The 72,089-nt window shown below is 35.5% G+C and overlaps 2 protein-coding genes across 2 annotated transcripts; both read right to left on the minus strand.

The window, feature by feature from the left end:
- Window positions 1-3,799: 3,799 nt before the first annotated feature.
- LOC142348812 (kelch-like protein 20) lies at window positions 3,800-20,981 on the minus strand. Its single transcript, XM_075400333.1, has 9 exons — window positions 20,844-20,981; window positions 20,111-20,294; window positions 19,721-19,869; window positions 19,275-19,415; window positions 18,553-18,919; window positions 11,277-11,460; window positions 9,062-9,162; window positions 4,683-4,859; window positions 3,800-4,333 (listed from the first exon to the last, which is right to left on the minus strand). Exons 1-9 carry the CDS (start codon window positions 20,910-20,912, stop codon window positions 3,924-3,926), a joined length of 1,782 nt encoding a protein of 593 aa, XP_075256448.1. The 5' UTR covers window positions 20,913-20,981; the 3' UTR covers window positions 3,800-3,923.
- A 19,642-nt stretch (window positions 20,982-40,623) lies between these two features.
- On the minus strand, window positions 40,624-55,629 carry LOC142347952 (trypsin Tyr p 3.0101-like). The gene is made up of 4 exons (XM_075399117.1): window positions 55,473-55,629; window positions 53,559-53,649; window positions 48,820-49,024; window positions 40,624-40,833 (listed from the first exon to the last, which is right to left on the minus strand). The coding sequence occupies exons 1-4, from the start codon at window positions 55,627-55,629 to the stop codon at window positions 40,624-40,626; spliced, it is 663 nt and encodes a 220-aa protein (XP_075255232.1).
- Between the last annotated feature and the right edge of the window lie 16,460 nt (window positions 55,630-72,089).

Raw genomic sequence — 72,089 nt, forward strand, 5'->3', positions numbered from 1 at the left:
TGTAGATCTGCAGTCTAAAAAAACTGACAGACCAAAAAAATTAGTCCTTTCATTGAAGGATGATACGTTATATTTTGATTATAAATCTGTCTCTATTAGCTGCTCTCAAATAAACTTCGTTTAAAGTGACACACAACCATTTGACCTTATTTCTCTGAATTAAAGTAAAAAAAGTCAATTTCAAAGTGAGGATGTCATCTTTGAGAGTTAGGTAAGTCAAGTGTGACCAAAAATTCAATTACGCGAATGAACGAAAAAAAACTCGCTCCACTAAGAGCGAAAGATGACGTCACGCACGCACTTCAGTTGAAATTGCATGAACGAATGAACAAAAAGTAGATTTTAAGTGGTTGTGACGTCATATGGTCGTAACAAACATCTTGACGATGAAATAAAAAACATAACAGGACAAGTACTGAAATACAATTCGAAGAATTGAATGAAAAACTCAGAAGTACTCTACCTGACCAGCAAATCAATTGAACAATGCCAGCCTTGAACAAACACAAACAAAATTATCTCAAAAAATTGAGAAACAAACAATCAAACAAACTGAACAAAAGTATACTCATTGCTAAAACTGAAGCTTTTCAATCTAAGGCAAAATTTTTTCCCTTTCAAAAAACTTATCTAAAAATACGTTCAAAAACCAATTTTTGTTTCTGAAATCGGTCCAGTAGAATATCTGCACGACCTGAAAAAAATTCATTGGCTCTTGAAAACCAATTAACTCGAAAATGACCAAAAAAATTTCAGACAAAAGACAAATCAATTGTAAATTATAAAGAAAGGTCGCTAAAAATTGTGAAAACAGCAAATTGTGAAATTAATTCCAAGCCTTAAAAAATTCATTAGCTCAAAGATCGATAGGCAATAGTTTTTAGAAAAAATTTCAAACTTCAAAAAAAGAAAGTCGTTCTGTTAAACTGTTGAAAGCCATTCAATTGCCCCTAAGCAACTATTTAATAACATACTTTCAAACCATGGATGAAGTATCCTGGCTACTGAGGCAAGAACAACTACACAAAATACAAACGTTTTGAGAAACCTTGAAAAAAATTCCAAATTTTATCAAAACTTCTTAAAGTCGAAAGGTTAAATCGTTGAAAACAAACCCATTGAAACCAAGAACCATGCAGTAACTTTTTACCAGAACCTGGAAAAGGTTTTCTTGCACTTGAGAGAGGACAAACATCGAAAATTGACAAAAAAATAGGAAACTTTAAAAAAAATAGCAGATTTCATCAAGAAAATGCTAAAATTCGAGACATTAAGATGAAAAAACAGTCCGTTGTTACTAAAAACTATGCAGTGCCCTGTTATCAAAACTTAAAGGAGATTGCCTGGTCCCTTAAGCAGGGAAAACTCAAAAAATGACAAATTTTCAAGAAAAACCTAAAAAAAGTTTTGTCAAAAAATTGCTAAAATTTGTGTTATTCAAAAAATTGAAACCTATTCCATGGCCACTGAAAAATTTTCAGTAAATTATTATCCAACCCCTAATGATTTTTTCTGGCCCCTGTTACTCAAAAAACTTGAAAAATGACAAATATCGAAAAGTACGAAAAAAATTGCAATTTTTGTCAAAAAATGTTAAAATTCGTGATGGCAAAAAGTTGAAAACCATTCCATTACAACTAGAAACTATGCAGTATTCTATTATCAAAACGTAGAGGACGTTTCGTGACACCTAGGGCTGAAAAAAATTAAAAAATAACAAATATTTTCAAAAAACCTGAAAAAAATTGAAAAAAAAAATTAGTATCATTTTGCGTGTTTTTGATTGTAGTACCAAAACATATAGCCCATAAAATGGTCATAACAAGCAATTTTGTTTCGCAAAAGGCCTTCAACAACATTTAAAAACTTCAACATAAGACTAATCAAAACAAAAAATCTCGAAAAACATGAAAAAATGCTCCATTTTGAGCCCGAAAACTCCTAAAAAATGACCTTTTAACCCTATATTAAGGCCATGGCAACAGCTGTACCACTCTAAGCACTTAAAGGACTTCTTCTAAAGACCACTTTGGGCCTCTAATGAAACTTAATGCCCGCTGGGCTTTACCTGTTTATCCCGTTTTGAAGGATCAAAGTCATTGAAAAATGTGTGAACACATCTTAAAAAAAAACAACACAGCGCACCAATACAATTCAAATTCTTTGAATTGTATAAACCAAGAGAAGGCCAATAATAGCCCCAGCTATCGCTGTGCGGCTATTAATGAGAGCACTAAAATTTGGTATACTAACATCTTTAAAATCTTTTGTGTCTCCAGAAAATATCCAGTAACCCATCTTCAATCAACCCGACACAGAATTCAATTGAACCCAGCAGATAAAAACAACATGAACTTCCGAAAATGAAAAAGTGCACTATTTATTGAAAAGTCTCGTAAAGGATAGGAATACATTCAATCATTTCTTTGTCTCTGGAAACTATCAGCTGATCCATTTTCAATCCCTAAATTTCATTAGCATAAAAAATTGGTCACCTTTTTTGAAAGAAAAATTGTAGAAACATGAATAAAAAATAGAAATGAAAAGAAGAGACCAAACAGACTCAAATAAAACCCATTGGAGAGCCAATGAGGCCTCTAGTTAGAGACAAAGTGACAGAACGACATAAACTACCAAAAACTGGCAAAATCCAGAAGAACATTAGTAGAAGCCGTTGTATAGATTCAAATATGCCTAAATAGAAAGCCAATGAGACCTATCACAAAGTAAAAAAGAGCAAAAGACAAAAATCTTTCTAAGAAATTGTACATATTTTTTGAAAATCTATGTCACAGTCTTTAAATTTTATTTCAAGTGCGTGAATTACCTCAAATACGCCTCATTAAAGGGCGCAATCCAAGCAACAGCCTTCTTTCAAGATAAATAGGAACAAAAATTTAAAAAGAAAGAGTTACCGTTTAAACAAGAGCAAATATACACCATAAGAACCTAAAGCGACTAACATCGGGAAAATTGCTCTCGAACGACAATCGTGGCAATATAATTTAGAGGCTGTAGCCCAGATATATTTTTTATGGGTGGAAAAACATCCGACCGGGGTGGCATTGGAACCCCCGACCTCCACAGTTCTCGACAGACGCATTAACCATTCGGCTATCAGGCCCCTGTGATTTCCTAGCCTACAATCGTTTTTAATTTAGCAATGAACTTTACTTCGGGGCGAGAGCAATTGAGATCACTCTAAAATGGCGAAGACAAGCGTGAAAAACTCACTTGAGAAGTCAAAGAATGTGCTAAAACAAAAGCGCAAAAACTTCGCATAAAGAGACCCACCCGCTCACTCACAATAATTGCTTCAAACTTCGTTCGAGAGCAATTAAAAACACTTATCACCTTTTAAAAGTATTCGTAAAGAAAAAGACAATAAAATAGCAAAAACATACGTCAAATTGCGCTCGTGAATAAATTTACGCTCAAAACCCAAACTATTTTTAAACACCAATTTTTAACTCTACTTTAAAAGCAGTTTGAAAAAATTTTACACCAAAAAACTAATCTTATCGCTCATCTTACTACTTCAGTGTGATTATAATCAGCTCCAATTAAACTTCTCATTGACAAGAAAAGGTCCAAAAAGTTTGATGAGATCTTTAAGAAAAGAGTTTACAATACAATCCAAATTCTTGATCACCTAAATGATAACCTTTGGTAAGCTGACGGTGGCTATTAAAAACCGAAAACAGTAAAATTTTAGCTGCCCAAAATTTTAATTTCCCCAAGATCCACGAGACTTAAAACGACACGGCTTAAAAAAGGCACAACTATTCAAAAAAAAATATTGCGAAGAAATGTTCAATTAAAAACTAACTAAAGACACCAGGTGAAAAGTTTTGCAACTTAAAAGAAATTCAAAATGTAAATTGATAGGCTAATTTATTTTCAAGGGTGATTCTGACTAGGGTTCAAGGGCATTTGGAGTCAAAGGTATCATCAGTCTGCAGCTTTATAACCCCAACACCACCGCCTAATCTTCTGTAGTTCATAGATCCACAAAGCTTCCAAGAATTCGATTGCGGATCATATTCTTCTACTGTTTTTAAGTACGTAGTTCCGTCGAAACCTCCAACAGCCATTAGAACATCGTTAACTATTGCTAGACCGACACCACTCCTACGTGACGTCATTGCCACAACTGTAGACCACAATTTCGTGAGGGGATTGTATCTTTCGACACTGGACAACTCAGCTACGTCATCTCGCCCTCCAACTGCGTATATCATGTCGTTGTACACAGCACAACCGAGATGTTTTCTTTTCGTGTGCATTGGGGTTTCGGTAGTCCAGCGATTTGATTTGGGGTCATACTTTTCCACTACAAAACGAGCATTCCGGTTAACATCACCTTTCTTCATTTTAAAAGTTTGTGACAAATTTGGGAACAATAAACTAAGCTATCTTTTAGAGTCAAAAATTCAATTCAACTCAAAACTTGATAACAAGCGATCATTTACCTATTTTTACAAGCACAAAAATTCGTGACCCAGGAAACCAACGATTAAAACAATAAGAGGGAAAATACGCAGCATATTCTTAAGCTTTCAAAATATTTGTTACTCGGAAATTGAAATATTGTTATTGTTTAGAGAGTTGTTCAACCTCGACACTATAGTCTGTTATATTTACATAGATTTGATTTACATGAACACGTTTGAACAACTAACTTGAATCTAGAGGCACTTGTCCCTCGGACCCTCCCACAGCATACATGTGTCCTCCGAGGACAGCAAGAGCAACTCCTAATCTGTTAGTGGCCATAGGAGCACACTTAGTCCACCGGTTGCTCTGGGGCTCATACTTCTCCACTATGTTCAGACATGAGATGCCATCTTGACCACCAACTACACACAAGATGCAGTGATTGCTAATTTGTATCCAAAAAAGGAATCAAATTAGACAATAAGCTCGTCCAAACGGGACAGAACCCATGTCCTCAATGGTTAAGAAACTGCTGCTTCATGGCGCAATCGGTTCAACATGAAAAGCCAATTGATCTACATTGTTGTCACCGACTAAGAGGGGACGACGTATTAGAGACCTGAAATTTTTTTGAATCACTCATTGAGCGACGAGCTCAAACTCATTAAAAAATCTTGATAAAGAAATTGCCTGCAAAGGACGCAAGATACCCACATTGATTTTAAATTGACAAAAAAAATAAAACAAAGCCGGCAGATTGCCGGAATAGCTGCGAAAGAATAGACTTGCGTGCCGTATAATAGAGATAGAAATAAATACAGATATAAGTTGAAAAAGTAATCGATGCCGCTCAAAAAGTCATGTAACATTCAGCGATATATTAATAAAGCTTGTTAAAACTCATTGCGCGGAAGCCTTTTCATTAGGGACCTTTATTACACATTTAAGCTACTTTGACCTGAAACTAATACAAATTAAAGTTCAAAAGTAATTTTATTGATAGAGCTAAGTCACGTATGATCAAAACCTAAACACGCAATTGAGCTAAAAACGTTGGCTAAAGAGCGAGACAAATGACGTCACGCGGGTAAATGCCACTAGTGAGAGAAAGAAGTCAATCAGAAAACTTGAATTTCAGCTTTGCTGCGTGAACAAATGTTAAAAAAAGAGCGTCGGACGACGAAACAAAAAAAACATAGCAGGACAAGTCCTGACGTATAATTCTATGAAATCTAATTGACTAAAACAAAAACTAGACCTACAACGGACTGAGTGAATTGGGAGAAACCTTTAAAATCAGATGAAATTAAAAAAAAAACTGGAAATCGATGTCAAATTGCCGCATGTAAACACAAACAACTAGCGAGAAAGAAAATTTGGTTCAAACAAAAAACTAGGCCTAGAATGAACTATGAATTGATTTGGAAAACCATTTATAAAAAAAAATCCGATCCAAAAATCCAAAAAAATAGTAAAAATCAAAGTGAAAATCAAAGTAAACAAAAAACCACTAGCGAGAAAGGGAATTTTTGTTCAAACATCGTTTTCTCACTCTACTTTTAATTAGAGTGAGAAAATTTCAAGCCGCAAAACCACTCGCTTTTTCGCTCCACTTCCTGTTTTGGCGTAATTAAAATCACTACTCCAATTTAACAAAAATCATGAAAATTTGTAAACAGATCTTAAATAAATAAAACATAGCCGGAAAGTTTCTGGAAACGACTCAAAGTAAAAAAAGTGACTATCCTCATTTACCTAAAGCGCATTCTACATATTTATACTTAGCATTTAGAAAACAGGAAAATTATGAGAAATCTGAGAAAAATTGATACACCATCTGATCAAAATCTAATTTTAGATACGACTCCAAAACCCTATTGGGAAAAACCCACTACCACAGGCGGTTTGCAAAAAATCATTAGCAATTGAGACAGCTTCATAAAATTGGTCCTTAAAGAGAAACTCGAGGAAAGGGAAAGCAGATGACGGACAAAACTGAAAACAAATATTCTCTAAAAAAAACTCAACAAATGCTAAATGCTATTTCCAAACAATTCAAACGCGAAAATGTTCATTAAATTATCCTGTACATCAGTCTACTATCCATTGTTTGACGCAGAGATAGAAAGAACAAATGAAATGAAAAACAAACCGGACCTGTAAAAAACAGAATTTTCTAAAATTTATTTAAACAGTTTTCTAATTACCTTTCAAGATGTTAAGCTTTCAAGATTCTTCATAAATATTATTCGGCGCAAACTTTTTATTTTTATTATTATTATTATTATTATTATTATTATTATTATTATTATTATTATTATTATTATTATTATTATAGGTTTACGCACCATTTATAAACTCAAAAGTGCTTTCAAAATCAAAATTTAAATAAAAAAGTTTTCAGTTTTTTGCGATAATCCAATTCATGGGGTATTAGTTTCATCTCAAAAGGCAACTTATTCCATTCGAAAGGAACAGCAAAACTGAAGGATCTTCGCCCAAATGCATTTGTGACATTAGGAACCTTCAAATTGTATGCATATTGGCATCTAGTCACCTTATCATTTTGGAAAACTAATGCGCCCAGATACATCGGAATTTTCCACGGATGGCGAACTAAGCGGTCACCAAAAAGTATAATTTTGTAGAGGATACGTTGTTTCATGGGTAGCCAATGAAGCTCTTTGATATAATTTGCTTTTGGTGAACCAGGTGATAACCTAAAAATGAGACGACATGCTGAGTTCATTATACGCTGTAATTTCTGTATAAAATTCACAGGTAGTCCGTAGTACAGTGAGTTGCAGTAATCTAGTCGCAAGAGAATCATTACCCGAACTAATTCGATCAGCGACTTTCTGTCGACTGTATCTCTGATGGAATGAATTTTTCGCAGGAAATAGTAACATCTATGGCACACGGAACTAACTTGCTTCGCATATGAAAGTCTGGAATCTAAGTTGAAGCCCAATAAAGTAACATTGTTAGAAAAATTGGCATCCGTTGGAAGTTCAATATCGCAATTTAAACTATTCTTTCTACTAACAAACATGTATTCAGTTTTATTCGAGTTTAATCGGAGCTTAGCACCACTGAACCACTTTTGGAGAGTCGTAAGTATCAAATCAAAAGCCCCCTGATTTATCGAAGCATGGTAAACAAAATAGATAAGTGTCATCGGCATAAAAATGATAATTGACATCAAGACGTTTAAACAGAACTTCCAGAGGAACAAGATAGCATGAAAAAAGAACGGGACCTAGAATAGATCCTTGAGGAACACCCGCTTTTATAGTTCTTGGCATCGAATATTCACCATCAATCAACACTTTTTGAGATATTCTACTCAGATAACTATTTAAAAATCTAAGCACTTTATCTTTGAAATCGAAACTTGTTTCAAGAATTGAAAGAAGTAATTCATGATCGAGAGTGTCAAAGGCAGCTGATAGATCAAGTCCAATATAAAAAGTCCTCTTTGTCCTATCTAAATTGAGGAGCAAATCATTTGTAACCTTAGCCAGCGCTGTTTCTGTAGAAAAAAACTTCCTGTAGGCACTTTGGTATTTGCTTAAGAGACTATTCTTTTCAAGGTGTTCACGCATTTGTATGATAGCCGCCCGTTCTAATAGTCTTGAAATGTAATTTAGGTTCGAGATAGGTCGATAATTGGAAAAATCTTATAAAGAAATTAAATGGAAAATTTTTATAAATTATTTCGACGTGTAATATTGATTGACTCTAAAATTGACTGAGTGTGATATTAGCTTCAGATGTTCAAAATGTTTCTGAACAAACTACTTGTTCAGATAATTACGAGAAACACTATTGGTTTAAAAAATTGGACTCTGCTAAAAAAGAAACTGCTTTGAAAAGGCCGCACGTGATCAAAAAATTTTGCTCGCTTAGCAATAGTTTTTTTCACTTTTTCGCTCGCTCTCTCAGAAAATGATATAAACAAAAAGACAGCGCCACAATACAATTAAAAATCTTTGAATTATAAAACATAAACCGACTAATGTCGGAAGAATTTCTCTCGAACGACAAGCGGGTGGGAAAACATTCGACCCCACAAGCTTTACTTTGGAGTGAGAGCAATAGAGATTCTCGAAAATGAAGAACGAAAGCGTGAAAAAGTCACTTGAGAAGTCAAAGAATGTTCTTGAAGAAAAGCGCAAAAACGGTCAAGCGAAAAAGTTGCATTAAAAAAGACCAACACGTCTATAATAATTGCTATCAACTTCGTTCAAGAGCAATTAATTAAACTTTGATGCTGTAAATGTTACCACGTTGTCGAAGAACACCAAGATCTGCTCAATTTAATTTCTTTCATAGTTGCTACAACAACTTCGAATCACGAATCTATTAGGCATAATTATTGAGCGTGTCTTCGGCTATAATTTCCATTTGTTTTAACTCAAATTTTCAGTATTTTAGTCAATATGCCGAGCAACATATGATGCATTTGACTTTTGATAAGCACAATGTAAGGACCTCAAATGTCACCAACCTTTTCCATGCCTTATATTTCGACTCGAAGGAAAAATAACGAACCAATTATAAGAAAACTTCCCTTTTTGTCTTCTTGTTAGCATAACTGATACAGAGGTTAGCTAGCACTTACCTGCATACAAGTAGCCATCTAGTACTGCCACACCCACGCTTGTTCTGCACGTGCTTGTGGGAGCAACGTCTTGACTCCACATGTTTGTGTGAGGGTCATACCTACAGAATACCAGTTAAAACTAACAAACCGACAAACCTCAGACGAATTGGTACTTTGAGTGTATCTAGCTTAATCTTAGGTACGCCAGCCGCACTGGTTAAAATATGGTAGCGAAGAAAAGGGTGTCCTAATGCCCTCGGGAGAAGCATCTCAGAGTTTCTTCACATATTATAACATAGCCGGCATATTGCCGGAATAGCTCCGAAAGAATAGACCTGCGTGCCATATAATAGAGATAGAAACAGATACAGATCTAAATTGAAAAAAAATCGACGCCGCTCAAAAAACTAGGCTACAAAACATTCAGCGAAAAATTAATAAAGCTTATTAAAATTCATCCCACAGAAGCCTCTTATTAGGGTCCTTTACTGCACATAGGAGTTCCTTTGACCTTAAACAAATTCAAATTAAACTTTAAGTTTTAAAGTGCAAAATTTTATTGAGTGAGGTAAGTCACGTATGATCAAAATCTAATCACGCAAAAAACTTTTGCTAAAGAGAGTGCGAAATGACGTCACGTGCGCAAACGCCGTTAGAGAGGAAGAAGTCATTCAGAAAAATTGACTTTTCAGCTTTGCTGTGTGAACAAATGTAAAACGAAAAAAGAGCGTCAGACGACGAAACAAAAAAACATAGCAGGACAAGTCCTGACGTACAATTCAAAGAATTTTCATTGACTAAACAGAAAAATCACCAAGAATGGACTATGAGTGAATTGAGAAAACCATTTTTATAAAAATCAGATAAAAAATAAGAAAAAAACAGAAAATCAAAGTCAAAATTCCGCATGTGAACAAAAAACCACTAGCGAGAAATAAAAATTTAACTCAAACAAAAAAACTAGGCCTAGAATGAGCTGCGAATGGATTGGGAAAACCATTTAGAAAAAAATCCGATCCAAAAAATCGAAAAACAGTAATAATCAGAGTGAAATTGCCGCATGTGAACAAAAAACCACTACCGAGAAACTGAATTTTTGTTCAAACACCATTTTCGCACTCTACTTTAAAAACATACCCGGCAGATTGCCGGAAAATAGCCACCGTTGATTCCAATAAGCATGATTGGGATTGAAAGAATAGAAGATATTGAAAGAAAAAAGATTGTACAAAAACATTTTTTAAGTGCGATTTATTTTGAAGGCATTTCGTAGTTGAACATACTTCTGTTTCTTAGAGAGAGGTTAGAGGGGCTACTATCAATACCAATAAGCATATGAGATGGTAACTAAGACTTGTAGGAACGACGTTCAAATAGCGGGCATCTAAAATTGGGCTTTATGGGTTTATCCCGTTTCTATTTCTGACTTCAATTTTTATACTGACTCTGTTCATTTTGAATTGCTTTGCTGAGCAACTGATGTTCAAATTCACTTTAAGCATAATGAGAGAAGAGAGAAACTAGCCTAGAGAAGTCAAAAAGATTTTACGCAAAATGTCGAAAAAGCGGCAAAATGGATAAAGCGAAAAAAAGTTCGACGAAGTAAAAAAAATAGGAGCGCTATAATAGCCGGCTAAGATGATGGCGGGTATTAATTAGAGCGAAAAAAATTCACTTCGCAAAACCACTAGCTTTTTCGCTCCATTTCCTGTTTCGGCGTGACCAAAATCACTACTCCAATCTGACTTCAAAAATGTGTGAACAGATCTTAAAAAAAAGACAGCGCCCCAATACAATTCAAATTCTTTGAATTGTAAAAAAACCAAGAGCACCGCAATATAGCTACGCTCAGCTTACAGCTTCGCAGCCAGAACAAAAGGAAAAGTCAAATTACTCAAGCGTGCGAAAGAGTAATTTTCTACAAAATGGCAAAACGGTCGAGCCAAAATTTAGCATAAGAAAGGCACTCGTTTACCATAATTGATTCAAAAAGTTCGAGAGCAATTGACAAGGCTCAATTTAAAAATCAATAAAGATTATTTCCATCAGGTTATATTTCGATTGCTTCCCCCATTCCCATCATGCAGGCAATTCAGAATCAGTCAAATCATTTCATATGACGTGGCAAATTACAAGCAACATTTTCAACTCAACTCTCTGAGAAGCAACTGCGCAACTTTCTACAATTAAAGAGACACACTGAGCGTAAACACACATCTTGATTGAGGCTAACCTTTCAATACTGTTGAGGTAGCTGGCACCATCATGTCCACCCACTGCATAAAGAAGTCCATCCAGTACAGCCACTCCAACTCCACATCGTCTCTTGCACATAGAAGTGGCCATCCTCCACTCTTTAGTGACAGGGTCATATCTCTCCACTGAGGAGATCGCATCCCCACTACACCATCCACCCACTATAGCAAACATCTGTATTTCAATACATCAATCTTTGAACACATCACTATTCGCATCGATATTTGAAACGTCAATATTTTAAACAAACCGACTAATGTCGGAAGAATTGGTCTCGAAAGACACGCGGGTGGAAAAATATGTACCGAAAAATATGTGTGGAAAAATAAGGCCGACTGTGCTATTTCGGCCTTATTTTTTCTATGCTGCAACCGACTTTATAGCAACAAGCTTTACTTAGGAGTGAGAGCAATAGATATCACTCAAAAATGAAGAACGAAAGCGTAAAAAAGTCACTTGAGAAGTCAAAGAATGTTCTAGAAGAAAAGCGCAAAATGGTCAGGCGAAGGATTGGCATAACAAAAAGACCAACAATTGCTATGAACTTGTTCAAGAGCAATTAATCACAACAGCAAAGAATCAATATTCGATTAGTCTGATCACTATGATATGTGCAACATTGAAAGAGTCGTTCGCAAATATGGATGCTGAATTAACTGGCAAAATCTACTTCAACAAAATAGGGACTGAAAATATGGTTCTCAAAATCAAAACCAAAGTGACTGTGTCAATACCCAAGCCTCAACTACATCTTATAGTGAAAACACCACGTATTTTGCTTTATCTGAGTGCTCAAGTGAACTGATAGCTTTTACTGGCTCATTGCCAGTAGATATCAAGTACGCCTTGCAATTCTGAAGCAAAACTAATTATGTATAAAGTCGATCGATAAAACATATTTAAGTAAACGCATATAAAAAAATTAATCGAAGATTTTGATAGCATTAGTAATTGTTATAGAAACTGGTCCTTCGCGTAGGAATTATTAGCTTAAGTTGAACCTAAGCCTCAGCAACACAGTGATGATCAGAAATAGCAACATAAATTCGTAGCATGACAACTCCTGGACCACAATTCTAGGCCTAAAAAACGAGACCTCAAAAAATACACCTGGAATTCGAAAATCATTTTGAAAAAGGGACAAAAAATGGGAAAAGCCGCTAAAACTAAATTCACATCGCCACGCCTGACCAAAAACTAAAACAAAAAAAACGTAACCGGATAACGTTTAATGAATTGCTCTCAAAGGACTGGCTATGGGGTTGGCTTTTGGTCCACTGAGAACATCGTTTAGATTACAGTATTATGCCTCATAAGCAAACTATAAAGACATACATTAAAGAAAATACGTGACAACCCAACAAATAAAACAACGAAACGGGCCAACTCAGAAATTCGCCAATAATTTTTTTAAAATTAAATAGTGTCGAAGCCTTTAGCATCTTCAAAAACGCAATAGCTGCGAACTCAAATACTAAGTAGAATCAAGCTTCCTTAGCAACCAATTGGAGCTCTCATTAATGGCAATAAGTGATAAGGCAACAAAAATAATAACAAATGCGAACACAACTTAAAAACTAACTAATACTTTAAAATAACACGTGAGCTCAAAGCCATGATAACCAGTAGCTATCAATGGGAGAAAAAAATAAGCCTACTGATACCTCATTGTAAAGCCTGCCACTAGTGGGATTAACTATTACAACAGCAAACAGCAATAAAAACGGGGAACACACTTATGCCTCATTATCAGCTGATGATGCATATCATTAATGAGATTAAGCGAAAAGACAACAGTAACAACACCAAAAACGGTCAGGAAATCGTGGCCAAAATTATAACCACAAATAGTGTTTAAGTCATAAAAAGCACTAGCTGCCCATTGAGTGATTCAGACAATGGCCACTAGACGCAATTAGAACATGTGTTTTCAATTGCATTTAAGAGAAAAAAAAGCGATATTAGAAGTCAAATTACAACATGCAAAAATTACTCAAAAAAGTGGAAAAAAGTGTAAACAGACCTTAAAGAAATGACAACCATTACAATCCAAATACTTTGGATTAAAAAACCAAGAGGTCACGAATATCTCGCTATTAATAACGTTTTTTAATTTCGAAGCAAGTAGCTATTGTAAGAAATTTGAGCCCTATAGATATCAAAAACACAAAACAAGCCTGTACAGCAGACTCAGAACAAGTTTTTTTTTAAAAAAAAACATACCCAGCAGATTGCCGGAAAATAGCCGCCGTTGATTCCAATAAGCATGAATCGGATTGACAGAATAGAAGATATTGAAAAAAAAGATTTTTGTACAAAAACATTTTTTAAGTCCGATTTAATTTGATGGCAGTTCGTAGTTGAACATAACGTACTTCTGTTTATTAGAGAGAGGCTACAGGGGCTACTATCAATACCAATAAGCATTAGAGAGAGGCAACTAATGCTTATAGGAACGAGGTTCAAATAGCGGGCATCTAAAATTGGGCTTTATGGGTTTATCCCGTTTCTATTTCTGACTTCAATTTTTATACTGACTCTGTTCATTTTGAATTGCTTTGCTGAGCAACTGATGCTCAAAATCACTTTTAGCAGAATGAGAGAAGAGAGAAACTAGCCTAGAGAAGTCAAAAAGATTTCACGCAAAATGTTGAAAAAGCGGCAAAATGAGGTAAAGCAAAACATTTTTTTATTCGACGAAGTAAAAAAACATAGCAGGACAAGTCCTGACGTACAATTCACAGAATTTTCACTGACTAAACAGAAAAACTAGACCTAGAATGGACTATGAGTGAATTGACAAAACCATTTTAAAAAAATCAGATAAAAAAATTAAAAAAAAAAACAAAAAATCAATGTCAAAATGCCGCATGTGAACAAAAAAACCACTAGCGAGAAATGAAAATTTAATTCAAACAAAAACTAGGCATAGAATGAGCTGTGAATGGATTGGGAAAACCATTTAGAAAAAAATCCGATCCAAAAAATCGAAAAAACAGTAAAAATCAGAGTGAAATTGCCGCATGTGAACAAAAAACCACTACCGAGAAACAGAATTTTTGTTCAAACACCATTTTCGCACTCTACTTTAAAATTAGAGCGAAAAAAATTCAAGCCGCAAAACCACTCGCTTTTTCGCTCCATTTCCTGTTTCGGCGTGACCAAATTCACTACTCCAATTTGACTTCAAAAATCATGAAAATGTGTGAACAGATCTTAAAAAAAAAACATAGCATGACAAGTCCTGACGTACAATTCAAAGAATTTTCATTGCCTAAACAGAAAAACCAGACTTAGAATGGACTATGAGTGAATTGAGAAAACCATTTTAAAAAAAAATCATTTAAAAAATAAGAAAAAAAAACAAAAAATCAATGTCAAAATGCCGCATGTGAACAAAAAAACCACTAGCGAGAAATGAAAATTTAATTGAAACAAAAAACTAGGCCTAGAATGAGCTGTGAAGGAATTGGGAAAACCACTTAGAAAAAAATCCGATCCAAAAAATCGAAAAAACAGTAAAAATCAGAGTGAAATTGCCGCATGTGAACAAAAAACCACTACCGAGGAACCGAATTTTTGTTCAAACACCATTTTCGCACTCTACTTTAAAATTAGAGCGACAACAATTCACGCCGCAAAACCACTCGCTTTTTCGCTCCATTTCCTGTTTCGGCGTGACCAAAATCACTACTCCAATTTCACTTCAAAAATCATGAAAATGTGTGAACAGATCTTAAAAAAAAAAGACAGCGCCCCAATACAATTCAAATTCTTTGAATTGTAAAAAAAATAGGAGCGCAATAATAGCCGGCTGAGAAGATGAGGCGGCTATTAAAAATGAACGAAGACTACAAAAACTACAACTTACACTGGTTCCAAAAGTGCATGAGAGAAAACATCAATAAGTAATAGTTAGAGAGGTACTTTTGTAGATACCTCTTGCTTAGTATACCGGGCAGCAGTAAGACTAGGCCTAGTTGAAACGAAGTTTAATCATATCAATCGAAATAAGCAAAACAGAGTGACTTCGCAAATAAACTATTTTTTTGTAAACTCAAATTGAACAAAGCATTCGAAACAAGGAATTGATAGCAAAATCCCAAAATTTATCACAGAAACAACGGCAATTAAACACAGAAAATGAAATGAAAAGATTTTCATAAGCGCAAATTTTATCAGAGCCCGCTTGCTTTGTTTAAATCTCAGTTTATTGCCGAAAGATTTACAATTCAGACTACTACACAATTAAAAGACCCAGACTACCACACTTGAATCTAAAAAACAGAATTCGTTTTCCGCTTAACTAAGTCCCCTATCTAAGTTGATCGAGGGTGCATTTCACATTTAAAGCTTCTGTAAACTTTGACATGAAGCAATTGGTAAAAAACTTTTCAGTAGAAATATTTTTAGTCGTCACCCAATTCAGCAGACAAAGTTATGTTAAACAGCGGAAGTTGAAAACTTCACTCAACAAAATTTCGAAATTCACCGTGTGAAGAATTTAACTCTTCATCAACTTAACCAAAACTATGTTATGAAACAATCCTGTCTTTTCTCTCTAATCTTTGCAAAGTTCTCCTCTTCTAGTATGGCAAAAACGTTAAAACTTAGCCGGTAGATTGCCGGAAAATAGCCGCCGTTGACGCGCTTGATGCACATTGGGATTGAAACAGAAAAAAGAAGAGAAATTGACCGAATGTTTTTGTTTCTTTTTCAATGTCCAAAAGAGTTCTAATTGCGTGTGCTGTTCCAGTTGAATTCTAAAACTATACTTAATTCAGCTTCTAAACTTAAAGCTTATAAGCTTAAAACCAATGTCAGTTAGCAAAGACTCCAATGAACTTTGATAACTTTATTCTCAATGACTTCTAATTTTGATTTTTTTGACTTTGACAGTATTCTCCGCATTGCGTAATGGAACGCGTGAAAGAAATTAAAACCCATTCAATTGAAATATTGAGTGAAGTAAGACAGAAGTCAAACGTGAAAATCGTGAAAAGAAAAACGTAATCAAAATGTAAAGCGAATTAAAAAACATAGCAGGACAAGTCCTGACATACAATTCAAAGAATTCTCATTGACTAAACAAAAAACTAGACCTAGCACGGACTAGGGGTGAATTGGGAAAACCTTTTCTAAATAAATCAGATAAAAAACAGAAAATCAATGTCAACATGCCCAGGCTACCAAAAAACCACTAGCGAGAAATCAAAATTTAGTTAAAATAATATTCGCCTACAATTAACTGAGTGGATTGGGAAAGCAATTTAGAAAAAAATTAAGTCCAAAAAATCCAAACAGTTACAATCAGAATGAAATTGCCGCATGTGAACCAAAAATCACTAGCTAGAAAGAAACTTGGTTCAAACAAAAAACTAGGCCTGGAATAAAATATGAGTAGATTGGGAAAAACTTTTATGACGAGCTTGATGCATAAAACAGAAAAGCAAAAAAAAATTGCATTTTTTTCTGTCTGTTTTTCAGTGTCAAAAAAGTTCTAATTTGTCGTGCAGTTTCAGTTAGATTCTAAAAGTATACTTAATTCAGCTTTTAAACTTAAAGCTAATAAGCTTAACACCTATGTCAGTTACCAAAGATTCCAATGAACTTTGATAACCTTATTCTCAATGACTTATGATTTTGATCTGTTGACTTTGACAGTATTAACCACATTGCGTAACTGAATGCGTGAAAGAATTTAAAATCCATTCAGTTGAAACAGTGAGTGAAGTAGGTCAGAAGTCAAACCTGCAAATCGTAAAAGGCGATCAAAATGTAAAGCGAATTCAAAAACATAGGACAAGTCCTGACGTACAATTCAAAGAAGTTTCATTGACTAACCAAAAACCTAGACCAAGAACTATGAGTGAATTGGAAAAACCGAATCGCGAAAATCAGATTCAAAAAATTTTTAAAAAATCAATGTCAAAATGCCGCATGTTAGCAAAAAATCACCAGCGAGAAAGTGAAGTTTGGTTCTAACAACGTTTTCTCACCCACTTTAAAAATAGACTGAAAAAATTTTACGCGCAAAACCACTCGCTTTATCGCTCCACTTCCTGTTTCCGCGTAACCAAAATCACTACTCCAATTTGATTTCAAAAATCATGAAAATGAGTGAACAGATCTTAAACAGCGCCCCAATACAATTCAAATTCTTTGAATTGTAAAAAAACAGCGCCCCAATACAATTCAAATTCCTTCAACTGTAAAAAAAGGAGAGCGCCTAAATAATAGCCGTTGAGAGGCTGGCGGCGGCTATTAATTACCACTAAAGCCATCTATTCTTTCAAAGAGTACTGAAACTGTGAATATGGGTGGTCTAACAAGTTTTGGAACCCAGTGAAAATCCGTAAAACCAATACCTACACTTGAAAACATTTAACTCACGAAGCGCAAAATGATAACAGCACACTTTGGAAAAGTCATATAGAAGGAACCCGCAAATCGAACGAGGGGGTCTCCTGACAGTTAAGGCCTTCAAAAGTTATCTATTTTAATCATACTCCTGCTATTTTTTTGCTAATAAACTGAATGCCAAATACTAGTAGCGCAAAAACCTATAAACTCGAGAAAATGACAAACTACCGAAAGAAAATTCACTGGAAAATTTCAAACTAACCTTGTAGTCAACATGTAACAAATTTACGATTGACAATCTTGTCTTCTTATTCCGTCTCCAGTTGATTTCTTTTGCTTGCTATCATATTCTAATCTGGAAACTAGCTTCAGTGTTATTTTGAGAACTTTTAATAATCAACTTCTATCTCCAATTAAACATATTGCTACAGAAACCAAGAACAACTTTAAATTTAACTGAAACGTCTCAACAGCTTAACTGCATAAAAATCTGCATATAAATCACAAACGAATTTGAAAATAAACTTTATACTAAACAGTTAACCTTTTAAACTTAAGCTCTAGGCTTAACTATTTTTCTGAAAAAAATTGCACTAAAAGTTTCATCTTTGCAATAAACAAGATTTAATCTGTCCGTGACCACTTTGCTAAACATCTGAAAATTGACCCCCTACGCTCTGCTCTTTACTATGTTATGTATTCTATTTAGCAGAATCCTTATTCTTTCAGCTCTATCTCCTAATTAAGCTTCACTAAACTGCGTGACTCGTCTATGACCTGAACATCCTAAACTTCGCTGGTCTTTGGGCATTTATTGGGCGAAGACTCATTATCATCCTGGGTAAGTTTAACTTGGTCGGATACTGGCGCATTTTCAATTGAACTCATACCGGCAAAGAGGACTTCGCCTCGTCTCACTGGCTTTCGAGGTCTGGTCCTGGGTCCCTCCATTTGAGCGCGCTCATTTGGCAGAAGTAAGTAATTCTTAGCCTCATCAACCAAATCACGACAATCTTCATCATTTTTGACAAGAACATCCGAGCTGACACTGACCAGGAATTTTGGCGACATGAGACAGAATCGTACATTGCCAAGAACTTGTGATAAATAGGAACGACGATTCGTAAGATCGAACTTGACCCACTGCATGACTGCGTTAAACACTTGCTCTTCATTTCTGACGTTGATTTCGTCACTCGAAATGATTCCAATCAACTGCTCTTTTGATAGAAGCAGAAACTCGTCGCTTTGCATCACCTAAATTAAATCCTGTTTACAATTTGTAGCCTGAAGGCAAGCAATAGCGCCACCCATAAGTGAATACAATACCAAATCGTTCAATCCGGTATCCACCTCTTGAGCTGCCGGTCGAAAAGTCAACATTCAGTATAGAATTTATTCGCATTTCCATTTTAATTCATATCTACATGAGAGCATTTACAGGGCTTCGCATACTTTCGCACGGACGTATAATGAAAACATCGATTTCCCATCACTTAAAGCGGCTTCCATGCTGATTCTTATCCCACCCAACCCTCCTTACCCCAAAAATCAGCTCTGACTTTGGGGACAGCTTAGAAGGAGCGGCATTGTTTGCTTTACGTCTACTCACATCCTGTATGTTGTTGTATGTGTACTTGTCGGCTACCCTTAGCAGTTCCCTACAAGAGTGGGTATCGGCGAATGCCCTGATTCCCAGGCAGTTTGTAGGATCCAGTTGCTTCTTCAAAAACTCACAGCACACTTCCAAAACCTAAAACAGACCTCTAAAGCGGTTCTACTATTAATTTTAACGCCCGCACTTTGTGGGACTTTGTAGCTCCTATTCCAATTTAAACCTTAATTGCAACCCTTTCCCCAAAATCTGGGTGGATATCGTCTGGCAGGATCTTCAATTGTACCCCGAATTGAAAAGACACATTACATGCGAAATAGAAGAGCTATATAGGTCAGAACGATGAATTTAAAGTAATAATTTAATAATAAAGGAACATGTTGACAGAAAAAAAGATTCAAGTCACCAACTGAAAAGCTCGAAAATGTCAATGAAGATTAAACCTCTTCAATCTGTAGAAGGCAAGCAGCTGGGAGGAGCACTTGGACGTTTGTTATTTCCACAACAATGGAGCCAGTGTAGCAGAAATCTATCAAGGCTTCCACGGCTGCCGAGTCCACTTCATTGATGACAATTTCGTCTTTGTGCGTCTCTACAAAGTTACAAACATGGATCAGTTCAAATAGCCGACTAACAGAAATGGCAATATAAAAATACTGCATGCTGTTGAGACTAAGCAATCAGCAGTCGTATCAATTTTACGAATACCAAAATGACGACTGATGTTAAATTACCACATACAAGTTGCACCAAAGCATTTAACGAAAAACAGCAAGCCAAAATAAACAAAATCAATCATTAAGTTAATTTTCATTAATATTAGTGCGACTTACCAGCAAGATTGTTGGTGAACATTGCTTTGAAATAGGGTGAGCATCCAGATAGAACCAATTTGTGGGCAACAATGGCAGATTCATTCACTCGAATTGTTACATCGCAGAGCGACCAATTTCTCCTCATCACATTTAGTTCTTTCAAAAATCCCCGGGAATGTTTTTCCGACGTGTATGCCATCTTCTAAACACAATAACTAGATGAGCTGAGAGTTGTTATAGTTATTATGTAATTGTAGCGCATATAAAAATATACCTATATAAATTTTTCAATAAAATGAAATTGAATTTATGGACAAAAAAAACAATTAGTCAATGGATCATTAATTAGTCGTACAAATTGAATTAAATTATCGAGCTATTTGGGAGCATTTTTATTTTAGTTTTCTTTGTCTTTTATTCGAATTTCGTTCATTTCCTTTTACATATTAACAGTCAAATTGAACAGAATTACACCGCTAACAAAAATTCTGATTAATAGTGAAATAAATTGCAACATCCATAAAGGAACACCCTCTCCCCGCTTAGATCATACCGTAATTGCATACCATAAATTAGATCATACCGTAATTGCATACCATAAATTAGATCATATATCATAAAGGGAGCCAAAACTTAGTTTGGAGAAGGTTATACTTCGTGAAACGAAAACGAGACGACAACGGGAAAGACCCAGAGCACCAAGACACAAATAAATGTATCCAACTTAAAATATATTGTTTTAAAAATTAACCTGTTGATTTGACGATGGCTCAACCATTGTCACGTCACACGCGGATAAATCGACTGCAGATGTCGTCATGGCACAAGCTGACTTGATTCTCTGTTCGAACAATTCGATAAATATCAGCACTTGAACCAGACTGACCACAGATATCTTAAAAAGAGATCAGACACAGTTTAATAATCAGGCAAATTGGAAATATCAAGAAGGTATAGTCGACAGATAAGATCTGTTTACGGGAGATAACCCTGCTACATGTGTAGCAAATTCTCATGGTTTGCTATAGAGAGAGAGTTTAGGCTTTAATGAGTTTTTCACTGGGGTTTTCACTCTTCATTTACGGGTGAGCTGACTTTCTGCACTGGGTTGCAATTTCCACAACTTCAATTAACCGCCCATGAACACAGATTAACCTCCGAATAGTCATTGTGAAAGTAATTCCAATACAATTTAGTGTGATAATTTTTGTCTTATTGTTCGCGGTTTACTTTTCCTACTTATAGTCTTATGTTAAGTAACTGGCTCTTTTCCAAAAATTTTCGTCGTCTTTCATAGTTCTGGTTTTTGGTATCATGATTTGCTTGTTTGGTCTTGTACTTGAGAGACCTTCAACGTTTTTGTTTAATTTAATTGGAATTTTGATGTTGTGATTTCCATTTAGCTCCGATATTAGCATCAATAAGACATGCAATTCGAAGAAGTGTAAAGTGGAAGCAATTCAAGTTCTCTTTTTTGTCCTTTGTAGCTTTTGGAACTGTTGCTTAGTGTCCATGATGTAGCTTTCCTTTGATTTATTGATGTGGTTTATTGATTTATTGATGCGCTCTATTAATTTGGTTTCAGTTTCATTTGCGAACCTCGTAGGTGAGGCTTAGCTTATGACAGGTATAACATATCCAACTATATAACATAGGTATAACACATATAACATAGGTATAATAGATCGGCAACTTTGAAGTTACTATTATTTCTCGACACAGTGTACAAAAAGTTTGATAATGAAGCGATCAAAGACCTAAGTATCTTATCTTGAATTTGCAAAAGCTTTTGACACTGTACCACATAATACTCTGATAGAAAAGCTTTATAACATTGGCGTTGGAGGGAAGTGAATTCAATTGATATCGTCGTATCTAACGAATCGCAATGTGTAAAAATCAACAATGAGGTATCTGATTTGATAGAAGTCACCAGTGGTGTCCCACAGGGTTCTATATTAGGACCTCTTCATCATTATTTTCATCAACGACTTGCCTGAACACCTAACTGAAGTAATTTGCTATGGCTTTGCTGACGATATGAAACTGATAAATGAGAAGCAATGCAATACTGAAACCGCAGTTTCTAGTTTGTCAACTTGGTGCAAAGAAAATTAAATGAGACTAAATTATAACGAACCTCACCTCCTGATCATCAAGGGAAATATAACGGCGTCTACTGACAACCATAAGCTAGGTCAAGTGAAAAATCAGCGAGACCTTGGGCTCCAAGTTTCAGAAAACCTAAATTGGAATGAAAACTGCTCCTTTAGAAAACGAAAAGGTTTATGAGCTTTTTTCAAGCTTAAAAGAAATATTTCTCAAAAGTGTGATCAGAAATCTAAACTGAACGCTTATTTAGGTTACTTTGTAGCGATAGTTACATATTGCTCAAAGACATGGTTTCCGAATAAGTCGCAAATGAAAGAAATTGAAAAGTTACAAAAAATTTCCAAAACTGGATTTTGAGCGAAAAGCAGAGCTATAAACAGCGACTTGTTACCTTGAATTTGTTGCCTCTCAGCCTTTATATTGAAAAGCACGACTTATTATACCTTATTGCTGTAAAAAAGGTAAGTACGATGTTCAACTATTGAACTTAGACAGTATTCAGGAAAGTACCACTCGTCAACATAGCCGAGGAGAACTACAAATAAACAAAAATGGATTAGTAAAAAGCGACGAAAATTTTTTCCACCGGACAAAAGTTCTCTACAATTTAGTGCTCAAAGTTTAATCAAATTATGGTAGAAGCTTAAATGAAAATACAATGTCAAAATTTTTTGGCATTATGTGTGCAATCAGTACACAGAGGAAAACAAATGCACTTGGCGCATTGTATGCAAGTGTGGATACTGCAACATTAATCAGAAACTTATGAATCTGGACAATTGAACGGGAGCAACATCCTGAAGAACCAACTTCGAAGCCTAATATACCACCACCACCACCACCACCACTAATACTACTACAACTACTGTTTCAACACTTTTATTCCAAATATGAAATAAAGGCACGGTTGGCAACAAATACAAACAAAACAAGAAGAGTTATTTGTTTGGTTATTCTGTGAAGTGCTGTACGACGAAATTGTTGAAGGCATTCTTTGACCCGGTTGCTGCTTTCTCCTGCAATCTGGTGAACGGTACTTTGTTTCGTACACAGTCTCCTTCGATTTGACTCATCCACATTTTCCGTTGCCCCCCAGGAGCGCGTCTAGCATGGACGTATTGATCGGGCGGGTCCCAATCGAAGGCACTGCGGGCTAATCTTCCTGGTTCCATTCTCTGGATGTGTCCGTACCATTTTATCCGTTTGAGCATGATCATCGTGGATAGTTGGGGCATTCGTGATCTTGACATAATTTCTTCGTTCGTTGCTTTCTCCAGATATGACACACGTAGAATTCTCCGAAGACAACCACAGTGGAAACTCTCAAGTTTTCTCTCCATTAATTTCGAAAGAGTCCAAGTCTCTGAGCTGTACAGCACGGCTGATAAAACGAGTGCTTTGTACAAATTGCACTTGAGGTGCACGCTGAGCTGCTTGCTCTTCCAGAGATTTTGGAAGTTAGCAAACCGTTGTCTACCTTCTGCAAGTTTGCAATTGACTTCCTGCAGGTCTCCATGCTTGAGGCTGACATATGATCCGAGATACTTGAACGCTTCTATGTTTTCAAACTCGTTTCCGAGAACATCTTGTACTTTGCAGGAAAACACGCGTGGGCAACTGCTTTAGGTTTGCCACAGTATCTCGATTGGTGAACTTTTCGGCCATTGACTGTTTTGAACTTTCTTTCACTCTTGTCACAGGTAAGGCTCGCCTCTAGTTGCTCGAACTTTGACTTGTCGACGACATTCTTTGACAAACCGGCTTTGCAGAATCTTGTTTGGTGCACCTTGCGTCCGGTAACTGTACTGAATTGCCGCTGACAATTCTGGCATCTTAAAGACTCTTGGTCAGCCACCACTGACCGACTCTCATTTTCTAGCGACTCTGAATCTGCTACCGCAGATTGTTGTTGTGAAGCTACCAACGCTGGCTTAGCCACCGCTAAGCTTTTCAATCTTAGCTTCCGGCCATCTTGTGTTTCGAACCAGCCCGCTTTCTTTTTCGTTCCCAGCAGCACCTCCGTGCTGATGGTTAGTCGTGACTGGCTAGATGTCTCTGCCAGGAGTCCTAGTTTGCCTTTATGTGTTCCAGTGAGTATCTCCAAGTTCTGTTGGATACTAGACACTGCAACAACATTTGGGCTGTCGCATTTTACGCCCATATTCTTTGTTTTGGCCACATTAATCTTCAGACCAGCGGCTTCCGCAAGGGCCTCGATTCGATGTAGGTTTTCTTGCACCTCACTGTCTGAGACCCCCACGAGAGCAACATGATCAGCAAAATCTAAGTCAGCCACCAATCTCCCAATGTCTAATCCTCCATGCACCGAGTTAGCCAAAATGTAGTTGATGACAAGGCCGAATAGGATTGGGGACCACACATCACCCTGCCTAACGCCCGTTCTGACATCAAATAAGCGTCCTTTCTCACCTTCGGCTTTGACTCGACATTTGAATCCATCATAGCTGTTTCTTATGATGTTTATCACTTTTTGCGGAAGACCATAGTGTTTCATTATCTGGTACATCTGCTCACGATCGACAGAATCGAATGCCGCTCGAAAGTTTATGAAACAAAAGCTAATATCCAATTGAAACGCCATTGATTTCTCTATTATTTGAAGCAGGGCATAGAGTTGATCGGCGCATCCTCTGCTTTTTCTGAAGCCGCACTGTTCTTCCCTTAAGACGCGATCCACTGAATCTTTGCATCGATTGAGAATAACGGAAGCGAACACTTTGCCTGGTACTGACAACAGAGAGATCCCTCGGTGGTTCGAACACTCTGACCTCTTTCCTTTACTCTTGTATAATGGGACAATTTCTGCTACCTTCCAGTCATCGGGCAGAATTTCCGTCGACCAACACTTATCTATGATGTCCCAGAGCCACTCGACAATACCCTTGTGTGCTTTCAACATCTCACAGGAAATGTTATCGGGTCCACTTGCCTTGCCATTCTTCAACCTGCGGACAGCTTCAAGCACTTCTTCAAATCGAATTGGGCTCAGGTCAATCGACAAGCTTTCAGCTGCTTCTTCGGGATCCAATCTCGTACTGCAACTGGATGTTGAGGGATTCAGGAGTTGACTAAAATGTTCCGTCCAGCGTTCAAGTCGTTCCTCTTTCGTCCGTAAGTTGACGCCAGTGCTTGAAACTAATTTGGTCAACTGGGGACTCCAGTTTCGGCAAATCTGCTGTGATGCCCCAAAAACCTCCTTCAAGTTGACTCTGTCCGCAAAGCTCTGCACTTCTTGGCCTTTGCGTTCAAGCCATGCCCGTTTGTCTGCACGTAGAGCTTTTCTGACTTCCTTACAGCAGTTTGTGACCTCTAACAACGCCACCGCGCTGCTGTGTTTCTTCAACTGTAGATCAGCTCGTTTCCGGATAAGTTCCAGAGAATCTGGAGAAATCCAAGGTTTGTTCACTCGCTTGTCCGGAAGGAGGCATTTCACTGCTGCTTGGTTCAGGGCTTTTCAAAAATTGTCCCAAGACTGCTCTGTATTCTCGAAATCGCCGCTCTTATCCAGATGTAACTTGACCTCCTGCGTGAATAAGTCACGCGTTGTTTCATCTTGCAGCTTTGCAGAACTGATTCTGGCCGTTAAACATGGCTTTTTAGACAAAAGTTTCATAGATACTTCCGCAATGACCATTTCATGATCGGTAATTGTGGTTTTCCCTCTTCTGGTCCTCACAAGTGGGCTTGGGTCAGTGTTCTGACGTCTAAAGTTGCAATTCTGAGTTGGTTCCTCGGGAGATTCTTAGCACCCCTTACCCGGGACTCGGGGCCATGGTTGAATGTACTCATTGCTTTGGTGTTTGAAGGCTGAGATACGACTAGTTGCGCCACAAACTAGAAGACCAGTGCCTCGTTAGCTCGACCATGTGAGCGGAGAGCCGCAGCACATGACCTACCCCCAGGGGACACCACGTGGAGGTGAGGTTGGATTTTGTCCCCCACTACTACTACTACTACTACTACTACTACTACTACTACTACTACTACTACTACTACTACTACTACTACTACTACTACTACTACTACTACTACTACTACTACTACTACTACTACTACTACTACTACTACTACTACTTCTACTACTACTACTACTACTACTACTACTACTACTACTACTACAACGTACGCTTTTAGGTTAATCAATTTGCCCGCTAAAGATGACATAATTTTCGTGAGGAAGTAAAAAGCTTTCCATGCTTTTGTACAAATTTTGTGAGCAATCAGTTTACACAACTTTGGGGTCAAAATTATTCATAGATCATTCTGTTTTCATTTATTTACAAATTTGGATTTCCGAGCAAAAATTTCCCACTTATTCTCATTTTGACTGGGAATATATGATACTTACTTTCATTTACATTCATTTCAATTTTGAGCACCCTTTTTCAATAGTTAAAAGGACTTTGGAATTGATTGTGGTTTAGAAGTTACCAGTTTAGAGACATCTGCATAGGGAAAGCTTTGCACTCTTTCATCTACTTAGGTAGTTATTAAAGTAGACAAAAAACTGCAGAGATCCAAGTAGTGAGCGTTGAGTGACAACAATTGTTACAGGCACTGTCTAAGAAACACGACCATTCAATTTGATATACTGTTTGCGATCTGACAAATAACCTGCTTTTATTCCAGAATTTTCCACCAAGGACTTCATATTCCATTTTTGGAGCAACAAATCATGAATCAGGCTATCAAAACATTTATTGAAAACGAAACGTAGAACAAAAATTTTGTTTTTTTTTCCATCTATTTCGTGATATAATAGGTAGTCTGTAGCAGCCACCCATGCGCAATTTTTTTTATATATTCAGTTATTTGAGCGTGTTTCTTGTTTAAAGTACAAAGTTAGCAGTTAAATTATTCTGTTGATTAATGGAAAAGAGAAGTTGGTTTAAATAGATGAAGGTTCAAAAGAGTGCATAGCTCTTATAATTTGTTCGGCAATCAGTGAGTGAAATTAATCCTCCTTTTGTTAAGTACCCAACATCAGTTCTATTATCATTAAATTAACCAAGTCAACAACGATATGTCAGTTTTGTTGTTATTAATCGAAGCCCCAGCTTTATTTAATTATATGTCTATTTCGTTTTCCATACATTTCTCAGTTTTATGTTAGCCATAAATGAGGTAAAAAATTAAATTTTAGACTAAATCTTGGACTTTGTAGCCCACCGTTTTAGTACATCTGCTTTTATATACGTGTGGCACTCGTGCTGCCCATCTTAGTAAGAATAACATGTACTATTCACTCAAATATCAAACAATTTTTTCATTCTAAGCTCTTGTTTTTTGATCGTCTTAATATACAAAAATTTGTTTCCTTTTAATTGTAAATTTTATCTATTAGTTTTTGTTGTTCCCTTTTTTTTCTTCCTTGTCAACCCAATCATGTTGTAGGCTTCTCGCGCTGCAGAATTTAACAAAATTTGAAAAGCTCAACTGATGGTCTGGAAGAACTCTCTGTCTCCGCCAGCCTCAATGTGCGTCAACAGGGTCGTTTTCTGGTAGTGTTTCTTAATCTGATCTTTTGAAGCAGGAAATTTTACCAACAAAAACTCATATAATGTGACAGGCCGATTCATAATGTTTTTGTTTGAATCTCGAACAGAAATTTCCCCGTGGCCTTTGTTTTGGCTTTCTCGTTTCTAAGAGAATTTTTTGTCAACCAATAACCATATCTTTTCTTCGACATTTGTTGGCCAAGTACTGCTTGTAGTGTTCCCGCAGCTGAAGCCCCCACGTCGCTCATCATTTGTCTTCTTCTTTTTTTTCGATGGCTTTGACTTTTTTTTAGCAGCATTGACTTTCAAATCGGCCAGCTTTTGTTTCAATAAACAAATAGACTACTCCTGTTCAGCATTTCTGGCTGTTGTTGCCTTTAAATTATCTCGTAATGCCTCATACTTGGCGCCCCATCTGCCCAATGCTTCTTTTGTTGCCTCTTTTGCCTTGTCACAATGGTAATGCAATTTGTGAAGCTGGACAACGTCTTTTCGAAGTATGTATGGTGTAGTTTTCGAATTCTTCATTCGCGCCACTAGTTTTTCAGTTCCACTTCATTCTGCAGAGCTCGGGACCGAATATTGGTGGGTGCCAGAACTTCTAGCGTAGAAACGTTCTAATCCCGCGAATGAAAAAATTGCACTCAGAACTAACTTTTCACAACTCTGACTTATGGTACACATATGTGCTAATTTTCCCGTTGCCTTCTATTTTGAATACGAACAGCTTTTTGCATCTGAAGGCTCTTACTATTTTCTGTATTGATCTCAAGAGTTTTACTTTTGTTCTTTTGACAACTTTTTTCTTTCTTTTTTGGTCTGAAATTCGAGACGTTTCTTCTTTTTTGGTCTTGATCTCAAAACTACATCTTTTTTGGTCTTGAACTTGAGACAATTTTTTTCTCTTTCACTATTTTAGTCTCGAAGTCGACACGTTTCTATTGTTTTAACAACCGATTCTTTTAAGGAATCTTTTTTCAATCATTTTCTTTTGTTTTCGGCGTTCAATTTTATTTAGAGTAATTGATTACACATACGTGTTTCCACCGAGAGGTCATGAATCCGCAATGATTGTTGCCAAGACGCTGCATAATAACTAATCCTCAATAGGTGAACAATTTGAAGTGGTCAGTTTTACAAATTGAAGAATGCGGTTGACTGTTTAGACTCACACAGCCATTTTTTTTAGCTTTTAACCCGATAAGCTTTCAATTTTTAAATTAAAAAAAAGGATATTTGTATTTAGTTATAAACTTTTGTTTCATTTGCTAGAAACATTTCCAGCACAAACTGGTAGTTCGAGTGAATGCAATTTTTTTACTGTATTTTCCACCCGATTCTCGGAATGCTTCTCTACTGATAATTCCTTTAATATTTTGTGCCAATTGTTCCAGCAATTTGACTTTGTTTTAAGTCTGATGCGGAAAAAGCAACGATGTAGGTTTTAGATCGCTTGTATTTAAGTTGCTATTCATAGACCACTGATTTATTTCACGATTAAAATTCTTCAGCTTTTTTCCATGTTGTTCAAAACTGTCGTTTTCTAATTTGGCAATATTTGGGTACAAAGGGTTGCCTGCAGCAATTGTATAATTATGAGACAAAAAAATTTTATCAGTGTCCGTATATCTAATACAAGAAAACTTCTGACTCTCTAAAAACAAAAGAAATTCTAAAAAAATAATTTATTTATTGTTGCTACAATCTTGGCACATTTATGAACATATAAAACGGATCCTGCTTCTTCAACGTGAGTTCCATTCTCGAGAGATTGTTATTGAAAAACTCAGCACGTTTTTTGATAATTAAAACTTCTCTGCTGATAATGGTGGTCTTGTTGTTACTAAAAGTGTTTGCAGATACCTCTTCATTAAAAAGTTTGATCGTTTGACATTTTTGCTTGCCTTGATTTTCAAGAATTATAATATAATAAGTTGTCTTCAAAATATGTGTGTAATGAAATCAGTTTTCGAGAAATCTAGGGGATCCTCAAAGTTTAATAGATATCTTTGCAGCAGCTTTCTCTAAATTGTTTTGATGTTAAATTTTGCATCATTTACCACGTTTACAATAGTGTTTTTCCTGTTGGTAAAACCTGCTGTACAGGCTTAGCATACATAGCGCCATGGCGCCAATTTTTTCAGGAATGTTTTGAGTAGCCTCCTCGAAATAAAAAATTTTTCTCGCCTGACTTAATTTTTTTCCGTTACTGATCGTTGACTTTAAAGGTTCCTATCTCAAAACCTGGTTTGGCAAAAATTTTGTTCTATCAAACGTTTCTACAAGCTCCTTTGTTTAAACGATATATTGATCTTAGTATTCTTGATCTTTCTGTAACAAAAACGACATCGTCATTTACACTACTTTTTTTAAATACAGACAATGCATATAACGCTGCATACATACAGAATTTAAAATTGATCTCTGGTTGAAACTTAGCATATATCAAAATACATTTTTCTACTGTTTTCGATACTCGAATTCTGTTATCGCATTTTGACTGCGATCCAGAGATTAAATCTTTGTTGATATGATATTGTCAAAATCATAACCGCATAGTTTGGTAAAAGGTGAAGAAGAAGCAAAAATGGATAGCAATAACAGAGACAAAAATAATAATACTCCACAACACGATGATCTGGATGAACTCACCATTTTTTCGAATCCATTATTTCTTTCTGAAAGTTTACTGAAACAAGAACATCATGACCTTCCTGACTGGTACAGTACTCTTGATTTTGCTCAGGAAAGTAATTCTTTAGTTTCTCAGTTACGGATTTTAATTGGCTGCTAGATCTTGAAGCCGTTTTTGATGCGTTGGGATCACTATTAATCTTTTCTTCAGTACTTTTTTACTGCTACTTTATTATGGGCTTTTTTGGTTTCGAATATTTTTTTCTGCTGTTTTCTTTCCAGTATACTCATTAGGTTTCGAAGAAGTTTTGCCTTCTCCCTCTTCATCAGTTTCTGCCTTTCTCTTGCCCTTTAAGGGCTTTTCGCTAAGATTTTTAGCTACATTCTCAGACAAGTCATTTGTAGCAGAGTTCTCAGTTTCAGACTGATTTTTGAGTTAAGATTACCTTCACGGTCTGTGGATGATTCTATTCCCATTATATCATCATTGTCTGAGCTGTCAAAATCAATATTTATATACACCATGTTGTTTTTTTTGTTTCGCCTGAGGCTCAGGCGAGAATGGCTTTTCTCATGTTTTATATTTTCAGTCGGCCTTAGTGGATGTTTTTAGCTTTTTTCATCTTTTTATCTTCTCCCTTGAATTTCAAATTGTTTATAATTTCAACTATTTTGTTTTGTTCTATATAGAAAGAAGTAGCCTTTTGTGTTTCTCCTTTTTTAACGTTGGGTTGAAAAAGTACACTTTTTCTATTACTCTTCAGCTCAGTTCATATTTACTGCAATCTTTATAGGTCTTCTAGCGTTAGTGTTCGACTTTCATAATTTGATGCGTTTCCTGTATCTTATGTTTCAATGTTAAAACATAGTCACTTGGGGTTGCAATATATTGCGGTCTGGGGTGTGCTATATGTGTAATCTATAGTTGGTGACAGTGGAAATCCAGTACTGCATGCGCTGGGCTGTATTTTGTCAACCTATGGATTGATGGTCAATAAACCATCAACGCTATGAGTAGAAAATTGGTCCACTCATGTTTATTTGGCCTAAAAATTTGGAGAGGCATTCTTCTACTGTTCAATTTGTTTTTTCAATAATCGCAATTCTTTGTCAGTGGTAGGATGTTTAACATAAATTTTGACCCTTGTTTACTGTGTAGGTTGATTGGACAGCCGAATCGCACTATCCAGTGTTCAAAAACCGCTGTTGCCATTATTTTTGCCTCTTGATTGGGTAACGCTAAGGCTTCGTACCACTTACTGTGTTGATCACCGATAGGCAAAATGTAATTGTTTCCCTGAGACTCAAGAAGTGACCCATGATATCGCGAGATGCTTGTCAAAATAGATGGCTATCTTTCAATTTTGAGAGTGAATTTGGATGTTTCCTATTGTCTTTTCTTTTAGGCTCACATCACAGCTCTCTATCCAATTCCTTACGTCCCTTCTCATGCACGGCCATTCACACCTTTCACAAGACCTTTGGTATGTTTTCTCAATTCCAAATTGACCTGAGCTAGGAGAGTCACGCAACAGCTCAAGCACATTGGACACTCTATACCATGGTACCAGCATTTAATAACCAGTTTCAAAGTGAGGTTCTGTTCGGTGTTTACGATTAAAATCCTGTCTATGAGACAAAGATTTGTCTACTGAGCCCAGTATTCCCAAAAAAAATTTTGATGCTCCATTTTTCATTTGCCTTGGTTCTGCTCGTTTTTCGTTTATAACCCCGGAGTAGGATTCTTTGAGAAGTTTGTCACTTTGCAGTGAATCTCGCAGTTTTACTCTCTGGAGTTTGTGGAACTGCCAAGCTCGACTACCATAGTCAGTATTGTCTTGCTCTGCGTCCATTGCGATAGCGTTGACAAAATCTGAATCTTCATCATCTTGTGTTTAAGTGCAACAGACAGACAGCGTGTGATATTTTTGGATGCTATCTGCTTGTTTTCAAAATTAAATTGCTTTTGTGACCGACCGGTTTTTTAAAACTATAGATCCAGACGGGAGCCCGTGGTCTGTTTTAATTAAAAAATGCTGTCCAAGTAAGGAGTTTATAAAATGATGCCTAAAAGGAACGAAATTATATCATTACCGCCTAGTTGCTGATTATTTTCGTTGACTTTTACTCGGCGTTTTGCTTGCATATGCTATAACTCTATCCTCAGACCCTTGTTTTTGGGTAAAAATTGTCCCAATATCTGTCAACGAAATATTCGCAGTTATTGTATACGGATCCCTGTTGTTTGGATATCCAAAAACTGAGAATTTCAACAGTTTTTTTAACTCAGTTACCGCATCTTTGCACTCTGTTATCAATTCGAAATTAATTGATTTTTTTCAGAAACCTGGAAGTTCTGTTGTTTTTCGGAAACCCTAATTAATTTTTCTATAGTGGATCATAAGGTATAAAAAGGCCTTCCTTTCTACTTTTCTTCCTTACTACTGCTGTAACTATCTCTAGATTGACCTTGACTCCACTTTTGGATATTGTGTGCCCCAAGAATTTGGCACGCTTTTGCAAAAAATTGCGTTTTAATTTTTTAATATTTATATCCGTTTTCCGCTAAACTTTAGTAAACTATCTCTTACCATTTCAGATTTTCGGGTGTGTATTTTGGAAATTGGACTCAAATAGCTGTTCACAGGCAATTTCTCATTGTTTGCAGCTATTATAATTTTTTTTGCAAACTCTGATCTGCAACGGTTCTCCGAGTTACTGGTAGAACGTATCGCTTAAAAGATTAATCTTACTTCCAGTATCAATTGGGGCCAATATCAGTTTGTCTTTTATCATTATGTTTGCAAACAATGCCTCTACGGGGGTGTGTCAGCCTTGAAAAATTTTTACTTTGTCCGCTGAAATTGAAGCCCTGCCATTATCAGCTAGTTCTCGTTTCAATACGGACAATTTCGTGTGAAATAATTTGGCCTTCCATTTTCAAAACAGTTTTTGCAATCTTTATTTGCACGATTTCGCTGACTGCAACGGCAAAGTTTTTCTTTCCCGGAGCTCACCGATGTATTTGACTGCTTGACGAGACTCTCGTGCGACCAAATTTGATGTCTGTTCTTGCTTCTTGTTGTTGGCGATCACTCTCTAATGTCGTAATTAGATTGTCAATTATCAGCGCTGCTACTGGTATAGCTATTAAAATTTCTACTTCTATCTCCGGTTTTTCTTGAATGTCGCTCACTCTTGCGACAAAATTCTTTTGGTCTCGCTCTTTGCGATAAAAACTTTGATTATATTGCCTGTTAGAATAATTAGTCGGTACTAAATCATTAATGGAATTAACTAGTTGTTTTTCATCGAGTTAACTAAATGATTCGCGGGGCGAGAGGAGTCATTAAATCGGGCTCGAGTGATTCGCTTCTTAGAAGTCATTTTGGTTTTAATTAAATTGATGGAAATAATATCGGATTTTTTTGAACGATTGAAAGTAAGAGTCAAATTTAGGTTTATGCCACTGAAGTCTAGGTTTCTGTTGGGCAAAAAGTAACGATTTCTCTTTTTGATTTCTGGGTCGTGATTTTAGAAAATATTATCGGAATCTCTCCTAATTGCCGGAAAATTAAGCTTAAAGAGATGAGTATCACGCCCCGCGAAAAACATTTCATTCCGATTTTGAAAGGATTGCTTGAACTGAGTTGAATTTCGCGAAGCGAGTGGAGTATAATCGATATTTGCGACGCGGGGTATACATATTTAGAATTCTTTAAATTACAACTTGTATTTGTATATTGATTTTGCGGCTCGGCGAATTAATAAAATTGACGCGTATGTGAACGAGTGGCGAGTGTGCTAATTGTTTTTATTGAATTTATAGAGAGTTAACTATTAGGTTTGATTTGAGGTGAGAAATCATTTACTTGTAATAGAGTACGTTAATGGGGTGCGGATTGACTAGAGTTTACAATTAACAAATTTACAGATGCGGAAATGAGTTCGAGTTTCGCAACAAAAAATTCTTCATTGCATGCGGAAATTTTTTCAGTTTTTTGATTTGTATTTCGTGAAAATTAATCCATTAAGCCCATTTTTGCCCCTGTCATATTTTTTATATCAAATACAAAAGGTAAAAGTCTATATGTCCAGTGGATTAAACGACTATTACATAATTTGTTTGTACAATTTTCTCTCAATATGTTAAGAAGGGCTGTGCGATTTGTAATTAACATAAAGTGTTTTCTGTACAGATGGTTCTTGAAATATTCAATAAATCAAATACCCCAAAAAATTTCTAAATCGTTAGCGTTGTATCGTTCTTCACAAGAATTTAAAAATCTAGATGTAAACGCAATCGGTTTCCATCTATCGACAGTCAATGCATCACAATTTACGCGTGTTTTGAGTTGCAACTTGTAGTGACTGTTTTCAGTCGCGCCGGCAAGGCGATTTTTTATATCAGAGAAACCATTTTCATTTACTGCAGTCCAGATAAATATAGATGATTTTTTCAATAAATGACTTAATGGGTGGCTAATTTGTGCAGGATTAGAAATAAACTTACTAATATAATGTACCGAACCAAGAAAAAGTCGAAGTCTCTTCAGTGCTCTTTGGTGCTTTGAGTGTCAAGATAGCCGAATTTTTGCTCTCGAAGGGCGAAATACCAAATTGAGAAAAATGATAGCCCAGCCAGTCAATTTCTAATTGAGAAAAGTGGCATTATGCAAAGTTTATTCTAAGATTTTTTTCATTGAATTGGTTAAGACAAATTAGTATGTAAGGTTTCTGTTTTTCCTCTGATCCTTTACTAACAATTAACATGTCATCAAGAAAACAATATGTATTCTTTAAAGCAATTAGAGTGTAGTCCATAGCTGTTTGAAATTCCGCCGGAATGTCTGTTTAAACGTAAAACCCAGTTTGAAATCCGTATGTACTCGTCATTTCGCCACTGATTATATTGAGATTGCAATGATTAGCTATGTTTGCGTCTAAGATTAGCTGGCTTTACGCGCACTTTAAATCTACCGTAGAGAAATAAGTGGTGTTTTGCGACGCAGGATCAATTTTTGTTGATATATAGATTCAATGAGCGTATCAATGTTGGGCATTTGGTATTTATTTTTTTCGAATCCTTTTGTTTATTATTTTTGAATCAAGTGCAAGTTTAAATGACTGATACTTTTTGACAGTTATCACAATTGGGCAGATAAAATATTGATCAGGGCAATTTGTGCTTCATAAGGTGTTATTCATCCAATAATTTTTTGAGTTCATTTTTAATTTTATATTGTAAATTAATGGACATGCGTCTACCTCTCTGAAGTCGTGAGTAAATTTTTTGTGGAATTTTGTTTTTTCAACAGGCTTTTTGAACTTACAATCCGGGATATTAGGTTTGGGAGTTTTAACGCTATGTTTTCTTTGAATTCTGGATAAATGTATTGACTTGATTAACTGAAAACGTAGGTGACTGAGTCACTGCTAGTCCTATTAGGTCAAAAAATCACAACCGCTTAATGATTTCAAACCATAGCGACAACTGGGAAAGCAGCTGAACGTGAGTTCCAACTGTTACTCGATACAGGATTTTTTATTTTAACTTAGGTGAGAATTGGTTCATTAGCGAATATTTGGAGTTGTGGATTTGCAATGTCGCGGATGCATGTGAACTGCTATTGACTACCCGCATCACGAGCGCCTTATTGAGAATGCTAGACGCACCTCGGAGTCCACAAGAAGTGTAGTTGAAATATTGCCAATTTTGATCAGCATGTTTAGAGGTACTATTTTCACAACATCGTTTCGGATTAAGGCGACCATATTGTCCTCCTTTAGTCAAATTCGTAGAGTTTTGAAGAATGAAGAAATTTTATAGAACCTTTTGGGTCTTGTGGGTCTTCATCCACTGTATTCACAGATCTTTTTTTGGTTTTTGGAGCTTTCAGTTCTTTTGTTTACGACAAACTTTAACAAGCCGCAAGTTTTGCATGTTTTGCCCTTAGCAATTCACTAATCCCGATGGTTTGGAAGCTAGTTTCCACCACAATTTGAACAATAGAGAGGTGGGCGATAACCTTGATTGTGGAAATTGCTCTAGAGTGACAGATTTGAAGATCGAGAATTAGGTAATAATGAATTTCATTTACGCTGGCTGGAATGAGGTTCTTTTTATGTTCTTTTATTTGATGTTGATTTCGCATCCCGGGTTCCATATTTATTGTCAAATCCAATGCTTGTCTCTGCTTCACTGTCTCTTAAGACGTTCATTTTGAAGCTCTGGATCAATTAGGTTTGTGATGAACCCATTGCGTATCGGATTTCCCTGCTTGTTCTCGAAATCACAATTTTCCGCCAATTTTTTTGAGCTTTCCGTAGAAATCTTCAACAATTTAGCCTCAAAGTTGCTTCGTGATAAGAAAGAGGGGATGATCGAAAGGAATGTTTCGTGGTCGTATAAAGGCAGCCTCTACTTCTTTTCATAATTCAGCTGTGGACAAAGCATCGATCATTATATGTAGGTTTTTGCAATTCAGGATCCGTCTTCTGTCCACACCAATACTCAAATAGAGTACAGAAACTGTTTTTCGGTCCGCTAGTGGCCAAGGTTTGTCGCCGCACATGATGCCAACTTCAACTAGTCTCTGACATTGATTCTGCCGATTGTTTTTCTGTTGTGCATTACGAGCGTTCCGTTCTCTCTTAGATGAAGAGCCGACAATTTTCTCCTCGTCGATGGGTTCCAATGGGAGATCGAACATCTCTGGTTTCGGGCCGAGGAGAGTATCGAGAATTATATTTTTTTGCAACAGGTGACAACTTGTGTTGAACTCTCCACTTTTCCCAACTGCGTGGTTGATGGGGTGTTGGTTTGTACGAGAACGCGTCAATTCCGAGGTCTGTTCGCTTGTTTGCTGACTGCGCCATGTCGCAATCTTTTTAATTTGTATATGTTTTTTGGTGCGCGAGCAGATTACTTTGCGAATTGGATTTTGTGGTGCAAAGTCACAACTTAGTTTTTTTGCTGAACTTGCGGCGCAAGATCAAGAAGAAAGAGAAGCAACTAAAATTGAATTGAATATGCGAGATTATAGCTGAAGTACTTTAAAACAAAGCATGAAAGTATGATCAGACATGTCTGATCACGAAGCGAGAGACGAAAGTTAAATTAATGAAAGGCAACTCGTGACAGGACATTTGAATTAAGTAGGAAATAAAATTTTACTGCACTGAATAAATTAGATGCAGATGCATACTCAGGTATCACAGGGCTAACCGAACTTTCATTTGTAACAGTTGAGGTAGCAGTAATAATTGATATCATGTATTGTTTTCTGATAATTGAATTTCCTTTTTTTGCATATGGACTTTGAGTTTTTCGATCAGCGAAATATTTTTGCTCCAGACAAATATAATGTTCAGTTCATTGGCAATTACCAAAATTCTTTAAAACAACAATGCTCAAACTCGCTCCTAAAACAATTCCCTAGGTGTGTAATTATCCGTTAGTTTCTTTCGAAGAAATGGCCGTTTTCGCGAGTAGACTTTGTATTCTGAGCAGACTTTTCGGGCTCAGGATGAGCTGTGTTCAGATTATACAGATCATACCACAAAACTATCCATTTTCTAGACCACACTGAAATTAGGCTCGGATAAGACTTTCCAGACCGTACGCATTGCATTAATCACACCACACGGACTCTGGATGTGGCCCTGACAAGCCATTCCAGACAGTAAGTAGTCTTGACAGACTATGTGAAAGGGTTTTGAAATAATCCCCTTAAGGGACCCTAGTCGCTCTGATTAGAGCTGATAGATGTGCTCTAAATTTTGATAGTGCTGCTCCTAAAATTGTTTTTGAATCAAAATTCCTACATGACGCCGGAGCTGTAATTAAAACAAATTTTAAAACTCCTTATCATGATTCAAATGACTCCTTATCATGATTCAATTTAGTTGCTGTGCCTCAATCAGTTCCATTGAGGTACAGCTGAATGAAAGCTCAGAGAAACTTTGATTCATTATATATATATAAATATATATATATATATATATATATATATATATATCTAAACATACACACACACACACACACACACACATATATATATATATATATATATATATATATATATATGTAGACATATGTATATATAAATATATATATATATATATATATATATATATATATATATATTCATAGATTACTTATTTATAAACAAATATTTTGTATATTTATTATATATTCATATATGTATATATATATATATATATATATATATATATATATATATGTTCAAAGATGTACGAAAAATAATAAAGAATGCAAAGCCAAATATTTCCCACTATCTTCGTTTTGCCCACCTCTTTGAAGTTTTAGTTATGGTTTAAGTTTTCTAATGAATATCATCCAAAAGGGTAGCAGTGACTTGTTAAAATTGATAGTGTTTGTGGCCCGAAAATTTGTCATTTCTCTTCGAAATGTTTTGGTACTACTCCGAGACGTATAACAGGAAAGACTTTAGGAGAATGAAAGAGCAATGTAATATTTGGCTACAATAACGGTCAAAATTTCTTTCGAAACGCTTCCGCCTCGTCCCTAGAGCGTAAATTGTAGTTTTATCACCGGATCTTGCACTGAAACCGTGTTATATGGTTTTCGAGAAACCATTTTGGTTCAGAAATTTGTCTCTACCAAGTATTTTGTTCAAAAGTAGGTCTGAGATTTCCAGTTTATACCCAATCAAAAAACAATCCTAATTACTCAGACATAGTTTTTTGCATTTCTTCATTTATGTGGGTTTCTTCATGACTCATATAAAGCCATTAAATATTAAGACCTAGCTTTTTTTTCAAAAAATTCATGTTCTAAAATTAGAATTATTTTATCGGAATTGTAATTAAAACGTAAGGTGAGAACAAAAAATTGTGTTTGAGAATGAATTCGCCATTCAGACAAACTGCGTTCAGAATTTTGATATTGAGAATTAATGACACTTGTCATATGCTTTGAGTAACGATGTGCATGTGAGACATTTTGAGCTAAAATGAGCAGATAACTTTCACAAGTACTTTTTTTTCACAAAGGAGCAGACTGTGAAGAAGCATTCAAATCGATATTATAGAGTCTCTGCTTTTGATTTTTTGTTTAGAGCAGAAATTACAGAGATTGTTTTTTTTCTGCTGAAATACTTCTTCCTTCAAACATTACCTCAAACTCTCTTGAGCAATGATGGGTTCCTCTAACGGCAGGTTGTAACTTTTTTTACATGAATTATGAGTCAATCCATGCAGTTCTTCTCTTCATTAGATTTCTCATTTGTCCCTTTCAATCAATAATGGTTTATATTATTTAAGTTTCATCTACAACAAGTGAAAGGTTCAATATACGGATAGCTGTCACAATTTGACTTTCGATTTCAATTACAATTTAAGAAAGTTGCTCTAAAGCAATACAACTTGAAATACAGAAGAAAAAGACCTAGGCAATTTGTTGAATCCTGAACATAAATGAGTTTGTCAGTTTGAAAATAATGCCGTATTACTTGATTAAATGCAATTAGATACTTTATTTGTAATTGCCATCTTTGCATTAGCCAAAATGAAAATGTGGTACTTCCAGTATTTTTTTCCAAAATTTACGAAATGTGAATTTTCTTTCTGAAAAAACGCACGCGGCTTTTGGTTCTCCAGAATTTCAACAGATGAAGTTGCATAATTGCTGACTCTGTTATGTGCGCAATAAATTTGCACGTAAAAAGTTTGAGGCAAAAAAGACAAACTGATGAAAATAACACTATTCCTCGACTCACCACTGACGATAGCCCAAGATCAACTCAAATTTTGTATTCAGCATTTAGAGTAGAAAAATATCCTGCAAATGTCCAGCTTGAATAATTTCAGTCCAGCGATTGGTCAGCATTACGCTTAGGTTTAAGCAAGAGTCCAGTGTAATTAATTTGTGCATATCTGAAGTCCAGCTGTTCTATATTTGAGTTAATATTGCTTTATAAGCTATTTGGACCAAGAAGGGTTTTTTCATACCACTTTTTAGTCGAGCTTTGTCTTCTCTTAAGTCGCAGGTCTAAACCACGGATGGTGAAGTCTGAAAACTGAAAATCAGTCAGATCAGAGCTGAATTCGGACGCATAAAAATCGCGCATAAAAATCGCGAACTAAACTCAAATAACTAAACAGATTAAACTAACAGAAATGTACAACTTTGTCAACAAATTTTAGTCTTTCTTCCGCATAATTTTGAACAAAATGTGCCCAAAAAACAAACCACTTCTAAACAACCCGGTGTTTTGCTTCTCAGTTGTTGTTAATAGTGAATTGGATCCAGCCTCTGAAGTGGATAACATTGGCAAAGTAACTTCCAGCATTGCAAACTGTATCACGTGGAAGGTGTCTCCTGTTAGCGTTGCTGTAGCTCGCAATTCCATACAGACACTCTGCTTCCATAGTCCCACATTTTAGTTTGTACAAGGGACCTCCATCGTCCATTAAGCAAATATTACCACCCTTGAAGTTTTGGAAGAGAGTTTTGGTACTATGTTTCAATTCATATCAGAAAACTTTTTTATTGGGATTCTTGTACGATCCAGGTGGATATCCTCTTTTCATTTTATGTGCAAAATATTCCAGTCCAGATGCACTGGTTAAAATAGGCCAAAAAATCATCCAAAATTCGAATAGGCAGGCTAACAATTTATTGCTTCATTTATTTGCCTTAGTGTCCTCGTTGAAAGGCCAATTCTAAGTTGGAGGAGCGTTTAGTTAATTATTTAACATAGTTTTAACATAGACAAGTTTTATCACGCCCTTATTGTCCTTGAGCGACCGATAGTATCCAAATTCTGGAGCATCAATGAGGAACAATGGGGATTTGTTTTAAAAGATTCCACAGAAAGAAAAAAAACAATGCATCAAGAGGGGCCGCTTTAAAATATATTTGCTGTAACAATGCTTATATCGATACTTTAGTTCTTTTTGTGCCACGTTAGGTCTATTATGAGAGAACAAAACTCAAAGAGCAGATCAGTACGTAAATACAAATTACTGTTAAAAACTGAAAACCAATAAAACAACCAAAACTTTGATTGGAACTGCCTTAACAAACAGAGATTGGAATGGGCGACCAGGTGTCGAAACTCACAAGCACAATCAAAATCTTAAACAAAGACTTGAGGCAGAGAATTACAAAATACAATCAAAAACAACTATTCGGAGAGCAAGCGCAGACTATTAGTGATCAAAGCCAACTGATTCAAAGAGAGAAACCAAAACTGAAATGGAAAGACAATGCGAATTTTGAAAGACAATAGGAGATCAACATCGATTGAGGAATCATTTTTAATCCAAAGTTACTTACCTACGGAAATAGAACAATTCGAAAATCAAATTGGAAAAAGCTCAAATTTTCCGCAATTTTCGGAATAACTAGACCAAACATTTTTCCAAAAATTACTTATAGATATAGAAACCATCCTAAAATTCTGGACTGCACAAAAATAGTAATTTGATCATTTGATTGATGGTAGGTTTCAATATCATCCTAATGACACAGTTTTTGATTCGGGGTAACAAACTGAAAATTTTTTCGCAGTCGTAGAATGTCAACTCAAGTATATCACTCAAGTCGCAGCAGAATTGATGAAAGAAAATTGGAATTTTTTTGTTGCAGTTTGTGAGAGTGTGGCATATTTTCAGAATATCAATTAGAATTGGAGACCACGTAGAGGGCGCATTTATGAGGAAATAGCTGAAATTAAAACCGTCATCACGGGTGCGAGAAAAAAAATTGTTGAAAATGAACAAACAGTTAGGTATAATTGCAACAGAAATTGATTGCACTTTTCAATGAAAAAAGGCTGAAATTTTGGCATGCAACCTACCAACATCCGATTTTTCAAATGATTGTATCTTATTAAATTAAATGGAGTATAATGAAAAGCAAAAAATAGAAAAGCTATAATCAGAGAAACAACATCAATGCCTTGCAAAAAGTATTGCACTCCATGAATTCAATTTTTAAAATGAGTTTTTGATTGTGTGATGGATTTCAATATTTTTTTAAATTAAAGTAACAAACTTTGGAGAATTGGCTACTGGGTACTGGTGCTTTTTTTGTGGAGAAAACATTCTTTATTCAAAAAATTGTTTGCGAAAATATATGCAAGTTTCTCCATAAGGATTGTCACGCATATCCCGGCCTCGTTGTTCTACAAATGAAATGTAGAGATTTTTTTAAACAAAATATAACAATAGACAAATAATTGCGTGCAGTAAACGAAAATATATTCAATGCTCGAAGTCTGATTAAAATGCATGAATTTTTCTAAACGGATTTTTACTGATCTGAAGAAAAGTATCAAAAAACTTTTTTCTCTTCTCAAAACGGTAAAAACCGGCGATATTCCTGACACAAATTTTCAGCCCGAAAAACAAACTTTTTCGGGAGACGTGATTTTCGAAATTAAGAGAAATACGAGAAGTAATTCTACTTAGAATTATCCAGCAATTTGCTGACAAAGAGGGATATTATTATTATTAACTAATGAGAGTTTTTCAAATCCATAGTTAGAAGATAAAACGCTCATTAAGTTAGATAATTCTCATTAGTGTTTCAGTTGTCCAAAAACAAAACCAAATTTTGTCTGTAATGACAAATAAACATGCCGAGAATCGGCTTTCGTTTGAATAGACAAATATTGTTGATCAGTTGTTATATACAATTTAAAACAATAATAATATCAAGAAAGAGTTTGGTTTTGTAAATGAGTACTAAAAATTTGAGTCTCACGTTTATTACTTATGAAAACCAATTAAATGTTTCGGATTAATCAAAGATAATTTTTAGAGAATAAACAATTTTTTTTGCACCCAGAGAAAAAATGGCAATTTAAAAGCTTGTTACATAAAAATGTTCCACTTATATGCTGCTAATTTCTGTCCCGATTAAAGAAATCAAAAATTGAAATCATTTTACCAAGGCAAATACAATAATGATTTATTCAATGTGCATACAACCTTCAAAAAATTGCGCACCAAATTTGGATGCAAAAAAGCACCAACAAAAGCACTGAACGAAATTTTTATCCAAGATGAACCAAGAGACGAATAGCTGCCGTTCTGAAGCGAAAATAAGGTTCAGGATAGAGAAAAATGGACGTTTCAACTCTTGGAAAGATATCGAAACGACCGATGCCCAAATTAATTAAAGACAAAAAATGTTTAACAGGAAGTTAAAAAGTGCAATTTGAGTTTGCAAACATTATTTTCGTGTCCTGTCATCAATTAAAAAAATGATTGTTTTTTTTTCAGAGAGAAAACTGGACAAGAAAATGTTGCTATTGTTTTCATTATAAATATGATGAAAGATTTTTTTTCAGAGAACAGACAAGATAGTGTAAGTTGTTAAATTTTTTTTTAATTCTATAAAATGAAATCGAAATGGAATTCAAAATTTTTCAATTGTTGTTGTTCTGAAAAAGAACTTTTCTTGAAGCCATTACGCTAAAGGTGGCACGAGGCCATTGTTTCAATTAGCCAGAACAAGGCCTCATGTCCAGGAAATTTTGGCTTGGGGTTTTAATTCTCCTAAACTTTAAAAAGCAAATGAGTCACAAACCGAATTTATTACCCGCTGATTTGAAAACTTTTCAAGAAAATTTCAATGGTTAATGACAGTTTAGCCTTAAAACCCACACAATAACCTAGAAATTGCATTCAACAGCTGCAAAACGGCTTAATACGGCAATTGAAAAACACCTTATTAAATTAAAGCTTACACAAATAAATCTTTCGATAATAGTCTGCTTTCGATAATAAAACTCCGCCACATATTGTTCCTTACATTTAATTGAAAGCGTAAATTATAACAATCGTAGATTTACTAAACTGTTGCAGTTTTTTCAATCTTGCAAAAATTTCTGCCTCAAAATTAGACTAAAACTTCATCAAAATAACTGCGTATGGAGTTCCAGTCATGCTTTTAAATAGTTCTTATCTTTCTGCGCATACAGGAAAAAGTTGGCAAATTTAAATTAAGTTTCTTTGCTGTGTACAACAATCAACAGTCATCTTCTGCGAGGAACAGTTTTTGGGACACATTAACTTCAAGGAAAAAAGAACCAACCAAATTTTTGGACAAAATTTGCGAACAAAATATCATAAACAAAATAATGTCCAAAAAGAAAAATTGTCAGCACAATGTTGAGAAAAAATGAATGGGTGTTTCAAACGAAACAAGAAAACAAACAATGAACACAGTCATAGTCGATTTTTTATATTTGAAATCAAGTAATGACTTTGTGCACGTAAATTTAAGTGGACAACAAAAACGAAGGAACACTTGCGATATTTGAGAACTATGGTTGATTCAATTTTAACTTTCTTAAATTCTAATCCTGAAACTCTTCTCAACATTTGGCTCCGGTGATCAGATCAATGATTCTTATACTGCATACAATAATAATCGAGAAACGATTATTGTTTAGGTATTTGTACTCTCGCTGGCGTCAAACAGGACAACGGATAAATCGAAAGATACATTGGGAATCAGAGTTTGCCAAACGAGAAAAAGTTTCAAAATGTCAAAAGATTGTTTAATGAAAACTGACGAATTACTGACAGAGTTGTTTTTCATGGTGAGAAAAAATCGAAGAACAAAACAGCTTATTAAAAGCAGACAACCACTCCCTACAACAAAAAAGCATTCGAAGAGGAATAATCTTCCTCTTGGGGTATGTAAATTTAATATTGCACGCAGATATTAAAACCTGCGCCATTTGAAAGAAACATTAGCAACTTTAATAGTTAGTTTTATGTCTAGCAGGACGCGGAACCTCTAATCTTGATTTAAAATATTCTACTAGAAACAAAATAAATGACAATATTTTTTAAAACTTTTAAACTTTAATCAGCTTTTTATAAATATTCACTTGTTCAAACTCTATTATCCGCGTCACAAAATCACGAATCAGAAATTACCAAAAAATTTTACTTTAAGCTATTCCAAAATTCCTTCCTGAACGACTGGTGAGGTGCATATGACATCTGGCCTACACATGTTGATGTCAAACACACTAGTTGCTTCAAATTCTGTCTGATGGAACAGCATCTCCTAAAATGGGAAAGAAAAATAACAATATCAAGTGCATGTCCAATTATGTATGATTTGTATTTAAGTGACAAATTTCTTAGTTATATAATTCCCGGTTATTGCTGCTAACTGAATCCTTTGGGAATCAATTAACGGAAACTCAGCTCCCAGAAAAAATTAATTATCTAAAATGCCTGTACAGCTGCAGAAAGACCCACAGAATGGCGTTTTTACATTTTGGGTTTCACTTTGGCAACCCGCTGGTCGTCACTTGTTATTGGGATTTTTTTCCCTCAGTGGAAATTGGGGATTTTAAAATTTATTATCAAAAATCAACAGTTATTGTTATATTTGAGTGTTATTTCAAAGCACGTTTTAATACTCTGGAAACTTTTGCTGCCATTAAGCCGCATATTTGAAATCTGAATTGAATGTCAAATTATATGAAGAGAACAGTTCTTTCATATAAGTACACAAAAATATATAGCATTGGGAAGAAAATGGAATATCGATTGTTGTTATTTCTGATCAGGCTAATTCTTCATTAAAGTGCTAATTGTTAATTGCTAATAATAACTGACAAAAAAACTCACAATGTGACATTATCCGAGACAATTTGCATGCTGAAGAGGCTCGGATTATTAACTGTATTCCCCGTATTAAAATGCAATTTTTATACAATCGCCCAATTATTACCATATAAAGGAAGTTAAATTTTTGCTCGGTTTGGGTGTGTGAGTGAAATCCAATCCATGCGAGGATTAAGACACGTCACAAGTAATTAACAGCCATTTCGGAAAGTTTGTTCCAATTTGCTTAAAGGTGCCAATTGGACTCATGCAATAGTACAACTAGCTGATGCTGATCTAATACATTCTCCTTGCACACAATGCCAACCCTTTTTAACCAAAAGAAAAAAGGAAAGCAAAAAACGTGACAACGTCAGCATTATTCAAGTAAAAATAATTAATCAAATTTCAGCACTCATAAATGCTACAGCATATAACATCCTCAGTCGCGAAGTTCTGTTCGGCAGTGATAGATTGATATCAATTTTCACGGCCGCACTGGGGTAAGGCCAAATGCGCTAATGCATTATTGAAGCTTGCAAAACAAAGCTTGAAAACAAACAATAAAATAACAAACTTCTGTCACAATTTTACAGTTTTCGATCTGATGAGCTTTCAATTTATTGTCCGGTAAGCTTTTTTGATCAGAGAATCGCATGTAAGTGTATTGTGCAGGATCTTTCAGACAATCAAAAGGAACAACTAATCAAAATGGCGTATATGCAGCCAAAATGCAATGAATAAGCAGTTCAACCAATATATTTGAACATAACCGACTAACCTCGGGGCAAATTTTATTCAAGCAACCGACAGAGGTTGCCATTGGCAATAACCACCTGGGGTTTGCAAATGCTAGCTCAAGGCAAGGGTTGAGTTGAGCATGCTGGGGTGCGGGGGGAGGCTGGTGGATGATAAGGGAGGGGTTAAAACTTCTAAGAACCGCCTTTCCTTTTAAAATTTTACATTTCCTGAGCAGTTTCAGTGAATTGCAAACTTAGAGACTAGAAAGGTGTCAGACCTGTTTATCCCATTTTTGAGGACGAAAAGTTGAAAGCATCAAACGAAAAATCGCTCACCAAAAACAATGCATTATAATAGCGCAGGACTAATATAATTGCTACAAATTTTGTTTGAGAGCAATTAATAATTAGAGTCCAGGAGAGAGTAAAAAATTTTTAGCCAGGACGTCATTGATACCGTTGTGAAATGAACTCGAGCTGATATTACCACTAAAGATAATGTTTTCGTAAATACCAGCTGCATCGAATCGTTAAACCCTTACCAGATATCCGGGGAATCATACCAAAAACCTCAAGTGTTCAATTGTTGCCAGAAATTCGGAAAAAAATATTAGATTCGTGAGTTAACTACCAGGGAAACTCAATTTTCATAACCCTTGCAAAAAATTGCAGAATTATTATATCATAAGAAAGTTCCTTCTCAACAGTTTTCATGTAGTTCTCGCATTTTACTGTAAAAGTTTCTGAGATCTCGTTAGAATTTCCATTTTTTTTGAAGTGCATTTGTATTTTGGCTCATATGTGCAGTTTTTTTAAATTTCCCACGTTTTTGTGTGGGCGCACAAGGCAAAGGTTGTGCACAAAAGACAAATTCTGTTATATGTTGTTGCATAATTTTTGCTAATGCATGCGGTCTTATGGCAGTTTTTACTTCGTCCACTAATTTTTTTGCATTATCTGTCGGTCAATGGGGCAGACTTTGGATCGTCTTTGGGTATGACTTCGACTCGATCGTAAGTACTGATGCGTTTATGTTTCTCGTTAAAAGAATTCCTCACTGTGTATGTTTGAACGCAACATACCCCCTGTGTGCGTTCAAAAATGGTCTGCGTCATAAACGAGGACAAAGAGATAACCTCGACCTGGGTTGAGATCAACGTAATTGTTTTCACCAAAATTGAAGTGAAAAATAAAATAGCAAAACAAAATGTCGTTTACTGCATGTCATTTGTGAAAAAAGTTATAAGATTTATTTTTGCAGGTAACAGCTTTGCCTATAAATTTGCTACTGTAAACAATAGTTAACTCCAATTTGATTTTTATGTCACTCAGCCATATAAAATTCTGAAGTCACCTTCTTAGCGCAGCATTACTCATAAAATATTTTTACCAGTACCCTGTTATCAGTCTCACTTACTGTTTTAATGTGATGTTTTCTGATCTTAATTGTATTGCTGCTCGCACAATGGTCTGATTAGAGGTGTCTTGCATAAAAACTGATTAGAGTGCAGGGTCTGGACGATGGTCTGATCAGAGGTGTCTGTTGTCTGGAAGCTCAACCTGGGTTTTGCAGGTAGGTGGCGAGCGCATAGGAGTTTGAGTGTCAGAAATTAAGCACTTGATAAAATTTAAATGATGCTACGTATGATTTACAGTTTCCTTTCGGGACAATCAAATCAGGTTTAAAATGTGGCGATACAAAAAATACATTTGCCCGACTGCCACGAGGGTGCTCTACAGAGTATTTTTAATCAACGACGAGTCTCTCTTCATGCTGAGTTTTCGAGTTCTACATTCGAGGCTACCCAGATTGAGGTCCTCATCCAAAATGACTTGTGAAAATGAACATCCAGACCGCTTTTTACCATTGAAGATAGCCAGGCAGACCGATATCGTCTATCATCCAGACTTTTAACTTCCTGAAAATTCTCGTGTTCTTTCATAAGTCCTTATGAAAAGACCCATCCAGACCAAATTGATATATGATCCTGACTTTAGCTCGTTCACGTTACTTATGAAAACAACTAGGGAGACCATTTGCATGATTAATAAATTAATAAATCACTGTTTTTCACTCGCTGACATTTCAACTAACCTGCAGTTGAGCTGGGAAGAACACATTGTGAGTAGTAGGTCGAGTGCTTCCCATTCCACACGCACCCAACAGTGTGGTAAACATGTCTGCTGACCTCAAATTCTGTCCACAGATTGGAATTGAACTCTGAGACGCATTGGCAATTGGACGCAATGTCTTGAGAAGAGCGATGTCGTTTTTGGGATCTTGTCCCGCCATAGAGAACCTGGCAAAATATTTAAACTGTTAAAGCATTAGAGAAAATCACAGGAAAGGTCAAAGTAACAGCGAAAAAGTTATCAATATTATAATGGAAACTAAGAATTGCCAAAAGTAATGCAGCGAGCCGGAGGTCAATCTGACTGTGGGTCCAGTTTTCGCCGCTATTCACTTCTAAGAAAGTAAAAATTTATTAAATTTGGCAATAAATTCGCCGCTCATATTAGAAAAGGCATTGTACTAAAGTGACCTAGGCTTAAAACGAAACGTGAAAGGATCCAAAAGCCAAATTTTGTGTTTACTTGCAACGTATTTAAGACAATAGATGATTTTTCATTGAAAAATTGACGAGAAGTGGACTTAGGGTCAGGTACTTAATAGTTCCGACCCCTCTTGAGGAGGAACTATATACTCAAATGGGTTTTTTGTTCAGACATTTTTGGAACTGAAATGATATTTTGAATTTCGTTTTCTAGAGCAAGTTATTGTGGTTGAAATGAATATAAGACCGATTCGCGTTACTTTCATTCACATTTTCTGAAGATTTTGTACAAAAATTTTGTCAATTCTGCTAAAACATGTAAAAGATTTAACAATAGCAGTGTTGATATTATTCAGGACAAGCAAGTATTAATGATTATATTGATTTATTTGTTGGCTAAAATTTCGGCTAAATGTTTCAAAACTCAGCCTTTTTCATCAAAAATTGCCCTAAAATTTCATTAGTCCAGTTCGATTAATATTGCCGAAGATAAACACACAAAAACAACTAACACATTTTTGTAACCTACAAAGGGAGGTAATCCTACTTTCAGTTCCATTGAGAGGAGTCTGGAATTAAAATTTTGCCGTTTTTTTTTTACTTTACTCATTGATTATCAGATACGCATAATTTATTTTTGATCTTTTAACTACAAAATTATCTAGATCTTAAAATTCTAAACAATTGAGTGTTCCTAATGGACAAAAAGCATTAGCAAGGCTGGCTTTGATCCAATCTTGGACTGTTACAATACAAAAAAAATCGAACTGTTTTTTTTTCTGTTTATTAAAAGAACAGGACAAATCAAATAAAAGATCACTGTTGTTAGGTCCTATTGGTTTTCTAAGCAGTTTCAAATTAATGCATCAAATTTTTCTATTCGAAAGATTTTGGTCTTTCTGAATGAAACTAAAAAATTATAATTGCTAAAAAAACGATGGCTTTTTGAACTTTGTCACTATTTTCTTCTTGATTTGTTCAACTTGTAGCTTAGTGTCAGCAAAGATAGAGTGCTTTTCGTTTTTTTCTTTCTACTGATTTGAAATTTATTCTTAGTTGCGGCTTTACGCGTTAAGTTAGGGTTTTCTGCTTTGATACAACTAGAAGTCACAATTTTTTAGGCATTGGCCCGTTTTTCACCTTTTTTCTTGATTGTCGCATTATCACATCATAAACACATATTTCATTATTGGCGATCAAATTTTTTAATATTGAACATGTTATGGTCTTTAAAGGCATATATTATGAATTTAAGGGCTTCGACACCCTCTCTCGAAAAATTTAATTGAATTTTTACATTTGGCTTTAACTGTCGTTTTTACTTTGTATTTTTGTTTGCATGAAAATTCCAGGATAATTAAAGGTTTCATTGTATTTTAGTGGAGGCATAAATGGGCCAATTTTCTGATTTGAGTTGATAGTTCTTGACTTTGAAGACAATTCTTTTCAAAAAAAAATAAAAAAACACATTTTAATTTTGCATTTTTGTTCTTTTTTTCTATTTGTCACCTAGTATCGTTAATCACAGATGAACTTTTGGTTGAGGAAATTTGCAAATTTACCTTGTTTTCAAAGAATCATATTCGTGAGTTAACTACCAGACGGTTGCCATTGGCAATGACCACCTGGGGTTTGCAAATGCTGGCTCTAGGCAAGGGTTTAGTTGAGCATGCTGGGATGCTGCGGGAGGCTGGTGGATGATAAGGGAGGGGTTAAAACTTCTAAGAACCGCCTTTCGTTTTAAAATTTTACATTTGCTAAGCAGTTTCAGTGAATCGAATATTAAAGATTAGAAGGGTGTAAGACCTGTTTATCCCATTTTTGAGGACGAAAAGTTGAAAGCATCAAACGAAAAATCGCTCACCAAAACCAATGCATTAAAATACCGCAGGACTAAAATAATTGCTACAAATTTTGTTTGAGAGCAATTAATAACTAGAGTCCAGGACAGAGTAATAAACTTTTAGCCAGGACGCCATTGATACCGTTGTGAAATGAACTTGAGCTGACATTACCACTAAAGATAATGTTTTTGTAAATACCAGCTGCATCGAATCGTTAAACCCTTACCAGATATCCGGGGAATCATACCAAAAACCTCAAGTATTAAATTTTTACCTGAAAAATCGGAAAAAAGTATCATATTTGTGAGTTAACTACCAAGGAAACTCAATTTTTATAACCTTTGCAAAGAATTACAGAATTGTCATGTCATAAGAAAGTTCTCAACAGTTTTCATGTATTTCTCGCATTTTACTGTAAAAGTTTCTGAAATCTCGATACAATTTTCAATTCTTTTTAAGTTCAATTGTATTTTGGCTCATCTGTGCAGTTTTTTTATTTCCCACGTTTTTGTGTGGGTGCACAAGGCAAAGGCTGTGCACAAAAGACAAATTCTGTTATATATTGTTGCATAATTTTTGCTTATGCATGCGGTCTTGTGGCAGTTTTTACTTCGTCCCCAATTTTTTTGCAATATCTGTCTGTCAATGGGGCAGACAGACTTTGGATCGTTTTTGGGTATGACTTTGACTCGATCGTAAATACTGATGCGTTTATGTTTCTCGTTGAAAGAAATCCTCACTGAGTATGTTTGAACGCAACATACCCACTGTGTGCGTTCAAAAATGGTCTGCGTCATGAACGAGGACAAATGATAATCTCGACCTGGGTTGAGATGAACGTAATTGTTTTCCCCAAAAATTGAAGCGAAGAAGAAAATGTCGTTTACTGCATGTCATTTATGAAAAAAGTAAAAGTTTTCTTTTTGCAGGTAACAGCTTTGCCTATAAAATTGCTACCGTAAACAATAGTTAACTCCAATTTGATTTTTATGTCACTCAGCCATATAAAATTCCGAAGTCACCTTCTTAGCGCAGCATTACTCACAAAATGTTATGCAAGTAAACTGTTATCAGTCTCATTTACTGTTTTAATATGATGTTTTCTGATCTTAATTGTATTGCTGCTCGCACACTGGTCTGATCAGAGGCGTCTTGCATAAAAACTGATTAGAGTGCAGGGTCTGGATGATGGTCTGATTAGAGATGTCCGTTGTCTGGAAGCTCAACCTGGGTTTTGCAGGTAGGTGGTTTTTTTCTTAAAAAAGACACGGTTTTTTCTTAAAAAAGTTTAACTGATTTTTGATTTTTGTCTATAGTTGACGGTTTCTGTAGACATATTTCAAATAATTACAGGTGTAAAGCGCTTATTTTGGGCGAATAAGCAAAACTATATTTTTTCATTTTGTAGCTAATGGCTTTCGAGTATTTGAATTCAATTTTTCTCGAAGAATACAAAATTATTGCTTAATTTTGCTTTCTTTTCACGTTTTTGTCTACTTGTTAACTATTCTCATTTATGAGAGGTTGCTTACCACGTAAACGATGTTCGCGGAAAGTTCAATTGAACATATGTTGAGGGGCAAAATAGGGCTTTACGGCTTTGACAGTGTTTTTTTGCAAGTTTTAATTGAGTTTTTTTTGTTGTTTCTACTTGTTGTTCTTTGTAAAACCGAATAAAAAAGTTTATAATGAAAGAACTTAATGCCCTCTCATAGAAGCGTATGTGACCATAAACATGTTGGATGTTTTCATTTGCTATTTAATGGTTTTCATCACTTTGAATTTAATTGTTTTTAAAAATTAGGCCAATTTGTTTTTTTGCTTTTTTGTTCTTTTTTTTTTGTTTTTTTTGTTCTTTTTTTTTGCTTTTTTTGTTCTTTTCGTCTAATTTTTACCGAGCCTTATTATCAATTGGTCCCATATCTTTTGTAGTGAAGCACCAGTTATTTTGTTTAGTTTCACTTTTGTTTGACGCCACTTTGACCTTGTTAATGAGTTTTTTTTTAAATTGGACATAAATTTTTGGATGTAATTAATGTTTGTTGTTATTGTCGTCTGATTTTGTTGTTCGTCTCGACTTGTTTTCTTAATAGCTGACTTCATCAATGTAATGGGGCATTTTTTACACCATTGAGGTCTTTGCGTTGGAGGCCCTCTTTTTGCTCATACACATTTTTTTGAAAAATACTCGAATTTTTGGGGGTTTTCTATCTGTTCCTCATATGGAAGACAATTATGCCAAAAATGAGGATGAGCGGGGTCGGAACTCTATGTGCAAACGCACATTACCGAGCCTCCTTGTCTAATCTCTTTGCACATATTTTTTGAATCCAACGTGGAATCTAAGAATTTTTAATCAAAGAATTTGTGAATCTAAGGGGGAATTTAAACCATGGCTTGATTGCCATTTATAGTGCTAAGGTTTTTAAACTGACCCTGGTGCAACAAATATCTTTTCCACTCCGTAGTTCGTCTTGTGGGAAGCAACTGTGTTGAAGTCACCCAGCTCCACTTGAATGTCATCAGCTGAAACAAAAGTGAGAATTTATCAAGAAGCCGCGTATAGCTTATGTGGTATCGCAATATAAACATTGAAACGATTGTCTTCACATGTTCACAGGTCGGATATGGCTCCAAAATAGTTACTCCTTTAAAAAATATTAATCAATGACTTCATTTGTGTTGTGGTTTCGTTCTGATTACATAAATTTCTGTTCTTTAAATTCTATTTCTTGTTTTGCAATACATGATTTCATTGCAATCTCTTTCTATACACATTTTGTGTATATACAGCAAAGGAAACCTAGTGCTCTTTTTTAAAATAAAAATTGGACCTTCAGTCTTTCAAAGAATAATATCAACAATAATAATTAATGAATTTTTCCATACATATATCTAACAGTCACCTCAATGAATAGAAATAAGCCATTTATTGTTTTATATTTTTTAAAAAATTTTTTTAAATTTAATTTGAATTTCTCCTGTTAATTTATAAAGCACACGCAGAAATTGTGGACACAGCAGAATCCACTATTAAAAATCCATAAATCCAAAATTTCATCAGGAGTGGACGTTTGCAAATACTAACGTATCTTAATTAAGCGCCCAGATTTTATTTAAAGACAAGTTTTTTTTAACGTATCGTTTTGAATGATCAAGCTATATTGAAGTGCATTGACTAGTTTTTAACTTTTATACAGGACATGGTCTCTTGTTCAAGCTGAGGTAGTATTTTTTGTTTCAGTAGAAAATTTATCAAAATTCTACCGCGATAACCCAGAGATGTCCGAGTTGAAATTCTTTTTGACGTTTTTGTTTGTATAAAGCGAGTGGTTTTCGAGCGAGTATTGTACGAAAAATTTTGATTTGCGGTCAAAATCTCATTCATCATTTTGTTTGAATGTAACCCAAAGTATGATTTAAGGCTGAATGAAAGCAGATGTTTTATGTACAATTCACAAATTGTCAAAATTTTGAACTCGAATAAAGTATCAAAGATGGAGTCACTTGGTTTCTTTCTAAAGACAATTCTCAAAATTTTCTTTTGTAACCGTTCAATTTTTTGAAGCTTATTCAACGTTGTTCCACCATAAATAAGAAGTCCATACTCAAAAATTGGTACCACTGTAGTTTTGTAGAACATCAAAACGGTGTTGCGACTGCAAGTTTAGGAAGGCAACCGATTAGGCCGATAGAGTTTTCAATGAATGTTCTCTTTTTTGAGGTCACTCAAATGAGCACCAGCATTAGGTCACTCACTTTGAACACATAATGGTTGTAGACATAACATATAACTACAACCCATGCTGAGGTCCAGTCCGAAGTGACCTCTGATCAGAACGACCCAGAAAAAATTGACCAAGACTATGCGACCGCTGAGCCACTATTTTGCGATCACAAGTACAATGTTTATAGAGTCTTGAAGACTTAGACAAGGTCGAAGTGTTTAAATGGGTTAGGGTTAGGGTTAGGGTTAGGGTTAGGGATATCATAACATAGATACCAAATTGCGCACATCATGATTTTCGTCCGCTCATCCCTTTCACAGTAACTTGAATGTAACATTTTCAATTTTAGAGTGCAAAAACTTGTTTACATGCATTACTTCTTTTTTGAACATCTTGTGGTCTTCACCTCTGTAGCTCGCACACATTTTGTGTGCCAAAATAGACTAGAATTTCATATAACTTAGTGTTTAGAACAAGAAATCTCGGTACGGCCATGTCCTCACAAGTAATCTCGGTAGGCAACTCCTTACAGGTCGGATCAAATTTTGATCTCGGATCTCAGCCTGGGATCCAATCTGACAAAGTGTACAGAATTTTTGGAAGTTATTTAAAACAACTCACGATCTAGAAAAAAGACGCAGTGAGCAGCTGTAGCTAGGAAGCGTTCATTCAATATTGTTGCTCCACAAAAAGTAAATAAATAGCGAATGGTTGCGTAAAAAGGCCGCGGGGGACTATCTAACCCATTCACAATTAATGAGTGGGTCGATTTATACATAGGAATTGGTTTCTCAATTAGGGTTGCCTTGGAATTGATTTTGGCAATTAATGGTATTAAAAAAGTCAAAATTATAATCAAATTCATCCTTATGAATATTTCTATTAATTCTTGCTAGATTAGCGCCTGGATTGAATTACAAATTATTAATTAAAATGATTTAGAAACGAAATTCTTGTTTAGCTATTCAAATATTTACTGAAATTGTTGAGTTGAATAATCAACATTTCATGAGGAGTAAACCTGATCCAAGGATTTTTCGAATTAAGTTTTGAAATTAAGGCTTCAATTGAGTGTTTTGATCATGGCCGCAAATATAAACTAATTAGTTGTTTGATTTAGCTCTATGAGGTCAGCCTTGGAAAAACATAAGACAAGGCTCATTCTAGAGGTGAGAAAATAATTTAGAGAATCAAGGGTAAAAACTTATCAACCGCTGAAACCAGAAGACAGATGAAATTTGTCTATTAATTTGAAATTGAACAATTGAGACACGTGGAAAAATCATGCTCTCAACTTCAGTGAATTGTTTTAAGGGAAAATTATACTTTAAATTAAACCGACAATTAAGTTGGTTACCATACCTCCGGTCAGCAGCACAACAGATAAAGTTTAAGGAATCAAACATCAGCAGTTCATATTACTTCTCCCCATGTCAATAGGCAAAACTTCTTGACTTTTTCTTTTATCTTTGTTCCTTCGCAGTGTCGAAATCCACAGAAATTGCCAGAAAACAGTGATAGCGAGTGCCACTACCTTAATTTTACTGAACAAAGCTCAAATTATTCTCATCAAAGGGGTTTTCAATATAGCGAGAATTATCTCAACGTGAAATTCAAATATCCTAAACTTCTCAATCTCGACCCGAACATTCAGTATTGAAAAAAAATCTACCAGTTTTGTTCTCTAAAATTGTTAGAACATAAATCTTAGTTCCCCATATGCTCAATACTGGCACGCAAATGCCCTTGATGCAGGCACTAACACCCTCTGCAACTAAGATTTATGTTTCAACTTTACCTAGACAAAAACAAGCTGAATAGGACTAAGTTGACTTTTGAAAGATAGTTATTGAAAGATCTGTTAGTAGTTATCACACTAGACTACAATCCATTTTAAGAAGAAAATCCTTTTCAGGCCTCTTTGTCGCAAGGGAGTATTTCTATTATCAACAGGAGAAGTTAATGAACCAAGTTTTCTAAGTTTTTGTTAAAAAACAGAAATACATTAAAAAGCTTGGGTCTTAGATTTGGATAATCGATAATCTAGGTACAATTTTTTCCCTCTCCTCAGTTGAGAACATTATTACAATTCAAAGAATTTAAATTGTATTGGTGTGTTGTCTTTTTTAAAAGATCTGTTCACACTTATTTGACTTTCTCTTGAAAATTGAAAATCAAATTGAAGTGGTGATTTTAGTCACGCTGGAGTAGTTAGCAGTGCAAAAATTGAGAAGTTGTAAGGCGTTTTCAAAGTACTTTTTAAAGTGAAGTGAGAGAATGATCTGTAAACAGATTTCCGATTTTCGAGAGCGAATTGTTTTTCACGTCAGGCAGTTTGACTTCTGTTTTCGCTGTTTTTAGATTCAATGGAGTTACGAGTACTGTTTAAAAGGAATACTTACGTTCAAATTAGGTACGCCTCACCTGGCAAATAATTGTTTTCAAAGATTTTGGCGCTTATTTATCTTTATGAAGTAAAAGATTTCTTGGGTTTTTTTGTCCTTTTTGTTGTTTTGGTTTTTATTCGAATCGATGTTAGATCTCGGTGTATCTATTGAGTCATGTTTAAATTAATGTACTGATGCGAGTTTTAATTATTTCTTTTAACGACATTGGCAGTAACTTATTTAAAAAAAACTATAGCCAGATTTTGGATTTTTTTATTTTTTGCATTTCTTTTTTTTTATCACTTGGTCCGATCATGGACAGCTCTATGTGGATCTCATATAGATCCCATCTTGATCATTTCGAAGGTTTTTTCACATCAAACAGATTTCATCACTTTGGCACCACTTGCTTCCAAAAAATGTTTGATAACCTCATTAGTGATAGTGCTTTGTCAGTTATAGTTTTTTGTGCTATTAATTGAGGTCATAAAATCCTCTAGTTTCAAAACTGCACGTTTTAATGACTCAAATTACGACTTGTCTTCGAAAATTATTCGAGTTTTTCTGGATAATGACTATATTTTATTATTTTCCTGTTGGCTAGTCTCATTAATGATAGGTTTGAAATATCCTCCAATTAAGCATAATTGGATTCAAATAATGGTTTAGGTTTTTACCTAATAATTTAATTGGCTGCCACAGTTTTAGTTTTTGATTATTTTGAATGTTTGTTTGTTGCCAGTTTTTGTTGTTAATTTTGTTACCTGCTCCTCAATTGTTTGCATTAAGGTGGATACACTCACTTTTTAGATAGTGCAATTGAATTGTTTTTGAAAAAATCATGTTTTAATTCCGGGTTTTATTGACTTTGTTGCCACTTATTTTCAATCACAATCGTGGAAATGGTTCTTGCCAAATGCTTGTGTTGCCCTTTTAAGTTATCTCCAGTGGTTTTCTGCAAAATTGGTGTTTGCTGTAAACGCCCATTTTGTAAAAAGTTTTCTCTAGACGTTTTGGGGAATAATAACCTCAATAACAATATTTTTCTGGAAGAAATGAAATGAATTTGTTTAGTCGGTTTTTGAAATGTTCTGTGTTTTTTCATGTTTTGTTTTCTTTCGTGGACGTCTGGGTATTTGTTTTGTTTGTTATTGTAGTCTTATTCTGCTGTCTTCAGTTTTTTCAATTCTTTAAATTGTAATTCAGGATTGGTCCTGCTATGTTATTTCGATTCATTATTGGGATTAGCTTGATATGAGATATCTTTTAGAAATTTTTTATTAATTGAGTGCGTGTCACGGGTTAACAAGATGCAGTTGCATTTGAGTTACTGGAGCTACCTTACAGTATTGGTTTCAGTAGATAATGTTTTCAAAAAAGCACAAAATAGTAATTGATATTATACACCAAACATAAGCTCCGCAAGCAGCTGAAAAACAATTGTTGTCTCCAATTTATGAGAAAAACTGCTGCCGTATTTCCCCTAGAGATAAAAAACCTAGATGAAACACTGAGAAACAACCACGTGTTTGTGATTTTACTTGTAGCATAAAAGAGAATCAAATTACAATATACTTTTGTAACAAAATCAAAATTCATTTTCTTCGGGTCTAGGTTAGTCTGAAAATTTGTCATTTAAGCAGTAATATTTGGTATTTTTTCTTGTTAAACCGGCGCTCAATCTGTTGTAAAAACATATTTTTGCTGAGCTACAAAAAAGAGTAGATTTTGTCCAAGTCACTCGCTTTTGGTTTTATTGAAATTTTTTAAGTAAATGGAAACCGAATAGTATCATGAAGCAACGATTGCTGCTCTGCATCTGAGATGATGATTGTAAATAGCAATTTTTGCTTATGATATCAATCGACATTTTAAAGTGTAGTCATACGGCTTCTAGGATAGCTATAGGTAACACTAGCATTCAGAACTAGAAAAACATCAATTGCCACATACAGTGAAATAATCTTTTGAAACTCTATCGGTTTTTTCAGCGTCCGTGCTTCAATTTTTTATTCTAATCCCTGTCTTTAATTTTTCAATTTGGTATCGTACAAAGAATATTAAAATTTTCCACCAAAAGGTTCCTTCCAATCAAGCAGTTTTTTTTTCAGTTGAAAATTTAAAGACCACTTATGAATCACGCATTGCAGAAAAACTGAATTTTTCTTAATTATATCATTGTAGCTTACAATTGATGCCTTTTGTAGCTTGCTCTTGAAGTGCGACTGCTATTAATGGCCATCTTAGAAGCATAGAACTACCATTTGATATGTTCTTTGATCATAGAACCATCATTAGTCATCTTAGGTTCCATACACTTATCGCAAATAACCCCCTTTTGATACCATAGTTTTCCTTTTTATTTTATGAAGTAACATGGACCAACCGTTAATGGTGGCTTGGACACTAAGGTAAAATTATTTACGACAAGTTGGCCCTTTTGAATGGAGCCATATATGGTCCTTGGCATTATTTCTAAGATGGGTTAGCCCAAGAAATTCTTCAATAGAACTTTTCCCATTGGCCGGGTACCACGGGAATGGCAGTTTTAAGGGGAGAGGGGGAGTGGCTTTAGAGGCCTGCCGGGCTCTAAAACTTTCTGTAACTGATAGGAAACATACTTTTCCTTTCCTTTTTGGTTTGCAATGACAGAAATTTGCAATGCGTCAAAATTTGTGAAACAGTCAAACTGGGGCTTTCAAGTCATACTTATAAAAAAAAAACGAATAGCACAGCATTAACACAAACAGCCGAATATTTTTTGTTGCTGAATCTTCAATTACAATATATCAGTAGCATCTATTATTTAACAGTTATAAATGATTATAACTTTGATTTAACCTTAATTGATTTTGAATAACGTTAAGTCACAATTTTCTACTCAGAATGGTCCAAAAGAGATAAATCATGTTTCAGTTCATTCTCAATATTCCGAATTGTGATGAATATTTTCCCGATATAAGCTGCCTTTGTATCCTTCTCAGCAATTAAAGACTCTTTGAAAACTTTCACACTATTGAGCAGCAAATTCATAGCCTCAATGACGTCATACTCAACGAATGTATCTAATGAAACTGTTGACTTTCGTGACACGACTTGATGTAAATAATCGTGAATGGCATTGAAGAATAGGTCGCGTCCTGGTGCGTATTCACTGCAGTCGTGACTACTAGCAGAAGTTGCAATTAGGTGACAAGAATTAAGCGAACTTTTCAAAACTTGGTAACAAATTTTGTAAACCAAATACTTAGAAAATATCGCGATGTCTAATTCAGTACTATGTTTCAAACTGTATACTAAAACACCGAAACAACGTTCGATAAGATAGTCATGATTTTGGTACTCCAGCGCCGCGGCTTCGAAGGCTGTTCCTAACAAGAATGTCCAAACTTTAGAATTTGTACTCAGTTCTGATTTGCAAATTTCTTGGTACATTAATTCATCGTTAATGATTGTCCGGTATTTCTCACGTAAAGTTGGACTTGCGCAGACGATTTTAAATTCATCGTTCCAAAATATCATTTCAATCAGCAGCAATTTGTCGTGAAATGGGTGCGTGATCAACGAGTAAGCTCGGTAATTTATAATTAATTTATTAACTGGTAAATCTATTCGCCTGTCAAAGTTTAACCTATGTGATTTTTTGACTTGAACTCGTAAAAATTTTGTTACTTTTTCAATTTGGCATTTTTTTGACAGTTCATTGTTTGCGTATTTTTGTTTGTCAATCCAAATTAACCGAAGTAAACAAAACAAATAAACAAAATACATGTTGTCCCGGTGAGTCGAAAGCAGCAAAATTGCACAATCTTTACTTGCGTTTTCGAAATCATCTTCGTAAATTTGTAGCCAAAGTTTTTCGTATATTAACATCAAGTTAAATTGAGGGAATTTCTTAACATTATCCAACAAAATTTCGGATATTTTCTCAGAAAACTCATGACTATCTTTAAAATTCTTCGTGTGACAGAAAGACTCCAGAAAATTGTAAAATAAAGTCATGAAATTATCCGTATTTGTTAATGATTTCAGTTGATCGGTTAGTTTTTGACACACTTCCATTTTTATTTCATAAATGTTGCCAATTTTAGTCGTGAAAAACAATTGATATGTAAGAAAAAAGTTGATCGCAATAATTTGCCGCAAACTTGAAATTTTGCAAGATTTCTCTAGAAATTGATGACCTAAAATGGATAAATCTTCATTTTCAATTTCGGTCTTTGTAAGTCCAAGAATTTTGTGAAAATGAACTGGCACAACACCTTGTGCAATCAATTTCCCACCTTTTAGAATATAGACTCCACATTTCAGTTCATTAAAAAGAACTTCTTCGGTTGATGATTCAAGCAAAACATCGTCAGCATGAATAACGTCAAACAAATATTTCAGAATGTCTTTATAAAAAAATCGACTAGAGATCTGTGAAAACTTTTTCAGGATCATCTCTTTCCACGAACGATTCCTTTTTTCAGCCAATGACGTAATAGTTTCCGTGAACCATATAGTGGGGATTACGTTGACAGCTTTCGGTACATCAAAGGCCCCCCAATTGCTGGGGTAGAAGGTTTTGAGGAACTTCAAATCGTCGATCGGGTTAAAATTGTGATCTTTGTTTCGTTTTAAAACACTTTCGATAAAGTTGGCAAATTTAACTAGCGTGAGTGATTCTAAGTAGACTAAGTAGGCGTGAAGGTCAATTTGAGTGTAGTCTTGAAAGCGGGCATAGCCGACTAGTTTTGGTCCTTTTGTTATTGACCTAAAAAGGCGAAGCTGTACTGAATATTAAATACCACCAGAGCCCCAAAAGAGACTGTTTAGATTAAAATGAACCACATTTAAAACAACAGCAAAGAGAAATATAGACGAAAATTAAAACTTGGAGTCTGAGGGCCAAGATTCACGCCAATCGCAATGCTGCAAAACTAGGCACATCTATGTGAAAAAAAAACTGAAAAAGTATTAAGGGAAAAAAGGATAAAAATCACTGATCGAAATCAAAAATCAAATATAAGAAATGAATAAAAAGCAAATGTGAGAAAGAAAAAATCAAATCTAAGAAATGAATCTAAGCGTCGTAAAAGCACAGAATCATTTCAAAAATAGCCTAATCTGGAGAGCTCTTGCAGTACGAAAGCAGTTATTTCAAGGATCTATAGACTAAGCCGGGGGGGGGGGGAGGGAGGATATATATACGGTATATATAAATGGGGTCGGAACAAATATAAAATGCTATTATCTATACCCTAGTGATGAGCGGATTCAAATCTTGCAAGAATCTTGCAAGATGAATCAAAACTTGCAAGATTCTTGCAAGAATCTTGCAAGATATCAATCAAGGCCAAAAAATAAATCGGGGTACAAATGCTTTAGGAAATATATTTGAAGCAAATTATTGTTTACTGAACAAGTTACAAAACCTAATTCAATGAAAAAAAAATAGCCAGGATTCAAAATCTTGCAAGAATCTTGCAAGAATCTTGCAAGATTTTGAATTCCGGAAAATTTACTTGTGTGTTTTTGGTAGCTAAAACTAACTGAAAACCAAATATCTTGACTGATATCAGAATTCTTGATCAGCAAAACAGAAATTAAATGACTTTTTCCGTTTATGCCTTTTGAATGTGAAATCTTGCAAGATTCTTACAAGTTTCTTGCAAGATCTTGAATTCAAACACAACTTTCCGACAAACAACTAAAAACAACTCCAGGCAATCAAATCCGTTTTTCTAAAGTTCAATTTACCTAGTAAAAACGAAAATACGTTCAATCTTTTTCTTATCTTTCATTAAAACAAATTAATTTTTGCGAAACAAACAGTTGGGACTTTTTGTTACTGATCCTGTCGGTAATAAAACATTTTTTTACTAACATCTTTATCTAAGAAAATCAACCCTCAATTTCTGGTAATTAAAACATGAACTCCGTTGTTGATCTAATGCTTAGTAATGTTTCTTTTAGGGACAAAGAGAAATTCTTTCTTTTTTAGCATTCTTTTTTATCAAAACACACAAAACAAACTGGCCTTTAGGGCGAGGTGGGAAATTTTTCCCACTTCGCAGTGGAGGTGTTGTGTGTTCAGTAACTACTTAGTGGGCTTGGATTGCGTTTAGAATAGTCCGCATGGCACCGTTTTTAGTCGTTTTGCATAATTCTGCGAGAGTTTGGCGTCTCCCAATGGCCCAGAAATCGGGTTACGCTTCTTGTGTTTTACGATTTCTCCAAAACTACTATACCAAACTGGACGGGCATTGTCGCGTTTTGCTGAACTTAAATGTTTGTTGCTTGCAGTGTTCATTGGTTTCTCAAGTCGCCCTAATCAAAAAATTATTAAAGTTTATATTTGAAAAAATTGAAGTAAAAATTACATTTTTGAGGGCAAGCTTTTTGTTTGTGACAATTTTTCCTGAACTACAGGGCCAATTTTGACAAGCATGGTCACAATTGTTTAACTGTTAGTTTTTTTAAATGTCTGTGGTCTTTAATCTGCGTCTAAATTGGCCTGCTCAGAACGTTTTAGGCTGTAAATCTTTTTAATTTAAAAAAAATGATGTTTTAATTGTTTTTCAGTTGTGATGTAGTTTTTGTTCGAAATTGGTTATTGTTGCCTGCAAATTGTGTTAATTTGGTTTTGCTTGAAGCTTTTCGAGTCCTTAGTTTTAAGGAATTCTTCAATATTTCATTCTTTGCGAAATCATAAAGTTCTTGTTTGAGTTCTTCTTTATCAAAAAACACAAAACAAACTGGCCTTTAGGGCGAGGTGGGAACTTTTCCCAATTCACATTGGAGGCCTTGGTTGTTCAGTAGCTACTTAGTGGGTTTGAATGGCTTTCAGAATAGTCAACATGGCACCGTTTCTAGTCGTTTTGCTAAATTTTGCGAGAATTTGGGTTCTCCCATCAGCCCGGAAATCGGGGAAGGCTTCATGTGTTTGACGATTCCTCCCAAACTACTCCACCAAATTGGACGGTCATTGTCACATTTTGTTGAACCTAAGCGCTCCTTGATTGCAGTGTTTATTGGTTTCTCAAGTCGGCCTAATCAAAAAGTTGAAGGAGAGAACTTGTTTTTTCACATTGAGAAAGGAACTTTTTGTTTTGTACTTTTTCGAATTTCTCATTCAATTTTTTACCAAAAGGAGCCCTTATTGGCTTAATCTGTTGCTGTTAAGACGTTCTTCTCTGGAATGGCTAGTGACAGCCCTGAAAAAATTTTTTAGAACTGTTATTCAATGATGAATGCTGAAAAACAAATCTTTTCCCGAATTTTATGGGTCAGTGGTGTTTTGCGCAATTGAACAAGTTTTTCAGCGTGCGTTTTGTGTTTTCTAGACACTATTTAAGTTGCTGAAGCCAATTGTATCAAATAATTGGGTTAATTCAAGATTTTTTGTATTTTCACGGTTTCATCAATTTTGTGTGGATGTTGTTTTATGTCAAAACACACAAAACATCATAACCTTCATGGTGAGGTGGGAAATTTTTTCCCACCTCACGATGAAGGTTTGTCGTGACCTAGAACGTGGAAGTGGACCAGAATTACACCCACAAATACGCCAGGAACGCTGTTTCACGTGGTTTTACACGGAGATTTTGGGCTTCGCTGTTAGCCCAAAAAATGGGGTATAGAATAGTATTTGGTTAATATCTTCTAAAGTACTTAACCAAATTGAACGGGAGTGATCGCATTTTGTTGACACTAAACCCCTCTTGATTGCAGTATTTAGTTGGTTTCTCAAATTGGCCTCTACAGAAAGTTATTAATGATTAAAGTTGAAAAAAATCGAATTTTTGGGCTGTTCTGGGTGACCCAAAATTCGGTACAACAAAACACGCGACTTACCCTACAAACGTTAGTGTTGCAGAATCCTCAGTTAGTGGGGAGTATCCCCATATATATTTTATATATTAGATTATGTAGTTGAGATTGTCAATTTTGGCTCTGAACAGGTGTCACCTCGCTTTTTTGGGCATTTGGTACGGTACCTTATTATTGCTATAACTCCTTGAAGAATGTACTGATTGGGCTCATTTTTTAATATGATGCGTATGTCAAGCAGTGCTACTAATTGTATTAATGGGGTTTTTTTGTTCAGCCGTTTGTGAGAAATTGGCCAGTAAATTTGGCCCCAGTTTGACCTCCTGAGGAGAGAAACACTGCCTTGAGTACTATATTAAACCTTGATTTGTTCGAATTAAACGGTAAATTTTAGTATGCCAGATTGCTGTGTTAGTAGGAAGTGTGTCCATATATATTTTATGTATATCATTCCCAAATGTTCATGATGTTTTTAGCGAAACAGCAGTCGGACCGGGTCCCATATTGGTCATCGGTATGGTAACTTAATTTTGAAATATCTCCTCGTAGAGTGAATCGATTTTGGATCTGTTTGTTGATTTGAACTCACCATGAGCCTTACTTTAATTCCTGTAAATTTCGTGTAATTTCGTTCAGCCGTTATTGAGAAATTAGTGTGTATTTTAGCGAAACGTCAGTCGTTTTGGGTCAATTTGGGACTTTGGTACCGTACTTAGTTTTGCTAATTACTCGTCGTAGAGTTAACCGATTTCGAATCTGTGTGTTCAATTCAACTCGGCTTAAGCCGTAATTTAATTCCTGTGATGGGCGTATTTTTTCGTTCAGCCGTTTTTGAGAAATTGGCCCCGAAACATACAGTCGTTTTGACTTCTTAGTGACCGGTCCGTTTCACGTTTCTATTCGCAACTTTCATCAGATTTTCATTTCAGATTGATTGTAAAGTAAATTAATTCATTGCTAACATCGTGACAGATTACATCACACAAAGATTGTGAAACGTGAGTTAAAACCTCGAATCTTTGAATCCTCTATTTTTATGGTTTAGCTTCGAATCCTATTTTTATGATGAGTTGGAGTGCAAAGTGTTGCACTCAGATGATAGCAAAAAAAAGTTCTTCAGTAGTTGAGCTCACACTGCAGTGTGATGAGCACAGAATGTTCTTCGCGCTTATTTTGGCTTTGTACTATAAAAAGATGTGAAGGAACGAACCAATACTCGTGCTGTCGTAGGGTACACTCTGAAGGGCAAAGAATTTTTGACCTAGGTGGTATACGAAAAAAGTACTCTATACGTTGTCAAATTTCGCGCTCAAAAACTAGCTATATGGTGTTTCAACATAAATCGCTTTTGAATCTAGTCAAGGATTTATTCAAATGAATTGAGGGTCTAAGGAGGAGTGTCACTGTCCGAGTACAGTCTCAGGTAAAGAGTTTTTGACCTAGGTGGTATACGAAAAAAGTACTCTATACGTTGTCGAATTTCGCGCTCAAAAACTAGCTATATGGTGTTTCAACATAAATCGCTTTTGAACCTAGTCAAGGACTTATTCAAATGAATTGAGGGTCTAAGGAGGAGTGTCACTGTCCGACTACAGTCTGAGGAGTAAAGAATTTTGGACCAAGGTGGTATACGGAAAAAGTACTCTATACGTTGTCAAATTTCGCGCTCAAAAACTAGCTATATGGTGTTTCAACATAAATCGCTTTTGAACCTAGTCAAGGACTTATTCAAATGAATTGAGGGTCTAAGGAGGAGTGTCACTGTCCGAGTACAGTCTGAGAGGTAAAGAATTTTTGACCTAGGTGGTATACGAAAAAAGTACTCTATACGTTGTCAAATTTCGCGCTCAAAAACTAGCTATATGGTGTTTCAACATAAATCGCTTATGAACCTAGTCAAGGACTTATTCAAACGAATTGACGGTCTAAGGAGGAGTGTCAGTGTTTGAGTACAGTCTGAGGGGCAAAGAATTTTTGACCTAGGTGGTATACGAAAAAAATACTCTATACGTTGTCAAATTTCGCGCTCAAAAACTAGCTATATGGTGTTTCAACATAAATCGCTTTTGAACCTAATCAAGGACTTATTCAAATGAATTGAGGGTCTAAGGAGGAGTGTCACTGCTTGAGTACAGTCTGAGGGGCAAAAAATTTCTGACCTAGGTGGTATACGAAAAAAGTACTCTATACGTTGTCAAATTTCGCGCTCAAAAACTAGCTATTTGGTGTTTCAACATAAATCGCTTTTGAACCTAGTCAAGGTCTCATTCAAATGAATTGAGGGTCTAAGGAGGAGTGTCACTGTTCGAGTACAGTCTGAGAGGTAAAGAATTTTTGACCTAGGTGGTATACGAAAAAAGTACTCTATACGTTGTCAAACTTCGCGCTCAAAAACTAGCTATTTGGTTTTTCAACATAAATCGCTTTTGAACCTAGTCAAGGACTCATTCAAATGAATTGAGGGTCTAAGGAGGATTGTCACTGTCCGAGTACAGTCTGAGAGGTAAAGAATTTTTGACCTAGGTGGTATACGAAAAAAGTACTCTATACGTTGTCAAATTTCGCGCTCAAAAATTAGCTATATGGTGTTTCAACATAAATCGCTTTTGAACCTAGTCAAGGACTTATTCAATTGAATTGAGGGTCTAAGGAGGAGTTTCACTGTCTGAGTACAGTCTGAAGGGCAAAGAATTTTTGACCTAGGTGGTATACGAAAAAAGTACTCTATACGTTGTCAAATTTCGCGCTCAAAAACTAGCTATATGGTGTTTCAACATAAATCGCTTTTGAACCTAGTCAAGGACTTACTCAAATGATTTGAGGGTCTAAGGAGGAGTGCCACTGTCCAAGTACAGTCTGAGGGGCAAAGAATTTTTGACTCAGGTGGTATACGAAAAAAGTACCCTATACGTTGTCAAATTTCGCGCTCAAAAACTGGCTATATGGTGTTTCAACATAAATCGCTTTTGAACCTAGTCAAGAACTTATTCAATTGAATTGAGGGTCCATGTAGGAGTGTCATAATCCTAGTAGGTTCTAACAGAGAGATAATTTTTGATCTAGGTGGCCTACGAAAAAAGTACTCTATACGTTGTCAAATTTCGCGCTCAAAAACTAGCTATATGGTGTTTCAACATATATCGCTTTTGAACCTAGTCAAGGACTTCTTCAAATGAATTGAGGGTCTAAGGAAGAGTGTCACTGTCCGAGTACAGTCTGAAGGGCAAAAAATTTTTGACCAAGGTGGTATACGAAAAAAGTACTCTTTACGTTGTCAAATTTCGCGCTCAAAAACTAGCTATATGGTGTTTCAACAAATATCGCTTTTGAACCTCGTCAAGGACTTCTTCAAATGAATTGAGGGTCTAAGGAGGAGTGTCACTGTTCGAGTACAGTCTGAGAGGTAAAGAATTTTTGACCTAGGTGGTATACGAAAAAAGTACTCTATACGTTGTCAAATTTCGCGCTCAAAAACTAGCTATTTGGTTTTTTAACATAAATCGCTTTTGAACCTAGTCAAGGACTCATTCAAATGAATTGAGGGTCTAAGGAGGATTGTCACTGTCCGAGTACAGTCTGAGAGGTAAAGAATTTTTGACCTAGGTGGTATACGAAAAAAGTACTCTATACGTTTTCAAATTTCGCGCTCAAAAATTAGCTATATGGTGTTTCAACATAAATCGCTTTTGAACCTAGTCAAGGACTTATTCAATTGAATTGAGGGTCTAAGGAGGAGTTTCACTGTCTGAGTACAGTCTGAAGGGCAAAGAATTTTTGACCTAGGTGGTATACGAAAAAAGTACTCTATACGTTGTCAAATTTCGCGCTCAAAAACTAGCTATATGGTGTTTCAACATAAATCGCTTTTGAACCCAGTCAAGGACTTACTCAAATGATTTGAGGGTCTAAGGAGGAGTGCCACTGTCCAAGTACAGTCTGAGGGGCAAAGAATTTTTGACTTAGGTGGTATACGAAAAAAGTACTCTATACGTTGTCAAATTTCGCGCTCAAAAACTGGCTATATGGTGTTTCAACATAAATCGCTTTTGAACCTAGTCAAGGACTTATTCAATTGAATTGAGGGTCCATGTAGGAGTGTCATAATCCTAGTAGGTTTTAACAGAGAGATAATTTTTGATCTAGGTGGCCTACGAAAAAAGTACTCTATACGTTGTCAAATTTCGCGCTCAAAAACTAGCTATATGGTGTTTCAACATATATCGCTTTTGAACCTAGTCAAGGACTTCTTCAAATGAATTGAGGGTCTAAGGAAGAGTGTCACTGTCCGAGTACAGTCTGAAGGGCAAAAAATTTTTGACCAAGGTGGTATACGAAAAAAGTACTCTTTACGTTGTCAAATTTCGCGCTCAAAAACTAGCTATATGGTGTTTCAACAAATATCGCTTTTGAACCTAGTCAAGGACTTATTCAATTGAATTGAGGGTCTAAGGAGGAGTGTCACTGTCCGAGTACAGTCTGAAGGGCAAAGAATTTTTGACCTAGGTGGTATACGAAAAAAGTACTCTATACGTTGTCAAATTTCGCGCTCAAAAACTAGCTATATGGTGTTTCAACATATATCGCTTTTGAACCTAGTCAAGGACTTATTCAATTGAATTGAGGGTCTAAGGAGGAGTGTCACTGTCCAAGTACAGTCTGAGGGGCAAAGAATTTTTGACCTAGGTGGTATACGAAAAAAGTACTCTATACGTTGTCAAATTTCGCGCTCAAAAACTAGCTATATGGTGTTACAACATATATCGCTTTTGAACCTAGTCAAGGACTTATTCAAATGAATTGAGGGTCTAAGGAGGAGTGTCACTGTCCGAGTACAATCCGAGGGGCAAAGAATTTCTGACCTAGGTGGTATACGAAAAAAGTATTCAATACGTTGTCGAATTTCGCGCTCAAAAACTAGCTATATTGTGTTTCAAAATAAATCGCTTTTGAACATAGTCAAGGACTTATTCAAATGAATTGAGGGTCTAAGGAGGAGTGTCACTGTCCGAGTACAGTCTGAGAGGTAAAGAATTTTTGACCTAGGTGGTATACGAAAAAAGTACTCTTTACGTTGTCAAATTTCGCGCTCAAAAACTAGCTATATGGTGTTTCAACATAAATCGCTTTTGAACCTAGTCAAGAACTTATTCAAATGAATTGAGGGTCTGAGGAGGAGTGTCACTGTCCAAGTACAGTCTGAGGGGCAAAGAATTTTTGACCTAGGTGGTATACGAAAAAAGTACTCTATACGTTGTCAAATTTCGCGCTCAAAAACTAGCTATATGGTGTTTCAACATAAATCGCTTTTGAACCTAGTCAAGGACGTACTCAAATGATTTGAGGGTCTAAGGAGGAGTGCCACTGTCCAAGTACAGTCTGAGGAGCAAAGAATTTTTGACTTAGGTGGTATACGAAAAAAGTACTCTATACGTTGTCAAATTTCGCGCTCAAAAACTGGCTATATGGTGTTTCAACATAAATCGCTTTTGAACCTAGTCAAGGACTTATTCAATTGAATTGAGGGTCCATGTAGGAGTGTCATAATCCTAGTAGGTTCTAAAAGAGAGATAATTTTTGATCTAGGTGGCCTACGAAAAAAGTACTCTATACGTTGTCAAATTTCGCGCTCAAAAACTAGCTATATGGTGTTTCAACATATATCGCTTTTGAACCTAGTCAAGGACTTCTTCAAATGAATTGAGGGTCTAAGGAGGAGTGTCACTGTCCGAGTACAGTCTGATGGGCAAAAAATTTTTGACCTAGGTGGTATACGAAAAAAGTACTCTTTACGTTGTCAAATTTCGCGCTCAAAAACTAGCTATATGGTGTTTCAACATATATCGCTTTTGAACCTAGTCAAGGACTTATTCAATTGAATTGAGGGTCTAAGGAGGAGTGTCACTGTCCGAGTACAGTCTGAAGGGCAAAGAATTTTTGACCTAGGTGGTATACGAAAAAAGTACTCTATACGTTGTCAAATTTCGCGCTCAAAAACTAGCTATATGGTGTTTCAACATATATCGCTTTTGAACCTAGTCAAGGACTTATTCAATTGAATTGAGGGTCTAAGGAGGAGTGTCACTGTCCGAGTACAGTCTGAGGGGCAAAGAATTTTTGACCTAGGTGGTGTACGAAAAAAGTACTCTATACGTTGTCAAATTTCGCGCTCAAAAACTAGCTATATGGTGTTACAACATATATCGCTTTTGAACCTGGTCAAGGACTTATTCAAATGAATTGAGGGTCTAAGGAGGAGTGTCACTGTCCGAGTACAATCCGAGGGGCAAAGAATTTCTGACCTAGGTGGTATACGAAAAAAGTATTCAATACGTTGTCAAATTTCGCGCTCAAAACTAGCTATATTGTGTTTCAAAATAAATCGCTTTTGAACATAGTCAAGGACTTATTCAAATGAATTGAGGGTCTAAGGAGGAGTGTCACTGTCCGAGTACAGTCTGAGAGGTAAAGAATTTTTGACCTAGGTTGTATACGAAAAAAGTACTCTTTACGTTGTCAAATTTCGCGCTCAAAAACTAGCTATATGGTGTTTCAACATAAATCGCTTTTGAACCTAGTCAAGAACTTATTCAAATGAATTGAGGGTCTAAGGAGGAGTGTCACTGTCCGAGTACAGTCTGAGGGGCAAAGAATTTTTGACCTAGGTGGTATATGAAAAAAGTACTCAATACGTTGTCAAATTTCGCGCTCAAAAACTAGCTATATGGTGTTTCAACATAAATCGCTTTTGAACCTAGTCAAGGACTTATTCAAATGAATTGAGGGTCTAAGGAGGAGTGTCACTGTCCGAGTACAGTCTGAATGGCAAAGAATTTTTGACCTACGTGGTATACGAAAAAAGTACTCTATACGTTGTCAAATTTCGCACTCAAAGACTAGCTATATGGTGTTTCAAAATAAATCGCTTTTGAACCTAGTCATGGTCTTATTCAAATGAATTGAGGGTCTAAGGAGGAGTGTCACTGTCCGAGTACAGTCTGAGAGGTAAAGAATTTTTGCCCTAGGTGGTATACGAAAA

Source organism: Convolutriloba macropyga, chromosome 10 (assembly GCF_964194025.1).
Source record: "Convolutriloba macropyga chromosome 10, txConMacr16.3, whole genome shotgun sequence".
Classification (NCBI taxonomy): Eukaryota; Metazoa; Xenacoelomorpha; order Acoela; family Convolutidae; genus Convolutriloba; species Convolutriloba macropyga.

Coding starts and splice junctions, on each gene's coding strand:
- LOC142348812 (XM_075400333.1), bottom strand. CDS start 20,912: ATGACGACATCTGCAGTCGATTTATCCGCGTGTGACGTGACAATGGTT. Junction 19,416..19,720: donor GCCTTCTACAGATTGAAGAG/GTTTAATCTTCA, acceptor GGTCTGTTTTAG/GTTTTGGAAGTGTGCTGTGA. Junction 9,163..11,276: donor TACCTCAACAGTATTGAAAG/GTTAGCCTCAAT, acceptor GGTATTCTGTAG/GTATGACCCTCACACAAACA.
- LOC142347952 (XM_075399117.1), bottom strand. CDS start 55,629: ATGTATAAATCGACCCACTCATTAATTGTGAATGGGTTAGATAGTCCC. Junction 53,650..55,472: donor CTGCGTCTTTTTTCTAGATC/GTGAGTTGTTTT, acceptor CTTTTGTTTCAG/CTGATGACATTCAAGTGGAG. Junction 49,025..53,558: donor AAGATATTTGTTGCACCAGG/GTCAGTTTAAAA, acceptor ATATTTTGCCAG/GTTCTCTATGGCGGGACAAG.